Genomic DNA, 72,089 nt, shown 5'->3' on the forward strand with positions numbered 1-72,089 from the left:
AAGTTTTGTTTAGTCCATAGTGTGTAAAGGTATTCAAAAATGTTAAAGTCTCAGTAACACCAACCATAGAAGGGAAGAGAATGAAATCTTTCTATGTAATGTCGGCAGAAACTGCTTATATGGACAAAACAAAAAAGAATGAGACGACAGATTTGTGGCACGCAATGCTTGGAGACGTCAGCTATCACAAGCTGAAAGTTATGATGAAGAAGTCAATGCTAAAGGGTCTTCTTCAACTTGAAGTGTAAGATGACACTGTTTGTACAGGATGTCAATTCGGTAAGAGCTAGTTCATTCTGATGTATTTGGAAGTGTCAAGCAACCTTCCGTTAGTGGGATGCGTTATATGGTGACTTTTATTGATGATTTCTTAAGGTATGTGTAGGTTTTCTTTATGAAAGAAAAATCAGAGACATTTGCCAAGTTTAAAGAATTTAAAGAAGAAGCTGAAGCAGAGGTTGGTAGAAAAATTCAATGCTTACACACAAATAATGGCGGGGAGTGCATATCAGATGAGTTTTCTAACTATGTAAGAAATAACAAGATTCATCATCAATTCACATGTGCCAACATGCCACAGCAAAACGGAGTTGCCGAGAGGAAGAATCGATATCTTGCTGAGACGTGTCAGAGTATGCTTCATGCAAAAAATACCTGGAAGATTTTGGGCAGAATGTATGAAGACCACTGCTCATTTCATTAATAAATTTCCAAAACCAAAGCTTGGTTTCATCTCACCTTTTGAGGTACTATGGGATACTAAACCTGATGTTGGTCATTTTTGGGTTTTTGGGTGTATTTGCTATATATTTATTCCAGGTCATTTAAGGAGCAAATTCGATAAAAAAGCAATCCGGTGTATCTTTGTTGGATATGATAACCAAAGGAAAGGATGGAGATGTTGTGACCCTGTGACTGACAAATGCTACACATCACGCAATGTAGTGTTTGATGAAACTTCTTCTTAGTGGACTCCACAACAAATGAAATTGCCAGATTCTGAAGTAAAAGAAGATCAACCCCAAGGGAAAATAGAGGAGCAGTTTCTTGAGATACAACCAAGTCCTGCAGCTAATGAAGAAATTGGAGACAATGAAGTTGTTGAGACAACAACAAATCCTTGGTGAAATGGTGTTCATCAGAGGCAGGAGGCCGAAATCAATCCAGAGGGTGAAGAAACTTTGCAGCCACAACTTAGAAAGTCAACCAGATTTCGTAGGCAAAATCCAAAGTATGCGAATGTAGCTGTAGCGTAGGAAAAACCTTTGGTCCAACCAACAACTTATAAAGAAGCGTCTCAAGATTCTGAATGGGTAAAAACAATGGAGGAAGAGATTGCTGCACTGGAACAAAACTAGACTTAGGAGCTTGTGCCACGTCCACCAGATGTGAAACCCATATCTTGTAAATAGGTTTATAAAATAAAGTATCGTACTGATAGATTAGTTGAGAGGTACAAGACTCGGTTAGTTGCAAAGGGATTTTCTCAAAAATATGGATTGGACTATGAAGAGACGTTTAGTCCGGTGGCAAAGATTGTTACTTTTCGAGTTCTTTTGGCTCTTGCTGCTATCAATGATTGGAAGCTGTGGCAAATGGATGTGAAATTTACATGAATCAACCTATTGGATTTGAGAGTGAAAGTCATCCTAGTTATGATTGCAAGTTAAAGAAGGCTTATATGGGTTGAAGCAATCGCCGAGAGCATGGTATGGCAAGATTGCTGAATTTTTTAACTCAAGTTGGTTATGTTATGGCTCATGCGAATTCTAACCTGTTTGTCAAAGTTAGTGAAGAGGAGTTAGAAAAGTGTTGGTGTATGTGGATGATTTGATAATCACTGGAGATGATAATGAAGAAATCCACCAAGTTCGACAAAACTTGTCAGTCCGCTTTCAAATGAAGGAACTTGGCCAACTTAAACACTTCTTAGGGCTAGAAATTGATCATACAAAAGAAGGCATGTTTTTTTGTCAAGAGAAATATGCAAAAGATTTGTTGCAGAAATTTGGAATGCTCAATTGCAAGACCATCACTATACCAGTGGAACCAAACATCAAGTTTATTACTCATGCAGGGAAAGACTTGGAAGATAGGTTGATGTATCAGCAACTTGTAGGTAGTCTCCTTTACCTAACTTTAACTCGACCTGATATTTCTTATATTGTTGGGGTAGTTAGTCGATATATGCAGAATCCCAAGAAACAACACTTGGAAGCAGTTTGACGAGTTCTAAGATATGTGAAGGATACTCTGGATTATGGTCTTCTATATAAGAAATGTGAGGTTTGCAAACTAGCTGGTTATTGTGATGCTGACTATTCAGGGGATCACGATACACGTTGATCAACCACTGGCTATGTATTCAAGTTTGGTTTAGGGACAATTTCTTGGTGTAGTAAAAGAAAGCCAACTGTGTCCTTATCGACAACAGAGGCAGAATATAGAGCAGCAGCTATGGCAACCCAAGAAAGTACATGGTTAGTGCAACTTGTGGAAGATTTGCACCAAAAAGTTGATTATGCAATAGCCCTCTATTGTGACAATCAATCAGCTATTCGTTTAGCAAAAAATCCTGTGTTTCATGCAAGGACCAAACATGTGGAGGTGCACTACCATTTTGTTAAGGAAAAGATGTTACAAGGAGAAATTGAGTTGTCCTATGTCAAGACTGATAACCAAGTTGTAGACTTGTTCATGAAAGGCTTGAGTACAACTAAGTTGGAAAAGTTTTGCTCATAACTTGGGATTGTGAAAAGGTTTGGAGTTGGCATTGAGGGGGAGTGTTAAAGTTCACCACCAAATCAGTTAGTGGCCTAAAATCTTGGGCATATCAGCAGATGAAATATTCAAATTAGTTACAATAAAGTTATTGAATGGTTAGCTAAAATCATGGTTTAATATCTGATTGTGATTTTGCTTCTGGGTTATCCTATATTTTAGCTAAAGTTGTTGTAGTTTCAGCCTATATAAAAAATGTAAATCAGTGAATAAAAAGTGTCTTGAATTCTTATTTTTCATTGAGTCTTTTGAATATAATTCATAAAGTGTTATTGAGTGAGTTTTTCTTTTTTTTTTCTTTTTTTTTTACAGCAAATCTTCCTATTTAGTCTAACATGTTAAACTTGATAATACCAATGAAGATATTGGTTGGATTCTTCTTTTTGTTTGTTTTTAACACGTCCATTGACTTGTAATAGTAAAAGACTTGGCACTTGGCACTTTTATTATTAATAGTATAAGCCCCCAATAATGCACATATTTATGTAGTCTTGTGGTGGAGCCCAGACAAGCTATCGACATCCTTGGAAGAAAATATACTGTTACATCTTCGGCATCCCATACCAGTGGTGCCAGAAGAAGCAAAACCCAAACTTCAGGCAATGGTTCCAATATCCATTCCTTGAAGGAAAAAACAGAGACTCCAAGTTCAGACACAGATAGTGAGTTCTTGGTTAGTATTTTGTTCTTTTCATTGGCTATGAAGATTACTATTTTGTTCTTGTTCTTATGGTTTTCCAAGTGTAAAGTAATGATTGTTTTGGTTCTTAATAAAAGTTGATGAATTTTCTTAGCAAAATGAACAAATATATAAAATATTATAAAAAAATCATTTCGAACGGTTCTTAAGAGAACCATTGACTTGTAATTAATCCAAAGTCTTTGTGGTTTTATTGCCTAATTCATAAAAATTATTCCAAGTCTTGCATTGATGGACCTCATACACCGTGCTTTTAAAAGCACTTGCTAGGAAATAAACTGGATTAAAATAAATTCCACCCAAAAAAGTAAGCAACAAGACCAAATTAATTTATAACTTGCAACTGGGGTAGGTTGGCACCTTCTTTTATTGAATAAATATTATTTGAAATTTAATTTACTGAATGATATCATATATAAATTTTGATTGTATGTAATTATACATGAATCTTTTATTTGATTTAATTTTCACAAATTATTAATAATATTATTGAATTAATATAATTTACCTTGTTATAATGTATATACAAACAATTGTATTAATTTAGTATAAAAATAAATGCATGTAATTTAAACATGTACAACTGAATCAAAATTAAAATTTTATATATAATTACATCAAATTAAATTTTATTATCAAATTTCGTATATAAATTAATAAATAATTTTTTAAAATAATATAACTAATGAATTTTACAAAAAAAGAAAAGTTTTTTTTTTCTTATTTTTGTCCAAGTTCCCACCACAAAGTAGGAGATTCAATACGATGCTTTGTAGGTCCAATGTAGGGCAAGAATGTCGAACTTTATTTTAGTGAGGAATGAATTATTTTATTCCAGGGAATGAATTACCTTGTGTTGCAGCAAATTTCCTCAAAATCCTCACTCCGAAGGTGAAGAAGGCTCAAAAAGCTGAGAATATGTATCTCAAATCTCGTAAACCTGAATTTCTCTTCATATTATTATTCTTATACACCCTTCCTATGGGTTTACTTGTTCATTTTACCATGGCTGCAGCAATTGATGATGGTAACATCCATTTCAATTTGACTGATTTCACCCCAAATATGCCTCACATAGAGTTTGAAGCTGATACAACCACATCAGGTCGCCAAATCCAACTCACCACCAACCAGAGAAACAAGGCTTTAAACGGTAGTGTTGGTCGAGCCACTTATTACCAACCAATGCACCTTTGGGACAATTCATCAGGGAATCCCCGACTTGCAGATTTCACCACTCATTTTTCTTTCTCCATCGATTCCTTGAATAAGTCCTCCGGAGATAGGGGTGATGGGTTTGCGTTTTTCCTTGCTCCCGATGGCTCAAAAATCCCTCCTCACTCCGGAGGTGGTTGCTTGGGACTTCAAAGTTGCGATTCAGACGCTAACTCTAAATTTGTTGCAGTGGAATTTGATACGTATCCCAATGTATGGGATCCTCTGGGGTTAGATCACGTGGCCATTGATCTCAACTCTATCAAGACTTCTTTTTACCCTGTCCAATGGACGTGGAGTGGCATTGAACATGGAGGAAAGGTTGATACTTTCATCACTTACAACTCTAGTACAAAAAACCTGAGTGTCTTTTTACTTGGTGCTGAGGACTTTAATCGTCTAAATTCATCTAATCTTTCCGCAATATTGGATCTTAGTCAATATTTACCAGAATGGGTCACTTTTGGCTTCTCCGGATCCACTGGATCTAGCATTGAGCTACACACTATTTGTTCCTGGAGTTTCAGCTCCAACTTACAAGTTTCCATGAATAAAACCATCAATCCTCAAAATCTACCACCAATCCCTCCATTCAACTCCAGAAGGAAGAAACAGACATGGCTACGGGTAGTTCTAGCCATTGTTGGTTGCATTTCTACTTTGCTCCTAGTTCTAAGTCTGGTTTGGCTTTTCTGTAGAAGGAGAAAGTACAGAAGGATGAGGGAAGATGGGACCATTTCTTTCAACGTAGACGTGGAAATGGTGACAGCACCTAGGAAGTTTTCCTACAAGGAACTCAGGCTTGCAACGAATAATTTTGCCGATGAAGATCTCCTTGGAGAGGGAGGTTTTGGAAAAGTTTATTTAGGCTTCTTGAGGGACACCAATTCCAATATTGCTGTCAAAAGGATAACTCCAAATTCTCAACAAGGGGTGAAAGAGTACGAATCCGAAATTACCACTATTATCAAATTGAGGCACAGGAATTTGGTCCAACTCATCGGTTGGTGCCATGACAATAAGGAGTTCCTCATTGTGTATGAGTTCCTTCCAAATAGGAGTCTCGATTACCATCTACATAAAGAGCCGTGCTTGTTGACATGGGATACAAGGTATAAAATCGCCATGGGAGTGGCCTCAGCGTTGTTTTATCTGCAAGAAGAATGTGATCGATGCGTGCTGCATCGAGACATCAAGCCAAGTAATGTTCTGCTAGATTTTAGTTTCAATGCCAAGCTTGGTGACTTTGGGCTGGCTAGGCTTGTTGACCACGGACAAGGGTCTCAAACAACAAAATTGATCCTTGGAACTGATGGTTATATAGCACCCGAGTGTCTTGACACATACAAAGCCATTAAGGAATCCGACATATACAGCTTTGGTATTGTTGCCTTAGAAATAGCCTCCGGAAAGAAGGCCGTAGCTGTAATTGAAAGGAATGGCAAGAGATTCAAGACAAAACTGGTGGAATGGGTTTGGGAATTGTATAGGGAAGAGCGTCTTTTGGATGCTGCTGACCCAAGATTGTCTGGAAACTACGACATGGAACAAATGGAACGGTTGCTGTTAGTTGGGCTGGCTTGTGCTCACCCAAACTATTTTGACCGCCCATCCATAAGGCAGGCTATTGAAATCCTTGGTTCCAAAGCCCCACTTCCCAGTTTACCACGCGAGATGCCGGTTCCATTACACATTGCAGCTCTGCAAGACAACATCGTTACATCTTCAGCATCCACTTCATGCTATACCAGTGGCCAAACTCAAAGTTGAGGCACTGGGTCAAGAATTCATTCATTTTAAGGATAAAACAATGGCTCCAGGTTATGACACGGAAGCCAAGCAGTGAATTCTTGGCGGTTGGTAGTTGAACCTTCTTTTGTTGTATATATGGCTTCTTGTTTTCTAGTTTTGATGCTTTGTTATATCCATGGTTTCCGCACCTTGTGTTTTGTTCTTTTGATTGGGTATATGCGAAGATCACTGTATTTAAAGATTTTAGTGTTCTTAGTGTAATGATTGCTTTCGTTGTTAATTATAGTTTAATTTGAAATATTCTATAGATTTTCTTCCTTTTAAATTTGCTTTTATCTCTAAGAGATTGAGATTTGAGATAATTGTGGCTTCATATTGCCCAAGAACCACTAATGGAACTCAGTCACATCCTACAGGATGATAACCGGTCGTGTTATGCTAAGAAAAATATAGGATTAGGTATGCAATTTGACTTAAAATTTTTATTTGAAATAACGAAATAACATGGTAAATTTTGGATATTATAATTATTTAAGTTTATTTTTACCAAATCAATCTTTAGAAACCATTTATATTTAAATGTTGTAATTACTAAACTTTTTTTTTACCAAATAAATCTTTAGATCTATTTTGTATTAGTTTACTAAATTAAATTATAAATATTACTAAATTTATCATAAAAATTATAAATTCTATAAAAAAATTAAATTTAAAAAAAAACTTTAAAAATTTTGGGGGGTCAAACATAAATTTTTCTTTTCTTTAAGCACTAATTATAATATCAACTTAAAAAAAATTAAAACCTAAAAAGGTTAAAGAAAATTCATAAAATTTAGAGGGGTCGGGCCCTGCGAACCCCTAGTTTTGAGAATTTTAATTGGGAGCAGAATAAGAATATAAATTCTTGGGGGATAAACTTAAAATTTTCATACTAAAAGGATTGAATTGTATTACTGAACAATACGAGAGTCTAAAATTACAATAAACTCATTTTATCCAAAATGGCCCAAAGCTCCAACCTAGATTCGCCCTTGCATGCGAATTTTAGGGATGTGCCAAATGAATTATATTTCATTCTACCAAAAAATAATAGTATAATTTAAATGTGATATTAATAAAATTTTGACTGTCATTTCTTCTTTAATGTTTCATACATTCGAAAAGTAATCATCACCCTAAAGCCCATTGAATAAATTTGTTATGTTTAAAATAAGTTAAAAAGATTAAAAAAATTAATAGTATAATTTAAATGTGATATTATGCCTTTATTTATTCAATTAAATAATAATTCAAAGTACTTTCAAAAAAAATAATTCAAAGAAAATCGATTAATCTTAACTCATCTTTTACCGTATATTTACTGCGTATAATAATTCATGTAATTTATTTCTTATTTATCAATTTGTCCTTCCATCTTATAATGCAAACAATTTATCCTACATTTGGTTGGAGTATTATTTTCTAGTTATGTTTTAGTATATGAGTTAATAATAAACTAATTCAATTGGTAATATTTAACCACTCTCATGACTTGTTTATAACAAAAAAAAGGAATTTTTTTTTGCTTATTTTGAAGAGGCATTATTTTTTACATGAGTTTCTGTTAGGGATCGACCCATATAAGCAGCGAACAAGAAAAGTAGAGAAGAATGAACACAAATATTTAATGTGGAAAACTCCTACGAAGAGGATAAAAACCAAGGGCAAAGGAGGCTTCAGCTTTTCACTAAATGAGTAAACAAACAAGAGTACAATATTGAGAAAATAAGCCTTAATGTACAAATTCAAAACCCGAATACAAAGCTGTAACTCGGAAACAAAATTCTCTCCATATTTACAACGAAAACTCTCACCAAAACTCATTTGTGACTTCTTGTAGCCTTCAAGATAAAAGCCCTGTAGTACTACATATTTAATTGCCTACTTAATTGGTCTTTTAAAACGGGGATACAATGACCCCTTTTAAATAAGCTAATATTAGAGTTCTAATCACATTAAAATATCCTTAGAGTAATCAAAGTTCTACTGGGAAAAGATAATGGAATTTAACTAGGAGAAAAAACTCGGTGTTTGTGGGAAACAAGTCACCATTTCTCAACGTCCTCATTCACATCGTCACAATGTTGGGAAGCTTCTCATCGTGATGTTGCCAACTAGCTTTGGTAAGTGCCTGCAAACTATTCAATAAATGTGAGGCACGACCTACAGCTTTTACTTATCTTTCTAGTTTCAAGTTTAATTTTTTATTAACTATTGCAATATATAGGTAATAAATAAGTTTCCCCCTCATGTTATTACAGTAGTAACCATACGATGCATTAGATAAATGTAACGACCCAAAAGTCAATAAAGTCGAAAACAGTGGTTTTGGAATGTTGTTTTCCGAAGATAGAATTCGTGAATATTGTTTATTCATAGTTACGAAGGTATTACAGTATTATATTGAGGTTGATCTAATAATTTTAATTATTAGAAAGTTAGACAAGGTACAAGTGTATCGGTTCTAAAGTCGATGATTTTGAAAATTTAGGTGTTGGGACCTCATTTCTCTAAACTGGACTCGTAAATATTTTATAGAGTTATATTAGAAGTGAATTAAATTTTTGGTTATGTAATTTTGAAGAAAAAGTGTTTAATTAAAATAAAGGGACTAAATCAAATAAGTGATAAAAGTGAGAATGAATACTAAATTATAAGGTGAATCTATATTGGAGGACTTATTAAATAAATAGACCCTTTTTTATAGATTTTGATAGGGGATGTTTATGAGGATATTTGTTACATCCCGTTTTCAGTGAAATCGAAACAGTGGTTTTAGGACCACAAATCAGATGTCAAAAAATTTATTTTAATATTAATTTATGATCTACAGCATGATAGTATTATCATATAAAAATTTCATTAAGAAATTTTAACGTTTACATGTTCAATTTGATAAAAAGGACTAAATCACGTAAAGTGCAAAAATTGTATTCTATTATCTAAAGGTATTAAATAACTATAAAACTTTAAAGTGGACGTCCTTATATGGTAATTAGACTATTAATGTGTTAGTGGATGATAATGGTTTGGCAATGTTGTAATTTTTAAATATTATAAAGGTTAATAAAGTAAATTAGGTATTAAATGAATAAATAAAGTAAACATAAAGCTTTCATCTTTATTTTTTTTCTTCCTCAACCGAAATTTCAAACAAAAAGAAGCCATGGATGCTGGAAAATTTCAGCTAGTCAAATTCCTTGCATGTAAGCCCCTAAACTATCAGTTTCTTGTAATTTTTATGTTTTTGATATCGTTGCAACTAGGTCCAGCTAGCCTTACCTTTGATTTTGAAACTGTTAAAGATTCTGAATGTTGCCATTGATGAATCTTGTGATTTTTTATGTTATATGATGAATTTGGAATGTTGATTTGTATTTAAGAGTATTTTGTTAAATGATTTTGATGAATTTTTTTATTAGGGACTAATTTGTTAAATTAATAAAAGTATAAGGATTTAATGTGAAATTGTTGCACAAATGGGCTGTTTTGGATACCATGAACATTCGGCTAAGCTCAATTCTGGGTAAAAATGGTTATTTTTCATGTTTTGGGCTCAGTGACTAAATTGAATAAAAGTAAAACTTTAGGGGCAATTTTGTAAAGATGTCAAAAAGAAAAAATTGTATGAAATGAATTGTTTTATTGTCTAAATTAATATATTAAATGAAATTATTAATTTGGATCAAGATCGAGTGGAAAATAGAGGGAAATAAAAAATTACCAAAATGTCCATAAACTTTGGTATTTCTACAATTTAGCCAGGTAAGTTCGTAGTCCTTGAACTCAAACTCTATTTATTTAATTTAAATACTTAATCATTACTTTGATATATTAATTATATTTACATATATGCAAATGATTAAATTATGAGATGAGAAATTGTGTATTATGCATATATATGAAATGTGACATTATGAAATGAATCAATAAGCAATTAGAATTTAAATCGATAGTATGGGAATGCTATATATGGAGATATAATGTGGAATGATGAGATTGAAGTTGAATAATGTTGGTTAATGTATGGAGTTAAATAAAATCTTGTGTTTACATGCTAGGTAAGTTCGTAATCTTGAAACTCGAATGTCATTTACTTAATTTAATTAGTTAATTGTTAATTATTATTTAAGTATGTTTTTATTTGTGTTTGGTTAAGTTCTATTGAATGGATATTGATAAAATCATAAACAGATAGAATGTGACATTATGGAATAAATTAATGAATGGTTAATAGATAATTGAAGTGAATATGATATTGAGTTGATTATTAGATAATTGAAGTAAATGTGATATTGAGTTATGAAATGCGATATTGAGATTATGAAATGTGATTTTATGGACTTGCGAATGAGTAATTGATATTGTCGATTCATCCGACTAGAGCTGGGCTCACTATTTATTTCGTCGGTTTATCCGACTAGCGCTGGGGGCAAATATCGATGGTTTATCCAACTAGAGTTGGGCTCACTAATTATTCATCGATATATCCAACTAGCGTTGAGCGCAACTTTCATCAGTTTATCTGACTAGTGCTGGGCAAACATTTGTCGATTTATCCGACTAGCGCTGGGCGCAAACTCTTTTGTGGATTATCCGCTAGGCACCGGGTGTCTTGTATCAACTGGACTATACAGCAAGGTTTTATGAATCATCTAAGAAGAATGGTTATAGGTATTACTAAAAAAGATTATATTTACTTATCTATATACAATTATTCATTAGAAGATATGATATATTCTTGAGTTAGATTATTAAAGTTGTGAAATAAATTCAAATGCTTTAGATATACTTGTGGTTTTTCGAATAAGTGAAGTTTACTTAACGTGGATTGGTTTGTGCCATAATATAATTAAATTATTGATTGATCTATGCAAAGCTATTTATATAGCAAGTGATGTGAATTGAGGTATATGTTTAAACCAACTAAATGTGAATACTTGTGAAAATTGAGTATAGCATGAATTAAGATGATAAAATTCATGATATTGAAATGGTGATATCTTGTAATTGTATATTTAGATAGTAGTATGATAGTATAATTCAATTTGAGCATTCATGTATCATATCATGTCTTAAAATGTTCGGATTATAGAAATATCATTGAGTTTTACTCAACGTGTGGTTTTGTTTCCGTACTCTCTTTTGATCGCCGACCCAACATCCAGCAACGATCCTGATCTCAATTGTGGTGATGTTTACCTTTTGTGATGGCATGTACCTAGGATGTCCTAATCGGTAGTAGTTTTATGAGTGAATTGTAATTAAGTATAACGTTGGTTTGATATATACATATATATATATGTAAACATGTGTTTGTGTTTGAAGCCATAATATATTAAGCTTGTTGTTTAAGGCACATTTTATGTCCACACGGCCAGAGACACGGGCGTGTGACTTGGCCGTCTGGCAATGTGAGACACACAGCTAGCATATGGGCATGCGAGGCCATCCTCGAGGGTTACACGGCCTAGCACATGGGCGTGTAGCTTGGCTGTGTGACCCAAGTCAGTGAGTCATGTAACATTCTAAACCTGGCCTAGAAGTTTAGATCGAATCCCGGATATTACATTGACCACCGAAGTGATCGTAGGTGAATTTTTGCAAAAACAGGTTGTCACGTCAAATCGAAACATTTAATAGTCAAAAAATTCATTTAGTAAAATTACAGTTGAGATAATATATATAAGTAGAATAAAACTTAAATCGGAATATGTACTACAATTTTATAAAAGCTTACAGTTCAAAATCTAAATGAAAAAATAGAAACTGAAAATATAACGTTTACTAAGTTTTCTCCAAGTCCGTCTGAAATCTCCGCATACCGAGCCTAGCGTTAGAAATTAGATAAGGTACTTGAAAGGGAAACACTAAGAGGGGGTGAGCTACTCGAGCTTAGTGTGAGTTCGAAACAAAACAAGAGACAGAATTACAGTATTCAAAGCAGAAGCACAATAGAATTTCAAACACACACAGAGTCGGAGAGTATACTTGAAACTAACGTCCCAACCAAATGTAACAACCCGAGCACACCAAATTCATACAGAAAACTCTATACGAGTGCTGTATAAACATACAGATTATAGACAACTAATCTTACAAATAAAACTCATAGACAGATGCAAATGAAATGCAGTCAGATAATAAAACCCAGCCATCCAACCAACACACCTCTCTGTCCCCCAATCACACTGCATAAGAACTGTTTAAGCTCATCCAACCAAAACACACCACTTAGGACCTCAAAAGGCCAATCTAACCTTACACACCACATATGTGGACTAAGCCACTCAGATATCAATACGCAGCAGAGCTGGCATATGTGCTGTACAGTACAATGAGGTAATATGTTGTACAGTCCTGTTACAATTATACTGCCAGTCAGATAATAGTACGCAGCAAAGCTGGCGCGCATGCAGTAAAGTGTGATAAATATGGATAAAGATATGTCAGAATGAGCCTGTTGGTCCAGTGGTTAAGTGGAGTGTTGACGTTGCAAAAGGTCAAGAGTTCGAGTCTCTGCGCGAGCGAAGGATTTATTCTTACTTGTAGCCGTATAAGTTCTTCTGCCTCCCACTCTACTTTTCATCATTTTACTGTTTTCTCTTGTCGAAGTTACATTGAGTTCTTTCTTCTTTTTCTCTTTTTCTGTCTTTGTTCTTTTCTCCTCTTCGTCCCATTACTTAAGGTTTTTTCGAAAGCAAGTCTTTCAATTTCGAGTTGCAAGTTTTGGTAAGTCTTTGTAAGTAGTTCGTTTCTTTTGATGATTTCCCTTTGATATGTTTCATACATGGCATTAGGGAGAGGTTTTCAAGCACTCATGGGCATCACTCTGAGATTTATTTGGGTGCAAGATTCAGTGTATATTTTGAAGGTGGGAGGTTAGTCGCTTTTGGGTTAACCTTGATGCAAACTCATTATGGGTTGTTTTATTAATATGATATCACAGGTTCTTAAGTACCATTGTAGGGTGATGTTGTTTCGTGCTGACTTCTTCGGCTGTTTAAGTTCGATTGTGATCACTCAGTTGTAGAGATGACTATTAGTTCTTTTGTTGGTGATAGGTTCTCTTCAGAGGGCTGTTGATCTCTAATCGTCATGTATGTTGTGCGAAACTTGTTGGTGTAGTGAAGGTAGCATTTCGGGATTTTGGCATATGGTCTCCTCTTTTTGGCGTTTTGGCAAGGATGGTTGGAGGGGACACTATCTTTATGTTTAATGATCTGTTTCTAATGGAGGCCTAAATTGTGTTTAGGTAATTGGTAGTCGAATGTAGTGATTTGACCGGTGCTAAAACAATAAGGGAATCATTATCATGCATTCTAGGTGTTAGGGTATTCGTGGTTGTGTTCTCTGCAAATAAGGTGTGTAACACACTACCCCTACTCGCAAATCGGCAAAAGCCAGAATGAGTGACCCACAACGCTACACAAGTGTGCGCTCACTCGTGAGGTAAACCGAATGCCTAAATGTGGGCGTAAGATTATTGGGGCCGGCCATGAGCAATTTCATAGGCAGAGTCCGTTTGGGGTCATCTTGGGCCGAACTGGGCCGTATGGGCCCCACGATCTCGTGGGCCCTACATGGGTAAACCATATGAACATGTGGTATTGAGCCAGGCTATGTAATTCATATGGCTAAGGCCATTATAGGGCTTTGTGGGCCATACGGGTGTGTGGGCCCACATGAGCTGCAAAATGGGCCTTGGGCCCATTTTTACTATTTGACTGTTAAGGTTGCACGGGTCGCCCGAGATGACTGTGGACCTTCTGTTGGGTCGATAGGTGTACCTAGACCCTTAATCGATAAAATGACTATTTTGCCCTTATGTGTTAAAATAACTGTTTTACCCTTATATGGTAAAATGACTGAAATGCCCCTACATGGTAAATTGATTGTTTTGCCCCTATGTGATATATGTTTATATTTTAGCATGCTATTGTAACTGTGTTGAGTACATGTTTAATATCATGACATGTGGCATAATGCATTGCATGGGGTGGGTTTTTATATGATGGACGAAGTGTACTGTTCTGGCAGCTCTGCTGCAAATCATTGATGGCTTTAAGCCTATTTTACTGGAAGCTCTGCTGCAAATACTGTTTAGTGCCGCAACCGGTGCTAATTTTGGTGTGTAGGGATGGGTGGGTTGATTATTTCCCCACATAGAGTGTAGGGTTGGACGGAGATGGTGTGTAGAGACTGGATGGGTAGGACTTGCATACTGTTTACTGTTACTGCACTGTTTGCTGTTACTGTAATAGGCCAAGGCCTAATATATAACTGTTTCTGTATTGAGATGGGCTAAAGCCCAAATTGATATTGTCACTGTTTATATTAAGGGCTTAGGCCCAGACTGTATTTGCACTGTTTGATTGTTTGTTTACTTATATGGGATTACATACTGAGTTTTTGTAAACTTACCCATTTGTTTAACAGTACAAGTAATCCCCAGCCTTAGGCATATCGGTGTTGCGGGGTACTCAAAGGTTGCCACACAACCGCACGTATTTTCTTATTTGATTTAAAATTAAGTTTTTGGGGTATTTTTATGTAATAAGGCCTCTTTAATTTGGGTTTTATTTTTAATTTGGGGGTTTATATTTGTTTTGCTTTAATACAGCTAGCAGTAAGAAAAACACGCGGGTTTTCAAAAAGATAAATGTTTTTCAAAAAATACCACGAATACATAAATGGTTTTAAGAGCTACTGCAAGAAAACAACGTTTTACAAGTAAACGCTAGTAAGCTTCTGCTATAAACGAGATTTTGAAATTAATAACGTTTTAAAGTGAATACTTATTGATAATGAAGCAAGTTTTAAAATCATCTTTTAGATCACACAAAGAGGCTAAATAAAGATTGGGCTTTTCAAATGAGAACATGCTTTACGAAAAACACTTCAATGTGACATCGCCAGGTTCAGCCATAACGTCCAGGCCAGGTTTGGGGTGTTACAGGAACCTAAATACGATATACAAAATTATCAAAAGTTGTAACTAAAGGTATAGAGGTGAATGAATGAATACTTTACAAATAAATTAGCACATTTTTATAGGATACATCTATCGATAGAAAATCGGTCCACCAAGTATTACTTTATGAGGGAGATGGATTAGCAAGTGCATCATAATATTGAAGAAGGAATGTGAAAAGATCTTCTCCAAATTGCATAAAGTCAAAGCGGCTTGATCTTGTACTTTCTCAAGTTCTTCAACATTCAAAACTTTGCCGCAAATAGCTTTCATTATATTGGATAATTCATTTATACAAGACGTCATATTTTTTAACATACAACACCGTAAAGCAACTGGCAGTAAATCTTGCATCAAGATGTGATAATCATGTGATTTTAAGGAATATATTCTTCTATCTTTAAGACTCACACATTGAGATATATTTGATGCATACGCATCTGGGACCTGTATATCCTTCAACACCATGCAGAACATTTCTTTCTCTTTCTTTTACATTCCAAAAATAGAAGACGCCAACCAATATTTCCCATTTGGAAGTACTTAGGGATGAAGATCACGCTGAATTCCCATGTCAACTAAATCAAGTCGACTCTGAAGATTGTCTTTCGATTTTCCATCGACATTCAAAATTGTCTCAATGATGTTCTCGCAAACATTCTTCTCAATATGCATGACATCAAGATTGTGTCGTAAAATGTGATGCTCCCAATAAGGCAACTAAAAAAAATACTTCTTTTTTTCCACAAGTCCGCCTCATTAGGATCATCCTCTTCATCAGATTCATCATCAGATTCATCCCTTAATCTTCTCTTTTTTTGCGTGTTTGATGGTTGATTCATCTTCCCATGACGAAAATTGATATCTTTCAACATGAATAAGATTTCAGATCCAATGGTCGGCTCGGGAGCTTCTCTGAACTCTTCAGTACTGTCAAATAAAGTCCTCTGAAATCTAAATCTATGATTTTCATCTAACCACCGACGATATATAACCACTTCAAACTTGCGTAACACAAAAAAGACAAGCATAACGTCTTTTGGTACTCCAACCAGATAAATTGGCATAAGCCAGGAAATCATTAATAATCCACAACAAAGCTGCACGTAAATAAAAGTTCTCCTTTCTCAATACATCGTATGTCTCAACACCCACCCATAATTGTTTTAACTCTTCAATAAGTGGCTGCAAATAAATGTCAATATCATTTCTGAGACATTTCTCTCTAGGGATAATCATAGATAAGATAAAACAATATTGCTTCATGCAAATCCATGGAGGCAAATTTTAAGGAACAAGCACTACAGGCCAAGTACTATAAGAAGTGCTTATGATTTTATAAGGATTAAATCCATCAGATGCTAGCCCAAGCCTCACACTCCGAGGATCGCTTGCAAAGCTTGGAAATTTACTGTCAAATGATTTCCAATCTAAAGAATCCGCAGGATGCCTTAATAATCCATCACCGGTTCGTTGATTATGATGCCACCTCATAGACCCAGTTGTCTTTGACGACATGAAAAGCCTTTGAAGCCTTGGTATTAGTGGAAAATATCGCAAAATCTTGACTGGCTTCTTTCTTAACAGTGCCTGACCTTCATCCTCATTCACATCTTCTATATTCCTATTCATCCAACGAAAATTACCGCAAACATGACAAAACTGTTGGTTTTTCCTATCACCCCAATATAACATGCAGTCATTTGGGCAACTATGAATTTTGTCGTACCCAATGCCTAAATCTTTTATCAGTTTCTTCATATCTTTGCATGAATAAGGGATTTTTGTAAACGAAGGCATATCTCTCAAAAACTCTAACAGCATTGTAAAAGAGTTTTCGATCCACCCTCTCAAACATTTTAAGTGAAATAGACGAATGCAGAAGGACAATTTTGAATATTTTGATCCCTAGTAAAGTTCTTCATTCATTTCATTAAGTAAATTGTAAAACTTTGCCGCTTCTCCATTTGGCTCTTTATCAGGTACACTTCTTCCCGCTTCGGTAAAAGCATTTTCACCAATATTACAATCATCGAATGCAATAAAGTCAGGTGAAAACGATTGCAAACCATGACTGTGCATATTAAATGCATCCCGCAACATAACTTCCATGTCTTCTTCTCTAACAGACTGCTTGTAAGCACTATGAAGATAAGTCGGATTAATAGTTGAAGAGGTTCTACTAGATGTACACTCTCCATGGAAAATCCATTTTTTATACCCCCGAATAAAGCCATCAACAATTAGATGTTCGTAGACAACTTCACGAAAATGCCAATTGATGTTGCCACACTTCTTATACAGGCAAAGAATCATATTCTCTTAGCTTGCATTTTGAAATGCAAAATTTAGAAAAGTTTGTACTCCATTTCGATAGTCATTGCTTACCCTTGACAAATTCATCCAACTCTTATCCCTTTTTTTGTTCTTGAGGTCTAAAGTTGACAATATGATATTTATTTATGTCAGTTATGTAAAATATGTAAGTTATGAAAATGATGTAAGTTATGTAAATTCTGTAAATTATGTAAGTTGTGTAAATTATGTAAGTTATGACATTTATGATATGATATATATTTATGTATTATGTAAGTTATGTAAGTTATGATATGATATATATTTATATAAGTTATGTAAGTTATGTATGTTATGTGAGGTATGTAAGTTATGATATGATATATATGTAAGTTATGTAATTTTAAAGAAATGAAAATGAAAATAATGTAAATTGAGTAATATCTGTATGGGCATACATTTGTATTGTCAAAAGAAGATTTCACCATTTCACTAATATACACACCTCAACTCAGTTCAACATTTTCATTGTTTTAAAAAAAATTAATCTAAACCAAAACTCAAACTTTAGTATAATTTAGTATGATTGTTATTTTTAAATAAAATAGACTTAATGGAATAATGTTAAATTGGATTTATGTTCATATTTGGCAGCAACTAGAGGTGTGCATGGGCCGGGTTCGGGCCGGGCCCACAAAAAATTTTAGGCCCGTTTTCTAGGCCCGGGCCCGGCCGGCCCAAAATATGGGCCTAAAAATTTGTCCAAGCCCGGCCCGAAATAAAATTGTTAAGCCTGAGCCCGGCTCGGCCCAACCCATATTAAATTTTTTTAACTTATTTTGTTAAATAAAAAAATTTAAAATATATTAAATAATCAAATACATTTAAAACAAATATTAAAACAAAAAACAAATAAAAATATATTAAAACAATTTTTTAAACAATACACAAATTGAAAATATAATAAAAATTAATTATATTAAAATTAAAAATAAAATATAAATATGATTAAAAATAAAAAAAATATATATTTAGTATATAATTCGGGCCGGGCAGGGCCCAGGCCAAAAAAAATTTACCCGAGCCCGGCCCATTTTCTAAACAGGCCTCGATTTTTTGCCCAAACCCATATTTCGGGCCTATATTTTTACCCAAACCCTCCCATTTTTCGGGCAGACCTTCGGGTCGGGCTGGGTATCCCAGCCCATGCACACCTCTAGCAGCAACAGTGATGTAATATCAACAAGCCATTCTTTTGATTCTTTTCCATATTCTTTACATTTACAATCATGCCAGATAAATAATTTAAATTTTATTTCACACAAGTATGCTAAAATTCAAGAGAACACTAACCTCGATAAGCTTCCCAAAATAGTAGGTTCAACAAGAAGCTTCAATCCAAACGTTAAATCTAGCTTCACCCTTGTTCTCTTCTCTAGCTTCAAGCATATACCTAACATTTTCCATGAAAAAAGCCATTACTACTTTCTCAAATATTAATTCATTCAAAATATTAAATTTATTAATATATTATGAGTCATTCATAACTTAATATGCATTTTTAAAAATAATTTTATTTAAAAAAATCCAAAATTTAAATGCATTTAAATTGAAAACAATTATAAATTAACATGTATACTAGTTTAAATCCACTTGCTTGTTTGAACGTTGATGCATTTGCATGCCCCCTTTGCCTTTCACATGAGTTTGAGATAAGTGGCTAACCCTAAGTAGGCCCCACAAGCACATGGCCAAGTTAGCAAACGCCTTGATTTTTCTTCTTCTTTTTTATTATTATTTTATCTAATAAATTTGAGATATTTATTCCACTAAATTCCATTAAAGAGGCAGACAACTACTCCCACAAAGTTTAGGCAGACAACTAGTCAATACAAACCATAACCTTAAATATAAATTATTTAATATATCCAAAATATTCTAAATATAATAATAATAATAATAATATAACCCAATATTTTGATTTCTTTTTTTTTCTCAATTTTTTTTATATATTTCTTGCTAAATTATCATCCCAGTTTTAATTCATAGAAAAAAGTCAAAGATATAATATATATGGAAATTAGTAAGGGGCAGCTTGCAATTTCCAGGAGGTGGACTATAATTATAAAGAAAAAGAAACAATAAAGTGATGAAAATAATGTGATATATACAATTTGATGAAAATAATTGGAGTCTTTCCACACTCCCCAGTTGCTTCAACATCCTTAATGAACACCATGCAACTTATATCAAAAACAACCAGTGCAACAATGAAATAAGCTTTCAAGCTAAACATCTCTGCTAAACAAACTTTTCAACACCCAATTTGCAGAAATTTGAAACAATGAATGCCTAACATATACCAACGTTGCAACATATATAATACTATTGTCTATGTTAGTGGTGCCCATCGATCAAGTGAGCCAAGGCTAATAATTTCCTTTTACTCTTTATTACATCCAATCTCACCTTCACGAATATTTTAGGGCAGCAGAGCTAATATTTAGTATTTTGGATTTAAATTTTAAAAATAGTATAAATTTAGTATTTAGGGCAGCAGAGATAAAAGAAAATTTGTAAACAAATCATGGTAGAACGAATTAGAAAAATACAACACTGAAATTCGTTTTTTTACAGACTTGAAATAAGCTACGGAGGGCGAAATTTACCTATGGTTGCGATAGCGGAGAGTGACGGCGACGACAACGCAGCAGAGAGGACAGCGGACGGCGATGAGTAGGTGGTCGGGTTGGCGTCTTTAGTGGTATGACAAAAGGATATGGCTAAGTATCGGGTATGACAAAAGGATAAAAATGTAAGAAAGGAAAACGACGCCATTTTGGTAACAAAAAAGTTGACCGTTTATGGCGTTCTTGAAAAGCGCCGCTAAAGCCGATCTATTACGGCGTTTATAAGATAGCGCTGCTAAACCCCCTAAAGCTCTGACGTGTTTTCATTAAAGTTAAATGTTTTTTACGGCGTTTTCTAAAAATCGCCGCTAATGCCCTACCAAAAACGACGATGTCTCAATTAAAGTAAAATACTTTTTGTGGCGTTTTTTCAAAAGTGCCACTAATGGTCGGTCCATTGCGGCATTTTCAACAAAGCAATGCCCTACCAAAAATGGCGACGTTTCAATTAAAGTAAAATACTTTTTGCGGCGTTTTTTCAAAAGCGCCACTAATGGTCGATCGATTGCGGCGTTTTCTACAAAGCGCCACTAATGCCCGAACAAAAACGGCACTGTTTTAATTAAAGTAATTTTTTTGCTACGTTTTCTCAATTGCCCCACTAAAAGTCGATCTATTGCGGAGTTAAACGCCGCTAATAACCTATTCAAAACGGCACGTTTTGATTAAATGAAATTGTTTTTTGCGGTGTTTTTTCAAATGCGCCACTAATAGTCGCTTTATTGCGGCGTTTTCTGGAAAGCGCCGCTAAAGCCACTAAAGATGCACCCGAAAACGGCGCCGTTTTATTTAAAGTAAATCATTTTTTGCGGCGTTTTCGACCAAGCGCAGCTAATGCCTCTAGAGAAACGGCGTCATTTTGTTTAAAGTAATATGTTTTTTGCGGCGTTTTTGACTACCTTCTATAGTAATAATTTTTTTTAGTTTAATTATTTATTAAATTCCTTTAAACTAATTTTGTTTTGTTTCTAACAATATATTTAATTTGTAAAATTTAATAATTGTGTATGAAAATAATTTAAAACAATGAAACCAAACTTCCTTACGAAGAGTTTGTGTCCATGAGTTTAATTTTTTGTGCAGCTGATAAAATTTAACTTCTCAAAATTTATCCCTAAAGCCTAAACCCTAGATCCTAAACTCTAAATTATATGTACCCTAAATCTTAAACCCTAAAATATATATCTTAGCCCATTAACCCTAATTGTAAACCCTATATATATTACAAGGTACAAAAGTAATTAAAAATAATAATCTTATTGCTTACCTAAACCCTAAAATAACTTTATTTTTTTGTCACTTTTATCAAATCCCTAACCCTTAAACACTAATATCCTAACCCTTAAAACCATAAACACTAAAACCCTATTTACAACACATTAAACCCCAAATCACAAACCATAAACCATAGATCTTAAAACACTAAACCCTAAATCTAAAATTCTAAATATTAAACCATAAACCCTAAAATCATAGACCTTAAACCTTAAACCTTAAATCTTAAATTCTAAACCTTAAAATACAATTATTATTTTTTTAAGGCGTTTTTATCATAAACGCCGCTAATGCTTGCCCTTTTGCAGCATTTTTACCATAAACGCTGCTATAGCTTTAAACTTTTACGGTGTTTTCCTATTAGTGCCACTAATGTATAACTTTTGCGGCTTTTTTTACCATAAACGCCGCTATAGCTTTAAACTTTTACGGTGTTTTCCTATTAGTGCCACTAATGTACAACTTTTGTGGCTTTTTTTTCCTAAGCGCCACAAAAATGCCGCTAAAAACCTGTTTTGCTATAGTGGCGATATTTTCAGGTGCTGTCATTGCAAATGATGCTGAGGAGGCTGAGATTGGTTTTGAGACCTTGGTTGCTTCAATCAGCTTTTGCAGAGATTGAGATCGCTAAGATGAAGGTTGGAAATGTCGTTTTCTCATTGGCGGAAAAAAAAGGTAATGATATGGCTTCTCCTTGGCGATGGCAGATGTTAATCGGACGCAAATGTTTAAAACTTGGTGGTGATGTTTGGTTGTGAAGAATTAGCAGGTTACATGTTTTGTGCTTGGACTGTGTTCTTTATTCTGTTTTGCTGTTAATTTTTTAGTTCTTGGACGCTACTCTGTTTTTTGTCAGTGCAGTTTGAACGAAGCAAAAAAAAAAAAAGAGAAAAAAATCCCCTTTCTTCTTTTTCTGAGAGTGTGTTCAATGTTAAACTTGATGATACCAATGAAGACATTGGTTGGATTCCTTACTGCTTTTTGTTTGTTTTTAACACGTCCATTGACTTGTAATAGTAAAAGTCTTGGCAGTTTTATTGTTATTGATAGACCCCCAATAATGCACATATTTATGCAGTCTCGTGGTGGAGCCCCGACAAGCTATCGACATCCTTGGAAGACAATATATTGTTACATCTTCGGCATCTCATACCAGTGGTGCCAGAAGAAGCGAAACCCAAAACTTCAGGCAATGGTTCCAATAACCATTCCTTGAAGGATAAAACAAAGACTCCAAGTTCAGACACAGATAGTGAGTTCTTGGTTAGTAATTTGTTCTTTTCATTGGCTATGAAGATTACTATTTTGTTCTTGTTCTTATGGTTTTCCAAGTGTAAAGTAATGATTGTTTTGGTTCTTAATAAAAGTTGAATTAATTTTCTTAGCAAAATGAACAAATATATAAAATATTATCAAAAAAATCATTTCGAACGGTTCTTAAGAGAAACCATTGACTTGTAATTAATCCAAAGTCTTTGTGCTTTTATTGCCTAATTCATAAAAATTATTCCAAGTCTTGCATTGATGGACCCCATAAACCATGCTTTTAAAAGCACATGCTGGGAAATAAACTGGATTAAAATAAATTCCACCCAAAAAAATAAGCAACAAGACCAAATTAATTTATAACTTGTAATTGGGGTAGGTTGGCACCTTCCTTTATTGAATAAATATCAAAATTGTATTTGAAATTTAATTTAATTAATAATATCATATATATAAATTTTAATTTTATGTAATTATATATGAATCTTTTATTTGATTCAATCTTCACAAATTACTAACAATTTTATCGAATTAATGTAATTTACATTATTATATTGTATACACAAATAATTATATTAATCTAGTATGAAAATAAATGCATGCAATTTAAACATATACAACTAAATTAAAATTAAAATTTTATATATAATTACATCAAATCAAATTGTAGCCTCAAATTTTATATATAAATTAATAAATAGTTTTTTTAAAATAATATAATTAAATGAATTTGACAGAAAAGAAAAAAAAAATTCTTATCTTTGTCCAAGTAATTCCCACCACAAAATAGGAGATTCGATACGATGCTTTGTAGGTCCAATGTAGGGCAAGAATGTCGAAACTTTATTTTAGTGAGGAATGAATTATTTTATTCCAGGAAATGAATTACCTTGTGTTGCAGCAACTTTCCTCAAAATCCGTACGCCGAAAATGAAGAAAGCTCGTAAAGCTGAGAATATGCATCTCAAATCTCGTAAACCTGAATTTCTCTTCATATTTTTATTCTTATACACCCTTCCTATGGGGTTACTTGTTCATTTTACCATGGCTGCAGCAATTGATGATGGTAACATCCATTTCAATTTGACTGATTTCACCCCAAATATGCCTCACATACAGTTTGAAGCTGATACAACCGCATCAAGTGGCCAAATCCAACTCACCACCAACCAGAGAAACAAGCCTTTAAACGGTAGTGTTGGTCGAGCCACTTATTACCAACCAATGCACCTTTGGGACAATTCATCAGGGAAGCCCCGACTTGCAGATTTCACCACTCATTTTTCTTTCTCCATCGATTCCTTGAATAAATCCTCCGGAGATAGGGGTGATGGGTTTGCGTTTTTCCTTGCTCCCGATGGCTCAAAAATCCCTCCTCACTCCGGAGGTGGTTGCTTGGGACTTCAAAGTTGCGATTCAGACGCAGTGGAATTTGATACGTATCCCAATGTATGGGATCCTCTGGGGTTAGATCACGTGGCCATTGATCTCAACTCTATCAAGACTTCTTTTTACCCTGTCCAATGGACGTGGAGTGGCATTGAACATGGAGGAAAGGCTGATACTTTCATCACTTACAACTCTAGTACAAAAAACCTGAGTGTCTTTTTACTTGGTGCTGAGGACTTTAATCGTCTAAATTCATCTAATCTTTCCGCAATATTGGATCTTAGTCAATATTTACCAGAATGGGTCACTTTTGGCTTCTCCGGATCCACTGGATCTAGCATTGAGCTACACACTATTTGTTCCTGGAGTTTCAGCTCCAACTTACAAGTTTCCATGAATAAAACCATCAATCCTCAAAATCTACCACCAATCCCTCCATTCAACTCCAGAAGGAAGAAACAGACATGGCTACGGGTAGTTCTAGCCATTGTTGGTTGCATTTCTACTTTGCTCCTAGTTCTAAGTCTGGTTTGGCTTTTCTGTAGAAGGAGAAAGTACAGAAGGATGAGGGAAGATGGGACCATTTCTTTCAACGTAGACGTGGAAATGGTGACAGCACCTAGGAAGTTTTCCTACAAGGAACTCAGGCTTGCAACGAATAATTTTGCCGATGAAGATCTCCTTGGAGAGGGAGGTTTTGGAAAAGTTTATTTAGGCTTCTTGAGGGACACCAATTCCAATATTGCTGTCAAAAGGATAACTCCAAATTCTCAACAAGGGGTGAAAGAGTACGAATCCGAAATTACCACTATTATCAAATTGAGGCACAGGAATTTGGTCCAACTCATCGGTTGGTGCCATGACAATAAGGAGTTCCTCATTGTGTAGGAGTTCCTTCCAAATAGGAGTCTCGATTACCATCTACATAAAGAGCCGTGCTTGTTGACATGTGATACAAGGTATAAAATCGCCATGGGAGTGGCCTCAGCGTTGTTTTATCTGCAAGAAGAATGTGATCGATGCGTGCTGCATCGAGACATCAAGCCAAGTAATGTTCTGCTAGATTTTAGTTTCAATGCCAAGCTTGGTGACTTTGGGCTGGCTAGGCTTGTTGACCACGGACAAGGGTCTCAAACAACAAAATTGATCCTTGGAACTGATGGTTATATAGCACCCGAGTGTCTTGACACATACAAAGCCATTAAGGAATCCGATATATACAGCTTTGGTATTGTTGCCTTAGAAATAGCCTCCGGAAAGAAGGCCGTAGCTGTAATTGAAAGGAATGGCAAGAGATTCAAGACAAAACTGGTGGAATGGGTTTGGGAATTGTATAGGGAAGAGCGTCTTTTGGATGCTGCTGACCCAAGATTGTCTGGAAACTACGACACGGAACAAATGGAACGGTTGCTGTTAGTTGGGCTGGCTTGTGCTCACCCAAACTATTTTGACCGCCCATCCATAACGAAGGCTATTGAAATCCTTGGTTCCAAAGCCCCACTGCCCAGTTTACCACGCGAGATGCCGGTTCCAATATACATTGCAGCTCTGCAAGACAACATCGTTACATCTTCAGCATCCACTTCATCCTATAACAGTGCCTCCAACAGAAGCCAAACTCAAAGTTCAGGCACTGCGTCAAGTATCCATTCCTTTAAGGATTAAACAATGGCTCCAGGTTATGAGACGGAAGCCAAGCAGTGAATTCTTGGCAGTTGGTAGTTGAACCTTCTTTTGTTGTATATTTGGCTTCTTGTTTTCTAGTTTTGATGCTTTGTTATATCCATGGTTAATGGTTTCCGCACCTTGTGTTTTGTTCTATTGATTGGGTGTCGTAACCATTTTTTTTGAAAAACGGGAATCAACTTGAATTTTGAAAATGAACACAAAAATGGGAGTCGCCACCGATCCTTTTTTACTAGGTGTGATCAGGTCACCTCGTTACACTGGTTGTTTTAATAAATAACTTGATTTATTTAAAAAAACAACTTTGGGTCTACGCAAATCAAGAAAACAGGTTCGGGAGTCAGTTAGGTATGAGGAAGGGATTAGCACTCTCGATACGCCCAAAATTGGTACCTAGATGATTAATTAGTGTCTTAGTGTCGAAGATTAAAAAAATTTGAAAGACTTTTGAAATACGATCCCTTTTTTATAAAAAAGTTCAAGTGTTAAAGACCTTCTCGTCTCAAAATATGAAATGTCACATCCAGTGAGTTAGGACACGACATCTTGAATTTTTGAGAGCGAGTTTGCGTTTTATATAAAACTTACATATTTTAATTTGTTAGAAGGGTATTCGATTATTTAGAGTAAACGAGTAAAATCGAAACCCAGTAAGTTAGGGTACGTTTTCCCGAATTCTCAAACACCGAATATTGCCTTTGTTTTAAAACAAATTCATATTTCGAGGTGACAAAATGTCATACCCGGTAAGTTAGGGCACAACACTTCGTACCTCCGAGAGTGAGCATTTTCAAAACTCGTATAGCAACTTAAAAGAATATTACGTTATTTAGATTAAACGAGAAAAATCGAAACCCAGTAAGTTAGTGCACGATTATTCCGAATTACCAAATACGGAATATCACTTTTATGAAAGAATTATTTTAAGGTATCGAGTGAAAGAAAAAAAAATATAATGTGATTTGTAAAACATAAAACCAAATCGTGGTGCTAATATATAATAATAAGTGCGACAGTATCAATAACAATGATATAAGTGATTATAAAAGGATGAAAGCAAGGCTAGCGATATAAAAATATAAAACACAAGCATAAGGCAAATGAAATGATCGAATAAAAATAAAAATAAATAAAGCATAGCAAAATAAAATGACAATGATGACGAAAATGATAACAAAAATGATAATATAAATAATAATAGCAGAAAACAATAATAATATATATGGTATTAAAATATATACGTGATAATAGAAATAAAAGTATATATAATATTTAAAATATATGTACGGGATACACATGTGAAATAAGCACATAATAGTTATAAAAAATATATATATAATAGAATATATGAATAACATGATGTTTACAATATATATACATAATATACATGATATGTATGATATAATATTAATATACATGTGCATAATGTGGAGTACTATATATATATGTATATATATATATTAAAAGGATGCATATACGACATACAAACAAAACAATAATACCAAAAATTACTAATAATATAAATGTATACGTATATATAGAGTTTAAAAATATAAAACATACACTGATTAATAGTAAATATGATAGAGGTAAAAGTAGATGAAAAAAAAATGTATATAATATGGTATTAATATGTGTATAATATAGTATTTAAATGTATATACATAATGTGTACATGAAACAGGGGTAAACACACATAATTAATAATACTGGCTATATATATATACATACTATATGTGAAATATATATATATAATGCTTAAAAGGAAAAATACATGTAATAATGCTGATACATATATGCGTAGTACAATGTATATATACATTAAATGAATATATACAAGTATATTAATGCGACAATAATATTAAGCTTTCTAACATATATAAATATAAACATTAAATAAATGTGAGATGTTTAATAAATAAGAATATAACATTAATACAGTATGATATTATGATTAATATTACAATTAAATGAGAAATATGAGGAAAAAGGACGAAATTGGGTTAAAAACGGAATTTTAGGGGGAAATTTTAAAATCATCAAAGGGGAAAAGGACTGGAATGAACGCACGAGAAAATAGGAGGGACCGAAGGAGAAAATAGTCTCATTCTACCAAACGACGCCGTTCGGATGTTCCTCCTTCAGACAGTCAGGGGATAAAATTAAAATATAATTAAAATTACGGGGCCAAATTTAAAACGTTAAAAGATCTGATTAAAACCAATGAAATTTCGGAGGGACTGTATGCGCAAATGTCCCAATCGCAAGAAAACACGCGGATCCTGGAAGCGGGTCGGGTCAGTGCGCGGGTTGAAGCTCGGAACGGCGCCGTTTTGTATTATGAGGGCCTAAGTGAAACGGTGCCGTTTCACTAAGGCTATTTAAGCCATTTCTTTTTTAAAAAAAATCATTTCTTTCTCAATTCAGGAAAAAAAAAAGAAGTGGGGCTTTGAAATTCTCTCCCCCTCTCAGTCTCCGACCTGGCTCCGGTCGTCGGACCACCGTCGTCGCCGTCGTGCCGGCCGCCGTGTAAATCGCCCCTAGGTAAAATTTTCTCTTCTTTTTTATTTATTTTTTATTTATTTAATATATGTATGTTATTTTGTTAAAAATGGGGAAATATGTTTATTAGAAATGGGGATAATCTGTAAATAAATTCGAAAAGAAAAAGGAAAATAGACCTTAGATTTTGTGGTTTTCGGTTCTCCAGTCTCTGATATGGGGCTATTCCCTGCTCTTGATGTTGTTAAAGTCTCTGCTTTTTTACTGGAAATAGAACGTTGCTTGCTTTTTATTTTCATAAAAGTGCCCGAATGAGTACATGGTTTTTGGATTTGGCTTTTAAACAGCCATTAAATTTCTTTGTTTTGCTGTATGTCACTTCCCGTTTAATGCTTGCAGGAGCGCAACTTGGACGACGGTGGGGCGATGCTGCAGGCGTCGGTGGATGGGACAGGGGTCAGAGGCTGAACGGCTAGGGTTTTAGGTTTTCTTTCATTTTTCTTTTTCTATTTTGTGTTTGGGCCATGTGGGTTGTTTAGTGGGTATTTAGGGGTTAGTGGGTTTTATTTGAGCCCCAAAATTGGGCTGTACATTGGGTATATACGAATATCATTCTATTTAAAGATTTTAGTGTTCTTAGATTGCTTTGGTTGGCTATTTAAATATAAATTGAGAATGCACATATAATTCCTCAATGGATTGATATTATTCTGAATGAGTAATTTTGTCTCTAGACTCCACTGAGAATCTAATGTCTAAAGATAATTTAATTAGATGAAAATTTTGTTCTCACTTTAATATCATGTCTATTTATATATATTATATTTAAGCGATATATCAATTTAATAATATAAAAGATAAATTAGATATATTCATAAAAATTTATATATTAATAAGGTTATAAAGATAAATTAATTTAGAAGAAAAAAACCACCGACAAATATTTTATTATTTTATATGAATATTTATTTTTATTTTATAGGGTGAGATATAAAAAAATTATCACTAAGGTAGTGAGTGTGTGAAGAAATCTAGTATTAAACTATATGGATTGATACATGAATATAATAATTAAAATTTTTAAAGTTAGTTACTTATGTTTAATGAAAATTTTAATTGTATTTTAAATATTTTTATTTCGTATAATCTCTTGATAGGTTATAACGAAATTAATAGATATAGAAGTGGATGTTTGAGTGGAGTTTATTAACTCAAGTTACTGCTCCTAATTTTCGGTCCAACTTTTGTTATTTGTGTATCTTGCTTTATTGTTAATTTTACGAAGTTTTTGACTAATTTTAATTTTTATACATTACGAATTGGTTCAATTTAATTCCTTTAATTTGAAGTTTTAAAATTGTAATTTTGGTATTTTAATTTGGTCGATTTTAATTCTTATTTAATTCTTGTAATTTGAAGTTTTAAAATTGTAGTCTTAATATTTTAATTTAGTCAATTTTAGTTTCTATACTTTTTTGAATTAGTTAAATTTAAACCTAAACAATAATAATTAAATTCATTTTGTTAAATTCTAATAGTATTCTTATAGTATACATAAAGTTGTAGGCTTATAATTCGTTCTCTAAATTCATCATTCTTAATCTTTATACTTTTTTAAATTTAGAATTTTGAATATTAGTATTAAATCTATTAATTAGATTTTTTAGATTCATCATTCCAACTTGCTAATTTGAACAGTACATCAAAGGAGGGCCTATTGTTGGATTTGTAGATTTGAGCCCCTGAAATGTTTGTGTGTGTATGCATGGCTAAATAAAACTTTTGAAATTTCTTTTACAAATTCGGATAATAGTAATTAATTCGAATTTGGATTCATATAATAATACTAAAATAATTTGTTAGTAATAAACGAATTTAACTCTTTAATTATATTTGCATAATCAGATTCAAATAATTTTAAAAATACAGATATTCGATCTATTTTCGTTCTTAATAAGATTAAAGATGTAAAGTGCTATCTAAATTAATATTTATATAATTTATCAGGTCGAATAGATCATCAGGCTGATATCTATGTCAAATAGCAACACATGTTAGAAAATTATTAACTAAATTTAATAACTTAATTAAATTATTATCTATATTATTTTAAAAACTTTTTATTGAATTGGTGTCACCTATCAATCAAGTCCTAATTCAGTTAGAAAATTATCAAAAAAATTATGCATTTATAAAGTAAGTTATACAATTACCTGGGTATTCTTAACTTTTTATATTTTTATATATCAATACTCCATAATGATATTTAAACTAAATACATCGTGCATATAAAATATTTTTGTATCATTTGAACTAAATTAATTTTTATTTTTTATATGAAACTTTAATAAATATATTTATTAATAAATTTGTTCTATATTTTTTTTTCATTTTGATTGATGGAAATAAATTGAAAGCTTAATTAAATAAATTTAAACAAAATTCACCAAAATAAATTTTAAAAAATTATTTATAATTTAAAAATGAAAAGTCAAACTAAACCATCAAAATCTTCCAACATGAAGGTTACGATAAAGCAATCCTAATTGTGTACTCTTTATTGCCTAATTACATATACCAGTAATATTCTAAGTCTTTGCCTTTAAAATGACTTGACTCAAAATAAAATAATTTATAATTTAGTTGGGGGTGGGGGTGGGGGTGGGGGTGGGTTGGAACTTTCCATTCATTCATGGAATAAACATCAAAATTGTATTTAAAATTATAATATTATAAAGTTCAATTGAGTTTTAATTCGATTGTTATAAGTACTATAGTTAATGTAAGAGAATGTAGGTTCAAACACACTGAAACACGTTATCTTTTTACGGAATTACTTGTTAATTTTACCATGGCTGCATCAATTGATGTTGGTAACATCCAATTCAATTTGACTGCTTTCACCCCAAATATGGCTAGGATAGAGTTTGAAAATGATCCAACCGCATCAGATGGCGCAATCCAACTCACCACCAACCAAGTAAACGATAGTGTTGGTCGAGCCACTTATTACCAACCAATGCACCTTTGGGACAATTCATCGGGGAATCTCCGACTTGCAGATTTCACCACTCATTTTTCTTTCTCCATTGATTCCTTCAATAAGTCCTCCAAAGATAATGATTGTTTTCATTGGCTATGAAAATTACTATTTTCAGATTTAAATTTTGTTCTTGTTATGGTTTTCTAAGTGTAAAGTAATGATTTGTTTTCGTTCTTAACAAAAGTTGAATTTTCTTAGCAAAATGTACAAATATATAAAATCTTATCAAAAAAATCATTTCGAACTTGTTCTTAGGAGACCCATTGACTTGTAATTAATCTAAAGTCTTTGTAGTTTTATAGACATTTATGACCACAATAAGTGGAGCCCCTTAGAAGAATTCAATTATTTATTAAGAAAAAAATTTATATAAAACTGGGATACCATATTATTTGTATATATTTTAATAATTTAATGTCGTTTCAGCATACAAAATTTATTCAATAAATAATTAAAAAAAACAAAAGAAAATGTCAATTATGATTATGTTCGTGTTTTTAATCTTTTATATTTTTGAACTAAAGTATTTTTTAGTTTTTACATGAAACCTTAATAAGTATATTTTTTAATAAATTTGTTCTATACTTAATTTTTTTATTTCAATATTGTATATATTTCATGTGTTATTATTAATCAATTTCAAACCATACATTTCATTAGTTATTGTATGTTATTTTTAAACATAAATCTGTATTTTAAATACATAATTTTCACATGTATACATATATAATAAAATCTGTAATATTTTATTAAAATTTTAAAAATTGATTTAAAAATTAAAATTGTGTATCAACTAATACTACAGATATAATCCAATATTAGTCTAAACATATTGAAACACATTATGCCTGTTCTTTTTAATACAATGCTTAAAACTACTCATAGTCCCTCTTCAACTCATAAATAAGAAGAATGCATTTCAAAATACTCAAACCTACATTCTCCTCAAGGGCAAAGCCAGAACAACCTTTTAGGAGGGCTGAATGAAATTTTAATTTTTTATTGTCTATATCTTTATAATTTTTAAAGGATTAAATTAAATTTTTATAATTTTAGGGGGCAAAAGTATAATTTTACCTTTACTAATTTAAAATTTTAAAAAAATTTAAGAGCTTAAATAATAATTTTACATTTTAAGGCGGGCCGAGGTCCAGCCCCTCTAGATTCACCACTGATCCTCCTGCATTACTAACCGTACTTATACCAATCGAGTTAAAATCAATTAAAAAAATTTGGCATTTATTACCTAATTACGTATACGGGTAATCTTCTAAGTCTTCGCAGGTCTATTGTCATTGATGGACCCCGAAAATCAGTCCATTAAAAGCACTTGTAAGAAAATAAACTGGCCTGAAATAAATTTCACCCAAAAAATAAGCAGCTAGACTAATTTATAAAGTGATGTAGTTGGGTATGTTGGCACCTTCCTTTATTGAATAAATATTAAAACTTTATTTGAATTTTAATTTAATATAAAATAATATAAATTTTAATTTTATGGAATTATATATAAATTTTTTATTTAATTTAATTTTTATAAATCACCGTTAACATTATTGATTAAGTATCATTTACATTATTATATTGCATATAAAAAATATATTAATTTAATATAAAAATAAATGTATGTAATATTTATTTGTTTAAATTTGTAAATATCAACCACAAAGTAGGGGATTCAATACAATGCTTTGAGGGTCCAATGTATGGCAAGAATGTCAAACTTTATTTTAGTTTATTTCCATACCTGAAGAGCAATGAATTAGCTTGTGTTTGCAGCAAGTTCCCTCAAAATCCTTACTCTGAAAATGAAGAAAGCTGAGAATATGTATCTCAAATCTCTTAAACCTGAATTTTTCTTCATAGTATTATTGTTATACACCCTTCCTATGGCTGCATCAATTGATAATGGTAACATCCATTTCACTTTGACTAATTTCACCTCAGATACGCCTAGCATAGAGTTTGAAAATGATGCAACAGCATCAGGTGGCGCAATAGAACTCACCACAAACCAAAATGGCAAGGCTTTAATCTATAGAGTTGGTCGAGCTACTTATCACCAACCAATGCACCTTTGGGACAACTCATCTGGGAATCTCCGACTTGCAGATTTCACCACTCAATTTTCTTTCGCCATCAATTCCTTGAATAAGTCCTTCGGAGATGGGGATGAAGGTGATAGTAGGGCTGATGGGTTTGCGTTTTTCCTTGCTCCCTATGGTTCAAAAATCCCTCCCAACTCCGTAGGTGCTTGCCTGGGACTTCAAACTTGCGATTCAGACGCCAACTCTAAATTTGTCGCAGTGGAGTTTGACACGTTTCGCAACCTATGGGATCCTCCGACTATGTCAGATCACGTGGCCATTGATCTCAACTCTGTAAAGGCTTCATTCCACCCTGTCGAATGGCTGTGGAATGATATTGAAAATGGGGGAAAAGTTGATGCTTTCATCACTTACAACTCTAGTACAAAAAACCTTAGCGTTCTTTTACGTGATGCTGATGACCTTACTCGTCAAAATTCATCTAGTCTTTCTGCAATATTGGATCTTAGTCTATATTTACCAGAATGGGTCACTTTTGGCTTCACCGGATCCACTGGACGATTATCTGAGCTACACACTATTTATTCCTGGGATTTCAGCTCCAGCTTACAGGTTTCCATGAATCTAACCAGCAATCCTCCAAATCTGGCGCCAGGCCCTCCAATCAACCCCAAAAGGAAGAGCAAGACATGGCTATGGGTAGTTCTAGCCGTTGCTGGTGGCATTTTTGCATTGCTCCTAGTTCTGGGTCTGGCTTCGCTTTTCTGCAAGAGGAGAAAGTACAGAAGGATGAGAGAAGATGGGACCATGTCTGTCAACGTAGACATGGAAATGGTGACAGCACCTAGGAAGTTTTCCTACAGGGAACTCTGGCTTGCAACCAATAATTTTGCCGATGAAGGTCTCCTTGGAGAGGGAGGTTTTGGAAAAGTTTATTTAGGCTTCTTGAGGGACATCAATTCCAATATTGCTGTCAAAAGGATAACTCCAAATTCTCAACAAGGGGTGAAAGAGTATGAATCCGAAATTACCACTATTATCAGATTGAGGCACAGGAATTTGGTCCAACTCATCGGTTGGTGCCATGACAATAAGGAGTTCCTCATTGTGTATGAGTTCCTTCCAAATAAGAGTCTCGATTACCATCTACATAGAGAGCCATGCTTGTTGACATGGGATACAAGGTATAAAATCACAATGGGAGTGGCCTCAGCGTTGTTCTATTTGCAAGAAGAATGTGACCAATGCGTGCTGCACCGAGACATCAAGTCAAGTAATGTTCTGTTGGATTTGAGTTACAATGCCAAGCTTGGTGACTTTGGGCTGGCTAGGCTTGTTGACCACGGACAAGGGTCTCAAACAACAAAATTGATCCTTGGGACTGATGGTTATATAGCACCCGAGTGTCTTGAGACATACAAAGCCATTAAGGAATCCGACATATACAGCTTTGGTATTGTTGCCTTAGAAATAGCCTCCGGAAAGAAGGCCGTAGCTGTAATTGAAAGGAATGGCAAGAGATTCAAGACAAAACTGGTGGATTGGGTTTGGGAATTGTATGGGGAAGAGCGTCTTTTGGATGCTGCTGACCCAAGATTGTCTGGAAACTACGACACAGAACAGATGGAGCGGTTGCTGTTAGTTGGGATGGCTTGTGCTCACCCAAACTATTTTGACCGCCCATCCATAACACAGGCTATCGAAATCCTTGGTTCCAAAGCCCCACCGCCCAGTTTACCACGCGAGATGCCGGTTCCAATATACATTGCGGCTCTGCAAGACAACATTGTTACATCTTCAGCAGCCACTTCATCCTATACCAGTGCCTCCAGCAGAAGCCAAACTCAAAGTTCAGGCACTGTGTCAAGTATCCATTCCTTTAAGGATAAAACAATGGCTCCAGGTTATGAGACGGAAGCCAAGCAGTGAATTCTTGGCTGTTGGTAGTTGAACCTTCTTTTGTATATTTGGCTTCTTGTTTTCTAGTTTTGATGCTTTGTAATATCCATGGTTTCTGCACCTTGTGTTTTGTTCTTTTGATTGGGTATATACGAAGATGGAAAATAATTGTATGAAACAGTCGTCATCTGTATCTCTTTTCAATAGTTTTATGTCACATCACTACTCTTATCCTGAATTTCAGGATTTTATCCTGAAAAAATCAAATCTAAATTAAAATATTGAAATTCAGGATAAAATCCTAAAATTCAGGATAAGAATACTGATATGGCATAAAGGAAAGGGATACAGATGACGTGGCGTCACTGTTTCATACAATCATTTCTCATACGAAGATAACTCAAATAATTTAATTAAGTATTAAAAAATGATCTATTTTTTTAATTAAACACCAAAATAATCTGAAATCTACAGTAAAAGTTGATGAGGCTAAATTATATGGCGCCACCAACTTGCCACATCAACAGGAAGCATAAAAATTTAATTTTTTGGTGGAGTAATGTAAAATGACGCAATCTGTATAAATACCATAAAAATACTACAAGTTCTGAAAAAATAGGGGACTTTAAAATAATTTTCCATTTTTTGGTGGAGCCAATTTAAATGGCGCCACGTGACACCCTTCTGATTTTTTTTATTTTTTTAAATTTTTTTCTTATTTAAATTTTTAAATTTTTTCTTATTTTATTTTATTTATTTTATTTATTTTTTGAAATTAATTTTAAAAAATTTAAAATGTATATTTGAAATGTTTTATAATATATTTTTAAAAATTTTAAAAATTATTTTTAAATTATTTTTAAAATTTTGAATATTATTTTTTAAAATATTAAATATATTTTTTTAATAATATAAAATATTTAAATATTTTAAAGATATGACCTTTCAAATTTATTATTAGTTTTTTAATATTTTAAATATTATTTAATTTTTTATAATATTTTAAATTATAATTTTTAAATTATTTTTAAATATATTCGGCTTTTTAATAAAAATAAACTAAAAAATTTAACTAATTATCAAAATGACCCATTTTTTTAATTCGGCTCCACTAACTTTTAGTGTAAATTTCAGGTCACTTTCGCGTTTAATTAAAAAATGAGTTATTTTGATAATGAATTAAATTTTTTGTGTTATTTTTATAAAAAATCCAAGATATTCAAACTATTTTTTAAATTCTATTTAAAGTTAAAAAATAATATTTTATTTAAAAAATAAAATTTTGAATTAATTAAAAAATAAAAAATATTTGTTAAAAAAATTATTTGTTAAAAAATGAAATTATTTAAAAATATATGATTTTTTAATTATTTTTAAAGATATTTAACCTTTTTAAATTATGATTTTAAACCTTTTTAATATTCAAAAATAATTAAAAAATCATATATTTTTAAATCAATTAATTTTTTAACAAATAAATCTTTTTTTAGCAAATATTTTTTATTTTTTAATTAATTCAAATTTCACTTTTTAAAATAAAATATTATTTTTTATTTTTAAATAGAATTTAAAAAATAGTTTGAATATCTTGGCTTTTTTATAAAAATAACACAAAAAAATTAATTTATTATCAAAATAACTCATTTTTTAATTAAACACGAAAATGACCTGAAATCTCCAGTAAAAGTTAGTGGAGCCAAATTAAAAAAATGGGTCATTTTGATAATTAATTAAATTTTTTGGGTTATTTTTATTAAAAAGCCGAATATCTTTAAAAATAATTTAAAAATCATAATTTAAAATATTATAAAATAATAATAATAAATTTGAAATGTCATATCTTTAAAATATTTAAATATTTTATATTATTAAAAATATATATTTAATATTTAAAAAATAATTTAAAAATATATATTATAAAACATTTCAAATATGTATTTCAAATTTTTTAAAATTAATAACAAAAAATAAAATAAATAAATAAATAAATAAAATAAGAAAAAATATAAAACTTAAAAAAAGAAAAAAATTAAAGAAAAAGACAAGAGTTAAAAAAAGTAAAAAAAAAAAATCAGAAGGGTGTCAGGTCTGGTAGCGCCATTTAAATTGGCTCTACCAGAAAATGAAAAATTGTTTTGAAATCCCTTATTTTTCCAGAACTTGCAGTATTTCCATGGTATTTATATAGGTGGCGCCATTTTACATAGTTCCACCAAAAAATTAATTTTTTATGCCCCTGCTGACGTGGCAAGTTGGTGGCGCCATATAATTTGGCTCTACCAACTTTTACTATAGATTTCAAGTCATTTTAGTGTTTAATTAAAAAAGTAGGTCATTTTAATACTTAATTAAATTATTTCGGTTATTTAAATAAAAAAGTCCGAAAATCACTCTATTTAAATATTTTATTCTTCTTAGTGTAATGATTGCTTTGGTTGATTTCAAAAAATTTAATTCATTTATTTTTCAAATTTAAAAAATAAAAGTTGAATTGTTAATACTATTAAATTATGTATAATACATCCAAACAATTATAATCATAATTAATCATTAAAAAACACAACTGAATTTATTATAAGAAGATATTCAAACTTATATTAGAATAAATCTATATATAATTCACATTGTGGGACATAAACAAGAAGGGATTTCGTCTCTTAATTCAGATGACAGCCTGAATACTTGAAAAGGCAGTGATTCACACAGTGGGAACGCCTTGTTAGGTGCCTAATAATGTGGACCATGTAGACTCACATAGTTATTCACCAAGGAAATCTCTATATATGCTCACTTGGATTAGCAATAATAATTATACATTGTTTTTGTTTTTGATACAATATTGGGGATTAGGGATGGAAGTCACACAATTTAAACCTGTATTATACGGGTGTCTGTAAAAAACCTTAACTATCACTCCATCCAAGTGAAGACAATATATATTGTTTTTGTTAGCTATTTTAATTTTAGTTTAATAGTTTTTTTTGTTAAAATACGTGTTAAATTTTTAACTATTTAATTAAAATACTTACTTTGAAATATTTTTAATTTTATATTTTAATCAATTATTTTCATTAAAACCTTCCTAAGAATGATAACTAATTAATTCTACGTAAAATAATTTAATAAATTCAGTTTATTGTTATTATCTTTTTATTTAAAATTTGCGGAGTAAATAGAACTTGTAAGGACCCAAATCTGCCCAGGCCCAACAACCAAAAACTAAAATTAAAAAACAAATCCAAATAACCAAATTTCAAGTCCATTTACAATGTTAAACAGCCCAAAAAACAAAACTACCCAAGCCCAATTTATATGACCCTAGACCCAACATTTAAAACCCATAACCCAATATCCAAATAAAATAAATTGGGTCCAAATGGCCCAAGATCAGACTATCCATAGAAACCCTAGGGTTTCCACCTTGGCGCCGCAGCCTCCAGCATCCGTAAGCTCCCACGCACGACCCTCGTACGCCCCAGCGCCCCTCGTGCCTCCACGTCCTCCTCCGTACCTGCAAGAAGACAAACAACAAAACAATAGCAGCGAATAGAAACAGAGAACAATTGTATATTTTTTACTTTTTTCTTTTTTCCGGGGAAAAAGCCATAGTCTTTAATCTTTGTAAAAGGAGGCAAACACAGACATTTTACATACTGAAATACAAAAGAAAAAGGAACCGAAGAAAAAGGTGATTTCATGAGTTTCATTCATTTCCTCTGAATTAGTTCCATCGCTCTTTCATTTCGCTTTGACTTCTTTTTGTATAACGAAAAAAACAGGACTTACCTCGCTTCTAGGCCGTCGGTCCCCTATCACTTCGTTGTAATCGGAGATAGAAGGGGGATCTGAGGCCAAAATAGGCCATACTTCGAAGCTTGGGGCGTCGGTCACCGCACCTTGCGGTGGGCTGGTGCTTTTTTGAGGGAGAAAATAGAGGTGCGGCTGAAGAAAAAGGGAGTTAGGGTTTGTGAAGCCGAATCCTCAGATTTTAGCCCTTTTAAGGGACCTCATGCGGCATCGTTTTGAGTCCAGCTCAATGGCTCCAAAACGGTGTCGTGTAGTTAAACCCGACCGACCCGATTCAGCGCCCTCATGACCCGCGCGTTCGTCGTGGTAGAGGGGAATTTGTGCTTCTAGTCCCTCTTTTTTATATTAGCCTCTAATTGAGTTCGTTCGAGACTCCCTGAGTTTTTTAATTTGGACTTATAGTTTGCGCTTATTTGCAGTCGGATTCGTGCCTAAACGCAGCACTTTGAGGATCTAGTATATTGCCAGTTCTAGTCCCTATGTGTTTGTGGGCGTCAAGCTTTAGTCCTTCTTCTAATTTCAGCAACTCATTTTATTTATTAAATGTCCATTCGGTTTTATTTGTGTTTCAATTGAGCCTTTTTTTTTATTCATTATCTTCGACATTTTCTATTTTATTCTTTGAAACCCTTTTATTTTCGATTTTCTTTTTTATTTCACCATTTAGTATATAATCTTGGAGTATGTTATTAATTTTTGTATGGTTTTAGTTTGTTATTCATACTTTTATTTATATACGTGTGTGTATATCTATATAAAATTATATAAGTCTATTTATTCATTTTTCTTTAAATTTGTTCGTTTGAAATGTTTTTATATACATGTGTATACTTTATAATAAGGTATATTATTTTATGTATATTATTAATCTTTATATTATTTTATACATACGATTTCTTTTAAATTTATTCTCATACTATATTACATAATCCAATATAATACATCTTTTAAATTATTATTATATGCATGTGTATTTTTGATGTCTATACACTATTAAATCCATGTTCTTTACACTTATAGTTTTCCTTATATGTAAAAATATGTTTTTAAGTTTATTACGTGTAGTTTATAATGAAGTTGATTCAACCTTGGATGTATTACTAAAGTGTGTATTCTTTACAAATAATTGTTTTTAAATATATTTATAGGTATATGTGCATTTATAAACCTAGTGTATGCATTTCTAAAGATTATATTTAACAAAGCATTTTTGTTATTCTCGAATGCCTTATACATTTTAATTTTTCATATATATATTCCAATAAACATTTTTCCTTATATATATTTCTATGATATTTTTACAAACAATCATTCCTAAGTTTATTTATATATATATACTTTAAAACCTTATGTATATAACATGTATTTTATCATACCTTTTTGTTATTTAAAAACCTTCCATGGTGTATATATTATTTAAATCGTTTCCCCTTTTATTATAGGTATATGGTCATCTTTAGATGGATATTTTATACAAAAAAAAATACTTTGTACATAGGAGTGTGTCTTTTAAGTCTATAATTAATTTAATCTTATGTGCATCTTTAGTCCCATGACAATTTATTTTACAAATTCTTTTAAATTTATTTATATATATATTATTTTATGTATATAAGTCTTTCTTTTAGAACACATTTTATTATGTATTGTTTTGATTTAAAGTCTCGCATTTAAATACCATTTTTATGTGTATATACATTTGTCAACTTTGAATAGATACGCCATCTTCAAAATGTTTATGTCCATTTTATAATTTGTTATAAGATTAATTTAAGCTTGTAGGTATTTCTATGTTTTTACAAATAATTATTTTTAAAAAAAGTTATATGTTTTGTAAATTTATTTAGTGCATTATATCTTGCCATATGTCTTTATTATTCTTTCATATTACATACATTATTTACATTACCGTGTATTTTATTAACTTCTAAATGAATTCGTGTTTAAAATATTTTACGTGTAATTTGATTCGAACTTTCATTCTATAACATCCATTTCAAACATTATATATCTATCCTTAGTGAAGTCGCCATTGGTTTTATAAAACCCAAATTTTGTAATCCATTTTGTCTTATTTCAAATCAAATTAATGTGTTTTAAGCTGGTTTCACAATTTCCTTTAAAACAAAGGCAATATTCGATACTTGGTAATTCGTGGAATCGTGTCCTAACGTGTTGGGTGGCAATTCCTCGTTTGCTCAAAGTAATCGAAGGTCCCTTTAGAATTTCACCCGCGGCTATTAAAAAATCCCTTAAACGAGAGCGATATGCGATATTTGGGAATTCACGGAATCGTACCCTAACGGGCTGGGTTGCAATTTCTCGTCTGCTTAAAACAATCAAATATCCCATTCAAAATTTCACTCATATCTTTTTAAAATCCTTTAAAACGAAGGCAATACTCGGGGTTTGACAATTCGGGAATCATGTCCTATCGTGCTGGGTTGTGATTTCTCGTTTGTTCAAAACAATCGAATATTCCTTTAGGTTTTTATTCATGTTTATTAAAAACGAAGGCGATGTTCGATGTTTGGCAATTTGAGAATCGTGCCCTGTCGTACTAGGTTGCGTTTTTTCATTTGTTCAAGACAATCAAAGATCCCTTTGGAATTTCACTCGTACTTTCTAAGGTGAGGCAATGTTCGATGTTCAGGAATTCGAGGAATCGTGCTCTACTGTGCTGGGTTTCAATTTTCTCGTTGGACTAAATAATTGGACATCCTTTTACGGTTTTCAACATATAAACCTTTGGAAGTCAAAATTTATCACGTTTTCAAGGGCATAAAGAATCAGGTTCTATCGTGCTGGATGTGATGCCATATTCCTCTTACGCAAGAGAATCTTTGGCAACCAACTCGGGTTATTCAAATGCTATTAAAAAGAACCACATTTCATTTTAATTTTAGACATAAGGACAGTATTTAATCGATTTGGTACCAATTTTGGGCGTAATGAAGGTGCTAATCCTTCCTCATACGTAACCGACTCCCGAGCCCGTTTTCTCATATTCTTGTAGACCAGAATCGTCGTTTTAGTAAATCAAAAGCGTTTTATTAAAATAACCAAATTCTTAGGTGACCCAATCACACCAAAACAAAAAGATCGGTGGCGACTCCATGTATTTGTTTTTCAAAAGTCGATTCTCTCGTATTTTCATTAAATTTAAAATTTTAAAATATGTGAAAAATGGGGTTTCGACAGAACTCAAGGAAATTTATGGGATATTCTTCAAACTAAAGGGGAGTGGGGGACCAAATGGGCATTCATGAAACCATATGGGGTAAGTATATATTACACTAAACTAAAGGTGTCATGTGCTTAAAGTAAGGTGTTTGGACTTTTCTATCAACCCGAATTAAAATCCGAATGCTTAAGCTTTCAATTAATTAATCTTCTTCATTATTTTTGAGCTCATAATTGTTTAGAGAGTAGACTCTAACTCAAATAATCGAAAACAAAACAAAAATCGAGTGTAATGGCCTAAATTCAAAATTATCGGAACAATGGTTTCGTAACCACAAATCCGATTTAAAGAGAAATTTATTTCAATATTTTTGCATGAAAATTGATATGATAGGAAAATCGTATAAAAATATTGATAGAAAAATTTTACCGATTTAGTGGTTAGTTAGAAAAAGAAATTACTAAAAAAATTGGGTAAAAACAAGGTATCGAGACCTCTATCTCGTAAAACTGAGTCGAAAATAATTTTATAAATATTTATGAAATGTTAGTAATGTGTTATTAAAATTTCGTTAGGAAATTTTAATGTTTGGGTAGTCAATTAAATGAAAAGGACTAAATTATAATAGGTGTAAAAGTTGCTAGAATGATTAAATAGCTTAAAAGTCTAATGAGAAAGGATTTAAAAGGAAATTAGACCCAAAATTTATTTGGGCTGGACGACAAGGGTATGAAATCAGCAGAAAAATTGATAAATTAAGGGTAAAATTGGAATATTGCAAAATTAACTAAATAAAACTAGGACTAAATAGGAAATATCTAGATTTCTCTTCATTTCTTTTCAATTCCAGCAGATAAAAACGCCATAGGAGGGTTCTATAAGCTGGTATTTCATAATTTTTGCACCAAGTGAGTTAATCCTTGCCTTTTTCTTGTAATTTTTGTGTTTCTAAGACTTTTACAACTAGGTCCTACTATTAAATTCATTAGTTTTTGATTTCATGGATGAAATTGAAAGTCAACATGGTTGAGTGCTGTAATTTTATGATGAAATAGAATGAAATTAAAGCTTTAATTTGTTTATGAGATGATTTTATTAGGTAATTTCAATAGAAATTGATTTTTAGGACCTAATTGTAAAAATGCTTGGAATTAAAGTCTATTGCTGAAATTATGATTCCTAAAGGTTGTAAACTATTTTAAGGTGATAGAATAAAATGTTAATTGATAAAAATCAGCTCAATTTAGAGGCTAATTGAGTAGGGACGAAATTATCATTTATTAAAACTTAGGGGAAAAATGGTAATAAACAGCTTGCACAAAAACAGTTTGGACAGCAGCAGTAGACTAACTTTGAAAAATCACCATAAATTGTATAAATCGAATTAGAAGATGAAAAAATATGGAATTAAAGCTTATTGAGTCTAGTTTCTCATAGAAGAAAGAGTGTAAGCAATGGATTTGTAAATTTTGAGATATAATGAATTTTGTGAGACAAGGTCAGAATGAATTCGGGTTCCCCTGTTCTGACTTTGAAAAATCATAAAAAAATTGAATAAAAATAATTAGGAGCTTAAATTTATATTTCTAGAATCCTGAAAGAGTCTATTTTTAAGAGAAATAAACAAGAACATCATTTGAATTCTGTATGAAGAGATAATTAATTTTTAGTGAAGAAGGGTCAGAACTGTCAGACAGCAGAACAGGGGTGACTTTAAAGAATAAAATGTACTTATTGGCTAAACCAAAATTCTGAAAATTTTATGGTAAGAAGATATATGAGTCTAGTTTCAGGAAAAATTATCGGATCATAATTTTGAGTTCTGTAGCTCAAGGTAAAAATAATTTAGTGAATATGACTCAAGTAGACAGCTTTGAATGAACTATAAATAATAGTTGAATTATAGAGAATGTTGCATATGAACATGAAATGTATTAAATTGATAATTAAATTTATTTATTTAGATCCAGAATATTCAAATACGAAGCTAGATCGAGGAAAGGAAAAAGTTCGGGATTAGTAGATTTTTACTGTTTACAAACAAGTATCAAGGTAAGTTCGTGTAACTTGAATTATATTCTTAAATGCTTGAGATTGTATGTTATTAATGTGAATATGATTTGAATGTTCATTGTATGAAAATTTATGAAACATTGATATATTTGATAAAATGGGAAGAAATCCCGGTTGAATGAAAGGAAAATTCGATGGATCTCTGAAAAGGAATTGACGGTAAAAAGGATCTAGCCCGGACGGGTGATCCTATCCTGATATAGCCCTCCCGAAGAATATGTGTAAAATGGATTTAGCCCGGACGGGTAATCCGAATTAGGGTCTGGATTTAGCCTGGACTGGTAATTCAGATCCAAGCTCATTAGAGTAATTGCCGTTGCAGGGGATTTAGCCTGGACTGGTAATCCCGACAATACTCTATGAGTTTATATTGCTGGGGATTTAGCCTGGACTGGTAATCCCGCTGCAAGGTTGAGGTTCGCGGGAGTGTGCTCTCTGAAATGGAAATGTGCGCACATGAATATGAATTGACAGACCCGGAATTGTACGCTAAAAGTGTACCTCTGAAAATCCATCGAAATTCCAATAAATTCAACGGGATAAATATGGAAAAATAACAAGGAAATGGAACTCATGGTATTGATGAGCTCATCAATCATCATAAATATTATTATTGACACATGGAAATTATTGTACAAACTTGAATGTTGAGTTTGTGCATATTAGGGTAATAATGCATTAAATGGATAGGATATAGAATGTTTATTGTATTGTATTGAAAATATTAGGTAAGTATAATTCTTGTTACATGAGCTTACTAAGCACAAAGTGCTTACCCTATTTCCTTTTCCCCTATTTTGTAGTTTTAAGAGCTCGGAGGTCGAATTTGGTCGGAGACACATCACACTATCAACCTCAGGATTTTTGGTATATAAAGAAACTTTATTTTGGAAATCAATGGCATGTATAAGCTAATAAGGTAAATGATTCTATGAAATGAATGTAAAGTTAGCCATTGGTATGGTTAACAAACCTAGTTTTGGGTATGTGGTGGCGTTATTTTATAAATATGCATGAATTTATCTTGAAAATATGTTAAATTGGATTGGTTGATGTTGATTGTTTTTGGTTTAAAATTTAAGGGAAGGTTAGATATCTATAAAGGGGTTATATTGAGTTAAAAAAAAATTTAATTCGTAAACTCCGGTAATACTTCGTACCCTATTCCGGCAATGAATACGGGTAGGGGTATTACATCGAGACTCCCTTGAGAAAAGCTTTGCACAAACCTCTAACTCGCAACTAAAGTTTAAACTTATAAATTTAAATTATAATTATTAAATAATTGCAATTATAATCACTCCCAATTTAAAATCTCAAACTCAAGAAAATACACTAAAAATATTCAAATAAAATACCAAAAAAAAATTGCTGCAGAGTTTCTCTTAATAATTTGTATTATATCAAATAGGGTATTTATAAAGGAAAATATACAAAAATTTAATTTTAATTCAAAGCTGCAAATTAATTAAATCGGGAGAGTTTTATGCATGTAAGACTCAAGATAGCCAAAGTCCTATGCCACGACATCAATGCCATTTTGTGTCAATTGGGCCAATCTAAATGGGTCCAATTTTTTAAGCTTGAATGAAAAAATTAAGCTGAAATATTTAATTATTTAATTAAAATTTATGGATAAATTTATTTAATTATCCGAATAAATTTAGATTACGATGATTATGTAATTTAATTTTTCACTTTGCACTCAATTATTTAATTTATTCATTCAATTAAATAATAATTCAAAGAAAATCGATTAATTTTAAGTCATCTTTTGCCTCTTTGAGAAATTACATTTTGTGCATATATTAATTCATGCAATCTATTTCTTATTCATAATTTTGTCCATTCATTCACAATTTTCATAATGCAAATCATTTATCTTACATTTGGTTGGAGTATTATTTTCTAGGCATGTTTTAGCATATGAATTAGCAATAAATTATTTCAATTGGTAATATTTAGCAACTTCTATACCTTATTTTAGTAAAGAAATTGAATTTTTTTTGCTTATTTTGAATAGGCATTATTTTTTACATGAGTTTTTGTTGGGGATCCACTCGTTTAGGCAACAAACAAGAACAATAGAGAAGAATGAATACAAATATTTTACATGGAAAACTCCTCCAAAGAGGATAAAAAACATGGGTGAAAGAGGCTTCGACTTTTCACTAAATGAGTAAACAAAGGAGAGTACAATATAGAGAAAATAAACTTAAATGTACTAAATGTACAAACTCAAAACTCAAATACAAAGTCGTAACTTAGAAACAAAATTCTCTCCCTAATTACCATGAAAACTCTCACTACAACTCATCAGTGATTACATCTTGTAGCCTTCAAAAGAAAAACCCTGTAATATGACATCTTTAATTGCCTTCTTAATTGGCCTTTTAAAACAAGAATACAATGGCCCATTTAAAATCATACAATGGCCTTCTTAATTGTATTTGATAGCTTTGAACAACTGATTTGCCAATTAGATAATTAGTCAAACTATTGATTTCTAATATTTGTGACTACTGTATGATTATTTGTGTAGTGTGGGCATGTGATCTAGCCTAAATATACATTGATTGTGTGTCTATCGTTCTTAATGCTATTGATAGATTAAATTTTTAAGTGATTGTTATAGGATTGTTTGTCAATAAGGGAAGTAATTAATGACAATTGCCTTAATTATCAATAAGATAAGAAGAGATTAGGTTGCTAGACAATTATCGGCAACTATAACCAATTTATTAAAGAACATTGAAAATCATCTTTGCATCAATGATCAAACTCTTAAATCAAATGAATAATTTACTTCAACTAGAGTTTCATCTCATCGATTTTTCTCAAAATTTTGATTATTGCTTTCTTTGTTTTTTTTTTCCAAACCTTAATTTTAATTGTTAACTTTTCTTTAAGTAAAAACCCCACCATTCCCCTTTATTTTATTTGTTTTAGCTGAAGGAATAAAATTTTTATTAATCCTTATGGATTCGACCCTACTTGTCTCTTCTACTATTTTTTTTCAAATATGTTTTAATTTTGACAACTTCGACAACTGTACACTCCGTAACGAAAATGGTCATTACTCATACTAGTAATGATAAAATAATTTGACCCAAAAAATGACTCATGATCTCATGTTTCATTTTCATAATACAAAAAATGTCAATGAGAATATATCATTTACTACTTTTATTGAGCTATTATTCAACTACTGTGAGTGAAGCGTTATCATGTATAAGTTATATACCCAACATAATAACATTTAACCCACTACCTTAAGATCATAGGATAAATTCAACTTGGTTCATATCTAATGTATTGTCAATTCAAATAATTGCATCTATATCTTTATTTTTGGAAGTTGTTTCGATAGCTAGGACAAGCTATCTCTCTAATTGAACTTATAGACAACATAATATTGCTTATATTAGTCGTTTGTTTAATTTGACCCCATAGTCTATGAACAATTTAGATTAACTACTAACATAAATTGTTTTCTCTTGTTGCAATCTAATCATTTAATGTAACTTAATTTTAATTAAATCTTAAGTAATCAATAAGTCAATATTTACTTATACAATTTGCTTTACTTACAAAAACCATTAAAACCATTATACAAATAATATTAAATGAATATGTGGTAATTTTTATATATTTAATTACTTTAAAAATTTACAACGAAACGAAATCACTTCAGTGAAGGCACCAATCCCCTTTCTTCATTTTCAAAGAGTGTGTTCGATGTTCACCTTGATAATACCAATTAAGGTGTTGGATGTTACAACGAGGTAAGTCTATAACTCGAGTTTTAGCGGTTTGATTTTTTATTGTTTGTTGTTAATATAAGAGGACGTATGTTCAAGTGTGTTGAAGTGCGTTATCCTCATATTTATGAATTGGAAAGGGTTACGAGTAATTTTAGACATTATATAAAAAAATATATCAAAAGATTTCTATTTTAATATTACAATTGTTCCCAACCAAAGAAAATAATTGCAGATTAATATCAATTATTATAGATTATATCAACAAGTGTTAGATGCAATGTTAAAGTATACTATATTCTTTAAGAGAGATATAAGTTTAAACTTTGAAGATGATATTCTTGAAAAGAACAACCATGAACCCTAAATATAAATATAAAAATAGACATGAAAATACAAAAAAGAAAAATTAAATTATTTTTTTCATAAAATAAATATTTGATTTATTTTTAGATTTATATTATCTTCTTCAAAGTTAAGTTATACCCCACTTTAGATTTATCACTCTATAAAATGATGGGTCATATAATTTAAATTATATTTTAATCACCGAATTTTAAAAATTTAAAATATCATCGCCACCATTTTTTTCATAATTTTTTTTAGTTATTTTGGATTTTGGGTTTATATTATTTTTCAAAGTTAAATTATATGAATTTAAAACTGAATTAAAATGATAGGTAAATTATAGATTTAATCAATTATATATAGTTTAAATTATATTTTTGGTCATTAAATTTGAAAAATTATTATATATTCATTAGTATTATCAATTTATTATGTTATTAACTAGCTACAAGTTGATGTAATATGTTATACCATTATTTCAAACAAGAAATGTTAGGTCAAATTACATGGTTAATATTTATACTTTTTTTTTCTTTCTAGTAAAAAGAAATAAATGAAATAAAATGAAATTATTACAAATGAAAAATATAATATTAGTTGTAAAATTTAATCTAAAATTTTCATTTGAAATGACGATATAATATGCTATGTTAACTTTCTATTACCCCATTAATTAGAGATGGCAGTGGGTCGGATATTTACAAATTCTGGATTATTCAAATTCGCAAATTTACCTTAAAATCTGAATTCAAAAAAATCTAACTTCTATTATCAAAATCTGAATTAAATAGCAATATTCGTCGAATATATGAATTAGTAAAATTTCTGAATTTAACATTTTCAACCTTATGTCGGATACCCAAATCCGCAAAAATTTGAATCCAAAAAAATTAAAATTTTAAAATTAATATAAAATCAAATAAAAAACTAATTTGTTTTACATTTTTTCATTTTAAAATTAATATCCGAATATGATAGTCGATGGTTGACGATGCCTGACCGGTGCTAGACAATAGTTGGGAAAGCTTGAGAGTCGAGGGTTGAGGGATAATGTGACATGGCTATGGTAGTTGTAGCCATTGTTGGTGGCATTTCTACTTTGCTCCTAGTTCTGGGTCTGGTTTGGTTATTCTGTAGGAGAGAGAAAGTACAGTAGGATGAGGGAAGATAGAGCCATGTCTGTCAACAGAGAAATGGAAATGGTACAGCAGGTAGGAAGTTTTGCTACAGGGAACTCAGGTTTGCAACTAGTAATTTTGCCGATGAAGGCCTCCTTGGAGTGGGAGTTTTTGGAAAGGTTTATTTAGGCTTCTTGAGTAACATCAACTGCAGTATTGCTGTCAAAAGGATAACTACAAATTCTCACCAAGGAGTGAAAGAGTACGAATCAGAAGTTACAACTATTACCAGATTGAGGCATAGGAATTTGGTCCAACTCATCGGTTGGTGCCATGACAATAACGAGTTCCTCATTGTGTATGAGTTCCTTCCAAATAAGAGTCTCGATTACCATCTACATAGAGAGCCATGCTTGTTGACACGGGATACAAGGTATAAAATCGCCATGGGAGTGGCCTCAGCGTTGTTCTATTTGCAAGAAGAATTTGACCAATGCATGCTGCATCGAGACATCAAGTAATGCATGTTCTGTTGGATTTGAGTTTCAATGTCTAGCTTGGTGACCTTGGGTCGGCTAGGGTTGTTGACCATGGACAAGGGTCTCAAACAACTGAGGTTATGCTCGGGACGGACGGTTATATAGCACCCGAGTGTCTTGACACATACAAAGCCATTAAAGAATCCGATGTATATAGCTTTGGTATTGTTGCCTTAGAAATAGCCTCCGGGAAGAAGGCCATTGCTTTAATCGAAAGGAACGGCCAGAGATTCAAAACAAAACTGGTGGAATGGGTTTGGGAACTATATGGGAAAGAGAGTCTTTTTGATTCTGCAGACCCAAGATTGTCTGGCAATTACGACATGGAACAAATGGAACGGCTGCTCTTAGTTGGGCTGGCTTGTGCTCACCCAAACTATTTTGACCGCCCATCTATAATGCAGGCAGTCGACATCCTTTCTTTCAAAGCAGCACTGCCCATGCTACCACCGGAGATGCCGGTTCCAGCATAATTGCAGCTACAATATTATTACATCTTCAACATTTATTTCATCCCATAGCAACGTCTCCAGCAGAAGCCAAACTCAAAGTTCAGGCACTGCTTCAAGTATCCATTCCTTGAAAGGATAAAACAAGGACTCCAGCCAGGTGGAAGCCAAGCTGTGAGTTCTTGTAGTTAACTTCATTGTCAATTTATTGTTTTCCAGTTTTGATGCTTTGTTACATTACATCCATGGTTTCTACACTTTTTGTATTGTTGTTTTCATTGGCTATGAAGATCACTATTTGTCTTGTAATTGTTAGAGTAAACTATTAAAATAGTCACTTTTGTCTCTCTCAGATTACATTTTAGTCATTTATGTTTGAAATGTTACGTTTTAATAATTTATGTTAACATGTTGTAATATTTTAGTCATTGAGCGTTAATTGTTATTAATGAGGTAACGCTAAGCTAATGTGACACGTTAAATCATTATTTCAAATGAAAATTTTAGGTTAAATTATATAATTGATCTCAATTTTTTTTTCATTTTGAGCAATTTATTCTTTTTCTTTTATGTTAAAAGAGATGGAGAGGAGAAAAATAGAGGAAAAAAATTTACTCAAAACGAAAAAAATATGGGGATTAATTGTATAATTTAACCTAAAACTTTTGCTTGAAATGATGAATTAACATGTCACGTCAACTTACCTTTATACCGTTAACAGCAATTAATAGCTCAGTAACTAAAATGTCACAATACGTTAACGTAAGTGACTAAAACATAACATTTCAAATATAAATAACTAAAATGTAAACTGAAAAAAATAAAAGTGACAATTTTAATAGTTTTCCGTTGTTATTATTTTCAAAGTGTAATAATTGCTTTGTTATTAATAGTCTCGAGTGGGTAATTGTTTTAATTATATCACCATAGCCATAGCTGTAAACTATCTTCCCATCTTAATTTAATTATTTCTAAATGTAATTATTTATGGGAGAGTCCCTACTCAGTTCTTCTAATATCAAGTTATTAAAGAATGGACCAATCAAGTCCCTATACTTTTAAAATGAAAGCAATTTGGTAAAATAATTAAGGGTGTTAACAAAAATCATCCAAAATAGTGATAACATTGATGAAGATGACTAAAATAAATATGATAATTAATAATAAAATTGTACAGGTAGTGAATATTAATTTGTTATAAAAGCCGACATGTGGCTTTTAAAAGAGATATTTTGATTTAATTAATTAATTAACTACAAACAAAAATTGGAAAATTTTAGAGAAAAAAACAGTCCACTAAAGTGTTTCTTTATTTTCAATGGAATCAACTTTTACTCAATTGTAAACCCCGTGTTGGTATAATAGTTAAAATATTCACCATTTCAAACGTAGTCTAAGTTTAAGTTGTATTAAAGTTTTACCTTCTTGTAATTCATTTAAAAGAAAAAAAAACTTTATAAAACTAATCATATTTTATTTATTTTCTAAAGTAATTAGTAAATTAAAGTAAAAAAAAACACACACACACAATTTTAGTTTTTTTTACAATATATTAATATTAGATGCATGTATTTTTTCTAATTAAAATTCACATTATATTAAAATTAATTAATTTATTATATTCTAGACATAATTGTCTGGGTAAACAATCAAAATAGTCACTTTTATTTACCTCAGGTTACATTTTAGTAATTTATATTTGAAATGTTAAGTTTTAGTCATTTATGTTATCGCGTTGTAACATTTTATTCACTAAGCCATTAATTATCGTTAATAGTGTAATGGTAAGCTGGCGTGGCACGTTAAATCATCATTTCAAACAAAAATTTTAGATTAATCTATACAACCAGTCCCTATATTTTTTTGTTTTGAGCAATTTAATTTTTTCTTTTATGTCTTTTTTCTAATTTCCTTTTTTTTCTTCTTTTTTTTCATTCTCTTTTATTTCTCTCTATTTTCCTCCCTTCTCTATTTCTTTTAATGTAATTTTTTTATGCTTTCTATTTGTTAAAACTAGTCTCTATACTTTTATTTTTTTAACAATTTAATTTTTTCGAGTGAGGCAAGCTTGTGGACTAGTTTTAATAAATGTAAAACATAGAAAAACTACTTTAAAAGAAATGAAGAAGGGAGAAAAATAGGAGAAGAAGGAGAAGAGAATGGAAAATAAAAAAAAAGGAAAGTGAAAAGAACATAAAAGAAAAAAATTAAATTGCTCAAAATGAAAAAATATAGGGATCAATTGTAGAATTTAACCTAAAATTTTCGTTTAAAATGATGATTTAACGTGTCACATCAGCTCTCTATTACACTGTTAACGAAAATTAACGACTCAGTGATTAAATGTTACAACGCGATAACATAAGTGACTAAAACATAACATTTCAAACATGAGTAAATAAAATGTAATCTGAGGTAAACAAAAGTAACTATTTTAATAGCTTACGCTTATTTTCAATATCATGTTAAATTTGTGCCAACATACATGTTATGTCAAAATTTTGGATGATTTCTTTTAATACTGTTATCAATTTTACCAACTTGTTTCAATTCTAAAAGTACTTAATATTAGAGGAATTATACACAAGTAATTTCACCAAAAGCCCCGGAATAAAATTAGAAAGGTGCTTATAACATTTAAAGTTCGACTCCAATAATCACAATAAATTGATTTTGACGATAATGATTTTAGATTATCAAATTTAAATTTATTATTTCAAAATTAAGAATAAAAAACCAATTATAAAAAAAATTATGAATAATTGAATATTAATTTTCTTGGAAATTAAAATGGATCATTCGAAATCCAAGTTCTTATGTCACGGGACTAGAATATGCGCAAGTCATGACACTTAAACATCTACTTCTTCAATACTTCAATCTTCTTTTATTTTTTATTTTTTGTAAATTTGGATCATAATCTACCCTTGAGGAAGCTGGTGCATAGTTTCTTCCATGCATCTTTATCAGGCTCCATTTTCCCCATATTTGCTTTCAAATCATCAGCATATGAGTCCTGCATTTGATACGTAAAACCCTTCAAAATCTTTTTATTTATTCTTCACGATTCAACCATTAAATAACAATCGATTTACCACAATGAAATCGCGTTGGCTGAGCCGATCGATGAGGTGAACAAGAATGTCTTTAGTGTATTCAGGGTGACCTTGAATGCCCATGATATGATTCCCATATCGAAACATCTCGACCCCAGTTTTCTCGGACCATGCAATCACCTCTGCTTTCGGCGGAAGTTCTCGGACCTATGGTAGTACATTAGAAGGGAAAAAAATCATTAATTTAAATCTCGAAACAATAGATTATCGAATTTTCTTCTTGGAAAAATCGACAAACCTCGTCACGGTGGCACTCGATGATGGAAAGAGTGGTTGGGATTTTCAAAGACGAGAAGAGCTTTGATGAAGATGATGAGAAATGAATGGTTGTAACACCAATGTCCCAACCGGTGATGGCACGGCCTGTCTTTCCTCCCAGTGCACGGCTAAGAACCTTATGATAGTTAAGAAAAGTGAACATTTAGGTCAAAGAAATAATAGGTATGGATAGTATTACATTGTATGAATCATATGGAGAAAATATACGTGCGGTGCAATTGGTAGGAAATTTAGAAAATCTCACAATCTTTTTTTAATTAGATCAATGATCAAATCAACCAAATCACTAATTATTAATTTAATTGGTTAAATTTGATTTAATACATTTAATCACTCATTCAATTAATTTACACAATCAATTGATTGAATTCCATCGGTATTCAGCCGATGAGATGTGAGTCCAATAACTTTGCTGCTGACAACCCCAACTAACCCTGCCTACTAGCAATTCATATTAATGAAATAAATAAAGGCAGCTTTTGTTTAAATCCATATGCTGAGACTGCCAACCAGCACCTGAGTTGTCGACATTATCATTCATTCGTTTTTCATATATATATATAACCTCTACAGTTCCTAGGGTCATCCATAATTTAATTAAGGTTAAATTCTGCTATTAAGTCCCTGTTTTTCGTAAAAGTTATGAATTTTGTATACATTACTTTGGCTATTTTTAATTTTTTATTTTTAAAATTTTAATTTTCACTTAACAATAATTGTTATATTCCAGCTAAACTAGGGTAAAAATAATCTTACCCAATACTTGACTCATTTAAAAAATAAAACTTAAATTTTATCTAAATTTATTTTTATTTAAATCCTCTCACTTTTTGAATTGTGCTAGTGACTTGGTTGATCATTAATTGTGGACCTTTAGTAAAGAAAACAAAATGTTAATTAAGTGGTCAATAATGAGATTTGGTGAAGAAAGAAGAAAAAGGCAAAACAAACATAACCCATGCCCAATAAGTGATTATTTTCTTTCACTTCACAATTAAGGTTCGGCCTTTGGCCTTTGGCCTTTAGTGAAAAAATTTGTATTCAAATTTTAATTAATATTACTTTTTTATACCATTTTTGGAAAACTTTTGTATCATAATAAAAGAATAAACAAAGGTGTTTGGCTTTTGGTTATTTTTTGCACAGTTTAACCAATGGACACCATACAATTCATCCTTTAAGCCTTTCTACAGACAAGAAAAGTGGCATAAGATTGAAAATGTTGGTCCATAATTAAAAATAAAAACCTCCAAATTAGATGGAAAGTATGTCGGTACACTATGGTTTATGGACCACTCAATATTTAATATCCCCTCATTAATATAATTGATGGATACTGTGACCAATAATATTTATCAATGTATAGAATTATATATAATTTTGCTCTAACTTATAAATAAGATAATAATATATTTTAATATAATCGAACTCACGTCATATTGTATTGATAAAATTATATTTTTATTAAATAAATGAAATGAATAATATTATTAATAATATGTTATAAATATTATTTTTGCCGTGCATATTATCATAATATAGTAATAATAAAGGAGTAGAGAAAATAATTAAATGTTAATTACTTAAATTAAAATATACCAACCTGGTGACCAAAGCAAATGCCGAGGACTTTTCTATTCAAAGAATCCAACTTTTTCAAAAGCGAAACCAGCCGACATATCCAAGCGTCATTGCCGTGCGCGTCATTGCAACTCCCCGTTATAACGAAGCCATCAAAGCGATCAACTTGTTCGTCGTCGGGGAACTCACCGTTGGCCACCCTGAACACGTCCCAAGTCTCGCCTTCCTCAGCCAGCATTTCAACGAAAACACCGTAGTAACCGCCGTACCTCTTTTTAACGTACTCTGAATCCTCAGCACACAGAAGAACAGCAAATCTCTTCCCACCACCCATTATATATTATCTCCCTTATATCTCTATAATCAACAGAGTAGGGTTTTTAATGGGAGAGAAATGGATGGAGATGTTGAAGAAGGGTTTCTTTCTTTTTGCTTTGCTCTTCTTCTTCTTCTTCTTCTTCTTTCTCTTAAACAACTTGTGGGAATGTAAAGTTTATTTGGGATTTCTTATAAAGGAGTAAGGTGAAGAAATTGGGCATGGTTGGTGACTTGAATTACATAAATAGCCTTATATCATTAAAACTATTCTTTATTTGTTTATAAAAAAAATCTTTATTCTATACTAATTACTATGTAAATCAAATCATTCTGTATATTTTGAATTACATTTTGATTCTTTTATTAAAAAATAATCGAATTAATTTTTATTTATTTAATGAAAGTGTAAAATAATTTTTTTATTGTCAAATATTTATTTTAATATTTGATCATCGATTAAGTTTAGTTGAGTTGACACCATTATTGTTGTAACATACACATGACGTGTGTTAAATCACGCTTAACCATGTATTATTTTTAGATTTGGCATGTTATAGGTATTAAGAATTGTATAACGATATTTTATATATTAGACATAATAATAAACTTAATCATCAATTTTTAAACCTTTATTCAATTTAATCCTTCCATTTGAAGCAAATTTTCAATAAAAATAAGTAAAGTTGGGAAATGACCAAATACATTGAAGATAAACTTATTTCTCTTGTTTTCGGCATAACATTATTGCTAGACTTCATTTTATTGTGCGTTTATATATTGCTTTGTTAATTTGCATTAAATTAGACAGTTAATTGCTAATAGATTGGTATTCATGATGTGAGCCTAGCAAATTAAAGATAGTTATGAATGTTGGGATGTACTTGTATAAATAATGAAAACAAAATGGTAAAAAAGAATTAATAAAAATTTTATGTGAAAAATTCCTTCGAAGAGAATAAAAATTATGACAAAAGAGGCATTGACTTAACATTAATGGAGTAAACAAATCGAGAGTACAATGATAATACAAAACCCAAGCCCCAAATACAAAACTCACACCCAAAGCTCTCACAAAAGAGGTTTCACAAAATTCTCTCAAACTCTCACCAAAACTTCATATGTAACTACATCTTGTCGCCTTCAAAGAAAAGTCCTTGTTGATTGGCATGTCTAAATTAAGGTTTCAAATACCCTTTAAATAGGTTCAATATTAAGGGCTAAAATGACTAAAATAACCCTAAAATAATCAGAGTCCAATTGGAAGAAGAAGTCTTGTTGAGTTGTACAAAACATGGTTGCATAACATCAGGAATCATCATGACGTGCTAGCTCTCCTTGTCACGATGTCGTCGCCACATCCATAACCAAAAACTATCACACCGTCCCAACATCAGGGACGCCTTTGTCCCAACATCGAGCCTGTTTTGACGTCGTCGGTTGATATGTGTTTTTTTTTTGAATATTTTACTATACATTTATACGACACTTAAAAATATCCTAATACTATTTGTGGAGTATAAAAATTCTACTAACAATATACTAAATAATTTTCCAAAATAAATATAACAATTGCTTTTGTGAAATTTTTAGTTTCATTTCTCTTTTCATATTAAAAACAACCAATTCCTCAACAACAAGAAATTGACAAAATATATAAATAAATTATCATAATTAGGTTCAATGGTGGTTGAATTGAATTCATATGATAAAATTAAGGTGTAATAGCAATAAATTTATTAAGTTACTATACTTTTATGAAAAAAAATAAGACTAAGGCCTTGTTTGATAAGCAATTGAAAAACTTAAATCAAATGAAAATTAATATTTTGGGTGATTTAATTTTTTAAGCACATTTGGTCATCCAAAATAAAAAAATAAATTATAAAACCTTTTCAACAAATAAGTGTAAAAAATAATACGTATATAAGGATCTATTTATCACTTAATATGAAGTTTTTCTCAATTTTTTTATTTTATTTCTTTTAATATTATCCTTCAATTACTTTACTTTTAAAATTTTAAAAATTGCCTTTAGCAAACATACTAATTACATTCCACATTTAGTTTTAACAAATATATCAAATAAATTTTATAAATTAAATTCAGTGCTTAATTTTTCAGTTTATCAAACAACCCCTAAAAATGTTAAAAAAGTAAAGTTGTAGATAACAAGGACAATAGAGTAAAATTTACTTTTAGGTAACCTCATATCCTGTCAACTAAACACTTGAACCTTACATTTCAGTCAAACAAACCAAATGAGGTAAACTTACATTCTCATAATCCTATTACGAAATGTAATCTGAGATTCGATGTACCAAATACATCCTTAAGTGTCCTACATGTCAGAATTAGATTAATAGATTATTATAAATTTTCAAAAAGTTATTATAATTTTTTTAATTTTTAAATGAGTTGCTGTTGATATGACAAAATGATATCACATCAACAATTAAATATATATATGTATTGTCAAGCCGACATAATAATTATTGATTCAATTGATATTAATAGCCACATCAGTACTGTAATTGTCAATAATAAATTTTATTAATTAAAGAATTTAATTAATGCAATTTCAAATTTGAGAGTCCAATTAAGTGTGTTTTATATTAAGGGCTTTAACTCTTAAAGCTTATATTTAATATTACTTACTCGATTAAGTTAAATTCAATGTTTTTTTTTTAGATTCTTTTTTTCATTATTTTTGGACTTTCATTTTCATTTTTTGAATTTTTAAAAATTCTTAAAATTAATGTTTCTTTCTAACATTTTTATTGAAAATTTTGAAAGCTTTTACAATTTGGGATTCTTTAGAACTTTTTATATTTATTTATTAATTAATTTTGTTATTTTTTAAAATGTATTTATTTTATATAGTTTTAAATTTTTACTAATGTTATTTACTGATGAGATACACAAATATAATCCATGATGATTATAAACGATAAACTTTTATATATAACTGGATAACAAGCTATGGTATATATACACAATCTATCAAACTAATTACAACCACCTTAACTACTAATTGTTAACTACTAACTGTTATAACGGTTTTATTCCTTAGCATGCCTACATCTTCTTAATCTCTACTGTTTGTTCAATTTTTGCCACCACTTTAAGACACGGTCTAAACTTTGTAAACAAAGGAGATGACAAAGGTTTGGTAAAGACATCTGCTACTTGTTCCTGTGCTGGAACATGCCCCACACTTAACTTTCCAGCAGCAACTTTCTCTCTAACAAAGAATAGATCCAACTCGATATGTTTAAACTTTGAATGTAAAACTAGATTAGTTGATACAACAGCTGCTTCAGAATTATCATATCATACGGCAACCTTTCTAGAATAAGAGACATGCAACTCAGACAAGAGATTCAAGCCAAACCACCTCAGTAACAATATGAACTAGTCCTCTATATTCAGCTTTTACAGTTGACCTAGAGACAATTTGTTGTTTCTTGGACCCCCCAGGCTATAGGATTACCCCCAAGGAACACACAAAACCCTACAGTAGACCTCCTATCATCCACATCAATTCCCTAGTTTGCATCCAAATATCCAACTAAATCTAGGTTGACAGCTGTAGTAAGGTGAAGACCATAATCTACAGTGCTTTGAAGATACCAGAGAATGCGTTTTACTACTTTAAAGTGTTGGTCGAGAGGCTTATGCATGAATTAACAGGCTCTATTTATAGCAAAGGTAATATCAGGTCTGGTGATGACCACATATTGTAGAGCCCCTACAATGCTCCTATATTCAGACTCATTCTCAATTGCATTGCCAAGATGTTGAGATAAATTTGTTGAAGTAGCTATGGGTGTAAGAGATCCTTTTGCCTGATCTATTCGAGCCCTTCTCAAAAGATCAAGGAATATTTGCGCTGACTCAAGAATAAACTATCAGTGGTGGAAAGGACATATTTGCGCTAACTAGGCTGAAAACACTTTGGGTTTAAAAATGCCACTTTTGGATCTGGTTTACATGGGATGAGAGTTGACAAGAGGATCGGGCAATTCCTCAATGACCAGATTACTGCTAGAAGCCAATCGGGAGTTTGTTGAAGAGACTTAAACAGGACGAGATAAGGGTGAAGGAGGAGTAGAATGAGCAGACCTACTACAACTATCTGTACTTCCTGGCGAGATGTTAATAGCTGGCCTTAACTGCAGATCAGTGGACTCTACAAGAACAAGACTTGGAAGAGCAAACCCTAACATGGCTGCCAAATCCAGCTGAGTTGAAGAAGCAAGCATAGATGGAGCACCAAAGCCAGACTGTTGCAAAGAAGATACCATAACTGGAACTTGAAACTGTTGATGCTGGAACTAAGACTGAATCCTAGAAGAGGCAAAACCACTACCTTAGCAAAAGGAAAGCAGTCTTCATCAAACACTACATGCCTAGAAACAAACAACTTACTAGTATCATCAAGGCATTTGTACCCTTTGTGAACAGGACTATAGCCAAGGAACACACAAGGCTTGGAATGATACTCTAACTTATGAGTATTAAAGGGTCTGAGATAGGGATAGCACCTACAGCAAAAAACTCTTAAGTGCATGTAGTTAGGCAGAGTTTTATGCAACATTTCATAAGGAGATCGTCCATAGAATAGGTGTGGGAAGCCTGTTAATGAGATAGATAGCGTTGATGAATGCATGTGCCCAAAGATGCATAGGCACACTAGCTTGAGCCAACAATATCATACCAGTATCAACTATATGTCTGTGCTTCCTCTCTACCAAGCCATTTTGCTCATAAGTATGAGGGCAAGAAAGTCGATGATGAATCCCCAGCTGGGAGAAAACTTTTGAAAAAGAGCGAAATTCTCCACCCCAATCAGTTTGAAAAACCTTTATTTGACACCCAAATTGAACCGCAATAAACTTCTGTAGATGAAGAAATTTTTCAAAGGCCCCAGAATTTCGTTTTATGAGATACATCCAAGTGCACCTAAAGTATACATCAACAAAGAAGACATAGTAAAAATGGCCTTCAGATGCCACAGAGGCAGGCCCCCATAGATTAGAAACAATTAGTTCAAAAGGAACTGAATACACAGTAGTAGAGAGAGAGAAATAAAGTTTATGAAACTTTCTAAGTTGACATACTGAACAGACTGAGCTAAACTTACAATTGTTGAAAACAATATTACACTTTTGAAGAATTGTATTGACAGTTTTATTACAAGCGTGACCAAGTTGTTTGTGCCACAAGTCAAAAATAGAACTACGAAAAGTGGGAGACCCTAGATGAGTAGCATGAGTAGTGGCTGGAGAAGAAGAAACAGTCCTGAAGCTTTAAGTATATGAGAGATCAAACTGGTACAGACCATCATGAATTCGGCCCACCAACAAGATGCTCCCTGTCTTGATATCCTTCACAAAGTAATGGAAATGATAAAATTCAAAATAAACTTGATTATCTTTTGCAAATTGTGCAACAGACATTAAGTTTTTACAAATTCAAGGAACATACAAAACATTTTTCAAATGAAAAACTTTACTTTCACTTGTAAAGAAGCTTGAGCCAACATGAGCCAGTGGTACTGACACTCCATTCCCCATGAAAAGCTTGTTGTTACCTGTAGACTGTGATGCCTCTTGCAAATTGTCCAGATCATTGGTAACATGATTGGATGCACCTGAGTTTGGATACTATACTTTTGCATTCGAGGGGCTTGTGGGAAACTGCCTTTTTAATGGAGACTACATTAGTTTGCAAGCTAGAACTTTGCGCATTGCCTCTTTGAGAACAACAATGGGAACCGCCATATGTCAAATAGGAAGGATCTTGGAATTGATGACAATGTACCCGCATGGACTGATTAGAAACCCCTTCAAAATACTCATCAAATCGATAATAATGCCTCTATTCAATATGACCAATTCGTCCACATAGTTGATATTGAGGTTTATTATGTACAAATTTTCTTCCTCGAACTCTGCCTCGAGATGTCCTACCATTACCCTTGTAGGGTGGTTTAGAGCCTCTATCAAAATGCGTTGTACTGTTATCATTGTTACCACGTTGCTGAGCAACATTAGCCTGTAAAGGCATACTAGAAACAAGATCTTGTTGTCGAGCTTCATAATCAGTAAGCATTTCAGCAAGAAGATTAAGAGGAACACACATTGCAGAGGCCACAATTCGAATTGATTCATACTCCACTGACAGACCGACAAGAATGATGCTAATTTGTTCTTGCTCAGAAATAACATTGACTGCAGCCATTATAGTGTCACACAGGCTTTTAATCTTGGCCAAGTATTCTTTAATGGTTAACTGCCCTTTTTTTTCTGAGAATATAAGGAATGTCTCAAAGTAGAGACTGTCAGAGTGAACTTAGAAGCAAAACGTTTCACAACAGTACTCCACACATCAAAACTGGATCACGCACCAGTGAGATGGACCAAAATATCATCACAAATGATGGATAACAGCCAGTAAGCTAACAGCATGTCTTGTTACTTATGAGACAAGAAATTAGGATTAGCAACAAGATTACCATCTCTATTAACAACAGACTGTAGAGGAACACTAACAGTTCCAAGAACAAAGTCATGCAACCCATACCCTTCAAGAATTAGCATAACCTGTTGTTTCCATAAAAGAAAATTATGCTCACTGAGTTTCACAGTGTCATGCTTAGGAAATTACTGAATCTTTCTCAAAGAACCAATACCAGGATCAGGAGAATAACCACTAGCTGGAGTAGTTGTGTTGAATGACTGATGATTCTCGTCATCATTGCCAAAGACAACTTCTGTTGCCATGAGAAAAACCAAAGAAAATACTAAAAAAATTTTGACTAAGGCTCAGATACCATGATGAGATACACGAATATAATCCATGATGATTATAAACGATAAAATTTTATATATAACTGGATAACAAGCTATGGAATATATACACAATCTGTCAAACTAATTACAACCACCTTAACTTCCATTGCTAACTACTAACTGTTAACTACTAACTGTTATAATGGTTTTATTCCTTAACATTTACTAATGTTATTTATACAGATTTGAATTGATTCCTACTCAATTTTGAATATATGAAATCTAGAATATACATAATTCTTACTGATTGAGTCTTAACTCAATTAGCATGAACATTATTGTCAATACAGTACGACATAGGTTGAATGCGCTGAAACGTATTATCCTCCAATTTATGGGTTGGAGAAGGACTATTAATAATTCTAAACATCGTGTTAAAAAAAACAAATATGACCAGAATGTACGAAGAGATTATTCAAATTATATTTATACATAATTGTTTTGTTGATAGTTTTGTCCCACATTCACAGTGTGGTACAATCTATTTAATTTAAGATTTTCATAGATCCTGTCTGGTATCTAATTCTATATATTAAGAAGATATATTGTATTATTACCTGAAAAAAGAAGATAATTTATTTTAATAAAATCTGACTCAATGCGGCCAATTAATTATCAAACATTTCCCATAGATAAACTGTGGTCCAATATCCCAAATAATAATTGATTTCGTCCACCCAAAACCATGCACGTTTTCTATATGCAGCAAGTCGCACTCAAATTTATTACAAAATAATATTTGATAAAGAATATATATTATTTTTATAGACGTGAAATATTATTATTGATCGAGATTAGGTTAAAATATATTTTAATAAAATGTGAGAGGTAAGTCTTTTTATTTTTTCTAATTTAAAAATCTTAATTCAAATAACTTTTAATTTTCGTCAAAATTTATTAATTTAATATATTTATTTTACTGTTAAAATTTTCTTATAGATAAAAGGATTTAAGTTTTAATTTTTTAAGTATGTGGACTAAATATTAAATTATGTAAAATTACAGGGACTGTTTTAACATGGTGAAAATATCAAATTAATTTAAAATTCTATTTTGCATGCAGGACAATAGTCGAGAGAGTAAGTACGTATTGCGTGTGCAGCAAGAAAGAATAGGGGCCACGTAAGATTAGCAAGCTATCACGTGATGTTTTATCGTCAGCAGTGGACTCACGTGCACAAAATAGCACATGGGAGCACTGCAGGTGTGCAGATAAGATATTCATATCATTATTGGGAATATCTCATTATTGGCTTTTTCATAACGTCAATACAGAAATTCGATTTTCTTCGTTGGAAAATATTAGTTTCTGGCGCCGTTGCCCATACCCTGCTCCACTATAGCGGCCCCATACCCCCACGCGTCTGACACCGGCTGCCACCGCCCAAGCATCTGCCACCACCGCCCATGCCCACTTGCTCTGCAAAACCTGCAAAACAACAAAGAACAGAGAGCAAAAATAAGGCTATAAAAGCCGAAACAAGCATGTAAACAGGGGGCTTCGATTCTCTTTGTAGAAAACGCATATAAGTTAATCAAAAATCACAACTCAGATTAAAAAAAAAGGTTAAAATCTATTCGTTTTCTTTTTCTTTTTGTTTCTCTATTTGCAGTTTTCTTTTTCCTTTTTATTTTATTTTTCTTCTCTTTCGGTTCATTTTCTTTTACAAATAGTTTTTTTTTAACAATAAATATAAAATTGAGAGAAAAGAAACTTACCTAGGGCCGCATGCAAGGTCCGTCGCCGGAACCGCCTTGGTCGGTGAAATCGGGACCGAAGGGAGGCCGTGGGGTTTCTTTTCTTTCGGCCTTCGAGCCCAGAGGCTTCGGCCTTCAAGTGGCCTTTAAATCGGGTAAAAGACCGGACCTTTGCGCTACTCCGATCACCGATGACGGCGGAGTCACGGCAGCGCTACGGTGGCCTTCGGCCGGAACCCTTGGACCGGAGAAGGGGAGTTTGAGAGGATTTGAGAAACCCTCAAAGTTTTTTTTAAATACTGGGCTGATATTCTGTTTTTTTAGTTTTAAATTAGGCTATTTATATGGGTATCTATACGGTGTCGTTTTGGGCTTAAGTGACGATAGCCAAAACGACGTCGTTTCGCGTTTGACCCAAAGACCCGACCCGGTTAAGCAGAGGATCCGCGCGTTCTCAAGGCCGAATGGGTTATTTGCGCTGCGGATCCTTCAGTTTTATTGTCCGTCTTCAATGCAGTCCTTTTACCCCTTTTTTAGCATTTTTAATTTGACCCCATATTCTTTGCACCTGTCTCAGTTTAACCCTGCGCAAAACGGCGCGCTTAAGGAATGGGGATATTTCCTAATCAGTCCCTCGTTCTTTAAGCGCATCCTATTTTGGTCCCTTGTGACCTTCTTTATTTATTTGCAATTAAAGCCTCGAATTTTAATTTCATTTCAACCTCATCCTCGGTTTATTTAATTTATTTATTTGTAGAAAATGTTCTTTATCGTTACTTATTTTTAAGTTTTTATATTCATTATTTATTTTGAAGTTGTTTTACATTAAATTTATTTTCTTATATATATATATATATATCATTTCTTATAACTTATGTATGAACATCTTTCAAGTTTTTTTATGTACGTATATATGTATATTTTCCAAACTATTTTATTGGTTCTATTTTAAATATACTATTTATTTTTAATTGTTTCATCATTATTTATTTATTGTCTAATTTTTATATATATTCTATTTATTTGAAACGTTATTATTTATTTTGAAATGCCTTCACAAATCATTCATTTTGAGCCGTTATTTTCTTAAATTAATTTATGTATTGTTTTGTTTTGTTCGTTTAGGTTATGGATATTTGTAATAGATATGTTGTGTGTTCATTGCCGTTGTGCGTACTATAATTTGCTTATTCGTATCCTTGTATATTTGTCATGCATGGATGTATCATTTTATTCGTAAATTGTTATGCCATGTTCCGTTATCATTCAATTTCATTTCATCACTTCGAAGTTACGCTCAATTTTGTACACCCCAATAATAAATCATTGTATTTCGCCCTAAATAAAACAAATGCATCTCGTTCGAGTATTGTACTCGCAATTATTCAAAAAGGGAAAGGTTTTAAATTAAGGCAATATTTCGCGTTTGGAAAATTCGAGAAAACGTGCCCTAACGTGCTGGGTTTCGATTTCTCGTTCGACCAAATGGCCAAATACCCTTTTAAACTTTCAATAATAATGGCAATATTCAATATTTAGAAAATTCGAGAAAATCGTGCCCTAACTTACTGAGCTTCGATTTCTCTCGCGTTGATTCTAAATAACTGAATATCCTTTTTAAAAAAAAAATTAAAATGCATGCGATTTAAATACAAAATAAAAGGCAAGCTTACTCTCAAAAAATACGATGCGTCATGTCCTAACTTACTGGATGTGACATCTTGTTAATTCGAGATAAGAAGACATTCTTTATTTTGATTTATTCGAGTCATTTTTAAAATAACACAATATAAAGAGGGATCGTATTTTTAAATTCTTTTCGAGTTTTCAATCTTCGATAATAAGACACTAATTAATCAACTAGGTACCAATTTTGGGCGTATCGAGGGTGCTAATCATTCCTCATGCGTAACCGACTCCCGAACCCATTTTTCTGAATTTCGTAGACCAAAATTGTTGTTTTAATAAAAATTAAAAACAACCACTTTTCAAGGTGACCCGATCACACCTCATCAAAAAAAGGATTGGTGGCGACTCCCGTTTTCATTTTTTTTTAAAATCCAAGTCGACCCCGTTTTCATTCAAAAAAATGGTGTCAACAGCTTGGCGACTCCACTGGGGAATATAAGAGAGTCAAGCCACGTGTTGATTATTTCTTGTCTTTTTGTCGAAAGTTGAAAATTCGATTTAAATTTACGATCCTCTCATTGCATCTCTTTTGTTTTGAGTTATATTTTTTATCGTGTTCTGTATTTTATTTTATACCTCCGCACATTGCAGTGCATGACCGCTGGTCATACCCTTTTAAGTGGGAGTGAGAAACTACGCCTTCGTGAGGTTTTCACCTCCGCATGGGATAGTGAATCGCTTCCGGGATACATCCGTACCTATGTCTTCGTGAGATTTTCATCTCCGCATGGCCATAGGGAAATGTATTCCCCTGAACTGAACTCGGTCCATATGAGCCTATAATGGGTGAGGATCGAGGAATCTGCTGGTTCAGGTACCCTTACTTTAGAACCAAACCACACATAGCGAACCATAAGAACTACCGAGATAGAGCTATTCCAGACCCTAGTGCTTACCGAATAGATGCTTTATTTGTTATTGTTTACTTTAAATCCTAGATCTAATTTGCTTTGTTTGTGATTGCATGGCATTTTCATTTCAAAAGAGTGTCGATTCACGTTCAGTATAGATAGAAAGCTTATCATGGAAAAGAGGTTTCTTGATAAAGTAGAAGACAATGCAGCTGTACGATTATGGGCTGAGACGATGTGGAGAGAGAAAGGCGATAGTCTTGCAGAAGGGTACGTATCAGAGTTATGGGACTTCACTCGTATCAGCGTAATCCAAAATGATATTCGAGAAATGAAGGAAATATGGGATCAATGGGACGACGGGACTAAGCAGATGTTTTACCGTGACTACGGGGACTTGCCTTACTTACTTGGTGTCAAAGTGGACAAGCATTTATTCCGAGCCCTAGCCCAGTTTTGGAATCCTGCTTACAGTTGTTTCACTTTTGGAAAAGTGGACTTGGTGCCTACCGTGGAAGAATATACGACCTTGCTTCGGTGTCCAAAGATTCAAATTGACAAAGCCTATTCTAGAGCTGCTAGTGTCCCGACATTATTAAAAAGATTGATGAGCATTACAGGGATGAGCGAACAGTGGGTCGCTGCCCGGATCCAACAGAAAGGAGACAGTAAATGCGTTCCTTGGAAAAGCTTGCGAGATTTAGTATTAGCACACCCTGATGTGAAGAAAAGAGTGGATGTCTTCGCTCTAGGTATCTATGGTTTGGTAATTTTCCCTAGAGCTTTAGGGCACGTAGATGAGGCCGTCTCTGATTTGTTCGATCGGCTTAGTAAGGGAGTCACGCCCATCCCGGCAATCTTAGCAGAAACCTTCAGATCTCTAAGCGCATGTCGAAGAGCAGGGGAAGGAAGGTTCATCGGATGCGCACAGCTACTATTGGTGTGGTTCCATAGTCACTTTTGGAAGGTGGAAAATGTCTTTTATCGAGTCTTCTCAGAAGGTTATTCCCCGTTGAAGGAACAAGTTGCTACACCAAGACGAGACGACATCACGGAAGAGAAGTGGATGACGATTCTCCAAAATATTCAGGAGGATGACGTTGAATGGAAAGCTCCTTGGATGGTACCCGACGAGATCCTGTATCGATGTGGTGATTTCGACTGGGTCCCTTTACTCGGAATTTGGGGAGCTATCGGTTATGCCCCTTTACTCGTATTAAGACAATATAGATCGAGACAGTTCATACTAGCAACACAAGGGTTGGCTCAATGTGAGTTTTCCTATAAGGATGAAAACTACAAGAGAAAAACTCGAGAAATATCTAACGCTTGGAAACAAGTTCACCAAATGAAAAGATTTACCATAGGAGCGATGGCAACTTCAGAATATTATGGGTGGTGGAGTAAAAGAGTCAATGACAACATCCCTAAGCCGAGGGAAGATTGCGTTCAGTCTACAGAAGAGCATCTACAAGTAGTTCCGTCAGAATTAGAGATCATCAAACGAGACTTTGAGAAAAGAAATTCTGAGTTGGGAAAGAGGATAGAACAGTTAGAAGAAGAAAGAGTGCATTTGGGATTAGACATCGATATCCACAAGCTAGAAGCCGAGAAATTAAGGAAGGGAAAGAACAAAGCTGAAGAGGATTTGGATAGTCTAAAAACAGATTACAAGAAACTGCGGTTGTCGATGAGAACTGTCGGTCTGGGTAAAACGTCAGAGCAGTGGCGACAAGAGATCAACGAGGAAAAGAATAGGGCCGATCAGTGGGAAAAGAAATTTCAAGATGCTCGAGCTCGAGAAAACGCTTTGGAAAGGAGTTTGTTAGAGTGCCGAAATGAGAAGGCAGGATTAAAGGCCAAGGTGGCAGAGCTAGAAAAGTCACTTCACTCGTACCGTAGTCGCAACTCTATGATCGAACTAAGAGCAAGCTTAAATAAGATCGAAGAACTGAAAGAAAAGGTAGAGGAGCTTGAGGACGCATTACACAATTCTGAGCTACGAATGGAGCTTCTTGAGAGGAGTAATGATCAATGGCAAGAGCAATTCCATCATTCTCAAAGGCAGATTAGAGACAGAGATTACGTTATGGGCGAAGCTGTGACTCAAGTGCGGGAAGTGGCTGATCATCTGCAAACATTAGCAGTTCAGGCCGATGTATTGAGTTTAAAATATGAGTCAGAATCAAGCCAAGGTCGATATTTAGCTTGGCTTCTTAGGAAGGTTAAGGCCTTGGGTATAAAGGCGAAGCCGTATATGTAATTTATTTTATGTAAAGAAATTTGCTTTCTAGTTGAGTTTTCTAATGAAATTGAATTCGAATCAATGCCTCTTTTTGCATTCATCTCATACATTTGCATTACATCTCATAAAATGACCCTAATAAAATTAAATTATGACAGTTACCCTGGAAACCAACAAAAATCTAATCAAATATCACTACGGTACTCGTCGCCAAACAAAAGCAATGGATCAAAGGATAGAAAGATTGGAACAGTTGCAACGAGAGATGCAAGATCAGATGCATGAACGACTGGAAAAAATCCAGCAAGACATGTTAGAATCCCAGAACACTGTGATGAACCAATTAAAGCAGTTATTGGCTGGAGGAAATAACAAAGGAAAGGACCCCGTAGTCGATGCGGGGGAAGATCACGATGACCCTATTTATCCTCCAGGTTTCACCCCAACTAACATCCAAGCACAACCAGAGGTGTACCCACAGAGGGTACCGGTTACCATTAGACCTCAATATCTGGCTAGTGCCTCGGTACCAGTGCATTTTCAAATGGGCTCGGGTTCTAATCCCGGGGATAATCCCACTAATCCTGTGGTCCCGGACCTCGATGACGTGGTAGAAACAGAAAAAACAAGAATGAACCTGCCAAAACAGCTGGAGGACCGATGTAGATGGTTAGAGGAAAAATTTAGAGTCATGGAGAACATCGACTATCATCGCGGGGTTGACGCCAAGGATCTGAGTTTGGTCCCTGATTTAGTACTCCCACCTAAGTTCAAAATGCCGGAATTCGAAAAATATAATGGGACTAGTTGTCCTGAAGCTCATATAACTATGTTCTGTCGAAGAATGACAGGATACGTCAACAATGATCAGCTGTTAATCCACTGCTTCCAGGACAGTTTGATCGGATCTGCAGCCAAATGGTACAACCAACTGAGTCGTGCTAAAGTTAGTTCATGGAGAGACTTGGCGCAAGCTTTTATGAAGCAATACAGTCATGTAACGGATATAACACCCGATCGAATTACGTTACAAAACATGGAGAAAAAGCCTAGCGAGAATTTCAGGCAGTACGCCCAACGATGGAGAGAAGTGGCAACACAAGTCCAGCCGCCCCTTTTGGAAAAAGAGGTCACCATGTTGTTTATCAACACTTTGAAAGCCCCGTTCATCAACCACATGTTGGGGAGTGCTACCAAGAGCTTCTCGGATATGGTAATGTCCGGTGAAATGATTGAGAACGCGGTAAGGAGCGGTAAAATTGACACGGGGGAAAACTTCAAAAGACCAGCCCCAAGGAAAAAAGAGGGCGAAGTAAACAACGTAAGCACATATAGCAAGAGCCATTCAAAACCGATTACTGTTGGCCCTCCAAAAATGATAACCACTAGTCACCAAGCCCCCTCGAGGCAGGAACCCAACACAAGGCCCAACACAAGGACTAACACAGAGAGACTTCAATTCACGCCCATTCCAATAACATACGGGGAACTGTATCAGAAGTTATTTGATGCACACATAGTATCTCCATTTTATCTCGAGCCCATGCAACCTCCATATCCCAAATGGTATGACACGAATGCCCAATGTGAATACCATGCAGGGATACCAGGACACTCAATTGAGAACTGTACTGGGTTTAAAAAGGCGGTGGAAAGGTTCATTAAGATAGGGATTGTGAAGTTTGACGACCCATTAGGATCCAACGTAGCAGCGAATCCGTTACCCAACCATGCTGATAAAGGGGTAAACGCAATAATCGAAGGTGAGAAAAAGAGAATCAAAACCGACATTGCAGAGATAAAAACCCCATTGAGTTGGGTCTGGAGACAAATGATAGAAGGAGGTCTCATCAAACAAGATTCAAAAGAAATGCCCGAAGGAACGAAGACGTACTGCGAGTTTCATGCTGAAGAAAACCATGACATTCGAAACTGCACTGAATTCAAGGCCATGGTGCAAAATCTGATGAACAACAAAGAGCTAGAATTTTATGAAGAGATCAAAGGACTTGAAAATGGAGAAGTTTATGCCTCGGAGGAGGGGCCTACGGGAAAGGCCCCAAATCACCCAGTGGTGATTATTTCAAGGCCAACGAGTACAGGATCTGGAATACAACTGGTGCCAAGGGTCATAATCCAAAAACCTGTAGCCTTTCCTTACAAGGATAGCAAAAAGGTTCCCTGGAATTACGACTGCAATGTGATGATCACGGGAGAGGAGAACCCGATAAATGCTTCAGAAGAGGCTAATGACGCAGGTTTCTATACGCGTAGTGGAAAACGTTACGACCTGGGAAATACAAAAAGGGAACTTATAAAAGGAAAAGCCTTGGCGGTTGAACAAAATAAAACGAAGACGACCGGAATTGAACCGCAAATTAACACACCGGTAACTGAAAATGAGGCTAGAGAATTCCTAAAATTCTTGAAGCATAGCGAGTATAGCGTGGTGGAACAATTGCATAAGCAACCCGCTCGCATCTCAGTGCTCGAGTTACTTCTAAGTTCAGAGATACATCGTAATGCGTTGGTAAAAGTGCTAAATGAGACCTATGTCGCTAAAGATATCTCAGTGAACAAATTGGATCGCCTGGTTAACAATATAAATGCCGATAATTTCATTTT

General features: G+C 32.8%; 6 protein-coding genes and 1 long non-coding RNA gene across 9 annotated transcripts; 6 read left to right on the top strand and 1 right to left on the bottom strand.

Moving 5' to 3' along the window:
- The first annotated feature begins 4,261 nt into the window (after positions 1-4,261).
- LOC107945179 (L-type lectin-domain containing receptor kinase IX.1) lies at positions 4,262-6,753 on the top strand. 3 transcript variants are annotated; one of them, XM_016879051.2, is made up of 2 exons: positions 4,262-4,401; positions 4,497-6,753. In XM_016879051.2, exon 2 carries the CDS (start codon positions 4,547-4,549, stop codon positions 6,464-6,466), a length of 1,920 nt encoding a protein of 639 aa, XP_016734540.2. In that variant the 5' UTR covers positions 4,262-4,401; positions 4,497-4,546; the 3' UTR covers positions 6,467-6,753. The 3 variants fall into 3 exon arrangements, with proteins under 3 accessions (XP_016734540.2, XP_016734538.2, XP_040967546.1); XM_041111612.1 differs by having other exon boundaries at positions 4,281-4,372; XM_016879049.2 differs by having other exon boundaries at positions 4,264-6,753.
- Positions 6,754-23,780: 17,027 nt separating this feature from the next.
- LOC107945178 (agglutinin-2) lies at positions 23,781-26,180 on the top strand. Its single transcript, XM_016879048.2, has one exon. It carries the CDS (start codon positions 23,846-23,848, stop codon positions 25,262-25,264), a length of 1,419 nt encoding a protein of 472 aa, XP_016734537.2. The 5' UTR covers positions 23,781-23,845; the 3' UTR covers positions 25,265-26,180.
- LOC121228110 (L-type lectin-domain containing receptor kinase IX.1) lies at positions 25,349-26,041 on the top strand. The gene has a single exon (XM_041111254.1). It carries the CDS (start codon positions 25,349-25,351, stop codon positions 26,039-26,041), a length of 693 nt encoding a protein of 230 aa, XP_040967188.1.
- Positions 26,181-28,344: 2,164 nt separating the features above from the next.
- Positions 28,345-29,259, top strand: LOC107947422 (uncharacterized). The gene is made up of 2 exons (XR_001697110.2): positions 28,345-28,606; positions 28,964-29,259. It is a non-coding gene; the product is annotated as an uncharacterized lncRNA (long non-coding RNA).
- A 4,021-nt stretch (positions 29,260-33,280) lies between these two features.
- Positions 33,281-35,732, top strand: LOC107945177 (L-type lectin-domain containing receptor kinase IX.1). The gene has a single exon (XM_016879047.2). The coding sequence runs from the start codon at positions 33,416-33,418 to the stop codon at positions 35,582-35,584; it is 2,169 nt and encodes a 722-aa protein (XP_016734536.2). The 5' UTR covers positions 33,281-33,415; the 3' UTR covers positions 35,585-35,732.
- Positions 35,733-49,784: 14,052 nt separating this feature from the next.
- Positions 49,785-50,857, top strand: LOC107940835 (L-type lectin-domain containing receptor kinase IX.1-like). The gene is made up of 3 exons (XM_016874299.1): positions 49,785-49,842; positions 49,939-50,362; positions 50,425-50,857. The coding sequence occupies exons 1-3, from the start codon at positions 49,785-49,787 to the stop codon at positions 50,855-50,857; spliced, it is 915 nt and encodes a 304-aa protein (XP_016729788.1).
- A 2,722-nt stretch (positions 50,858-53,579) lies between these two features.
- On the bottom strand, positions 53,580-56,341 carry LOC107945175 (gamma-glutamyl peptidase 5). Its single transcript, XM_016879046.2, has 4 exons — positions 55,832-56,341; positions 54,188-54,343; positions 53,929-54,096; positions 53,580-53,849 (listed from the first exon to the last, which is right to left on the bottom strand). The coding sequence occupies exons 1-4, from the start codon at positions 56,141-56,143 to the stop codon at positions 53,748-53,750; spliced, it is 738 nt and encodes a 245-aa protein (XP_016734535.1). The 5' UTR covers positions 56,144-56,341; the 3' UTR covers positions 53,580-53,747.
- Positions 56,342-72,089: the final 15,748 nt, after the last annotated feature.

The sequence above is a fragment of the Gossypium hirsutum genome, chromosome A04, assembly GCF_007990345.1.
Source record: "Gossypium hirsutum isolate 1008001.06 chromosome A04, Gossypium_hirsutum_v2.1, whole genome shotgun sequence".
NCBI lineage: Eukaryota > Viridiplantae > Streptophyta > Magnoliopsida > Malvales > Malvaceae > Gossypium > Gossypium hirsutum.

Coding starts and splice junctions, on each gene's coding strand:
- LOC107945179 (XM_016879049.2), top strand. CDS start 4,301: ATGAATTATTTTATTCCAGGGAATGAATTACCTTGTGTTGCAGCAAAT.
- LOC107945178 (XM_016879048.2), top strand. CDS start 23,846: ATGAATTATTTTATTCCAGGAAATGAATTACCTTGTGTTGCAGCAACT.
- LOC121228110 (XM_041111254.1), top strand. CDS start 25,349: ATGGGAGTGGCCTCAGCGTTGTTTTATCTGCAAGAAGAATGTGATCGA.
- LOC107945177 (XM_016879047.2), top strand. CDS start 33,416: ATGAAGAAAGCTGAGAATATGTATCTCAAATCTCTTAAACCTGAATTT.
- LOC107940835 (XM_016874299.1), top strand. CDS start 49,785: ATGGCTATGGTAGTTGTAGCCATTGTTGGTGGCATTTCTACTTTGCTC. Junction 49,843..49,938: donor TACTTTGCTCCTAGTTCTGG/GTCTGGTTTGGT, acceptor ATGGTACAGCAG/GTAGGAAGTTTTGCTACAGG. Junction 50,363..50,424: donor ATGCTGCATCGAGACATCAA/GTAATGCATGTT, acceptor TGGGTCGGCTAG/GGTTGTTGACCATGGACAAG.
- LOC107945175 (XM_016879046.2), bottom strand. CDS start 56,143: ATGGGTGGTGGGAAGAGATTTGCTGTTCTTCTGTGTGCTGAGGATTCA. Junction 54,097..54,187: donor TCGAGTGCCACCGTGACGAG/GTTTGTCGATTT, acceptor GTACTACCATAG/GTCCGAGAACTTCCGCCGAA. Junction 53,850..53,928: donor GCCAACGCGATTTCATTGTG/GTAAATCGATTG, acceptor TATCAAATGCAG/GACTCATATGCTGATGATTT.